This window comes from Pseudorca crassidens, chromosome 6, assembly GCF_039906515.1.
Source record: "Pseudorca crassidens isolate mPseCra1 chromosome 6, mPseCra1.hap1, whole genome shotgun sequence".
Lineage (NCBI taxonomy): Eukaryota > Metazoa > Chordata > Mammalia > Artiodactyla > Delphinidae > Pseudorca > Pseudorca crassidens.
The window spans coordinates 79579877-79651965 of record NC_090301.1 but is presented as its reverse complement, the minus strand read 5'-3'; the positions used below and the strand labels follow the sequence as shown (position 1 = coordinate 79651965).

Genomic DNA, 72089 nt, shown 5'->3' with positions numbered 1-72089 from the left:
TGGAATCTATAATAGCATTTTAGATTTGGAATCCATATCCGTATTATTATGGTATTAATTTTTACCTTACAATTCCTTCACATATTCTGATAATATTTTGACATTTACATTTTGTTTTGTAACTAAACTTATAGCTGTGCTGTGTGTGTGTTTTTAAAATGCTTTAATGTTGACAACCAGCACCACTTTATAACATGATCTCCTATTTAGCTCCTCATTTTATTTTTTCTCTCATAGTATATATTTAAGAAATGTTTTTCAAGAAAGATATTAGATGTTACATTTTCTGTTTCTACTCATATCTGAGCATGCATTTCTGATTTCTTTACACATAAAGAACAATTTGACTAAGTATGAAATTCATGACGAAATTATTTCCTTTGAAAACCTTTTAGCTCTAATTCTGTTATTGTTGCTGCTTTGGCATTCTATTATGGATATTGAAACTTGCTTATTTTTTGCTTCATTTGTAAGTAAACCATCTTCCTTGAACTCTGTATGGTTTTACTTCACACTTTGGCCAAGATGCATTTAGGCGTAAATCTTTTTCATTGGCATTGGCTAGAGCATGGTGATACCCTTCAGTGTGGAGCTTCCTAAGGAAATTTTCTTCTATGATATTTTTCATTGTTTTTTCTATTCTTTTTTTTTTTTTTTTGACATGCATGCTATTTTTCTGCCCTTTCCCTTCCACATAATTCACTGGGTTGGATATTTTCCGTTTGCCCCACAGATCTAGTTTCCATCTTTTCCACTATGTTCTATGTTCTGGGAGTCTGATCTTTATGACTGTATAACTGATTCTCCTGGCTCTCTGCCTTCCAGTTGTCACTGGCCAATGGGAAGCATCTTCAGAAGATCACAGGGCAGGAAAAGTTGGATATTTATTTCCTCAGCTCCCTCCTCACTGGCTGAAGAAGGCTGGGCACTGCCTGAATCTTTCTAGCTCTAATCACAACTTCTACAGGCCTTCTTTTACTGCCTTCTCCAGGTTTCATTGCTTCCTGCTCCCTCACCCCTTCCAACCTGAGTATTGCTGGTTGTAGATGCTTCATCAGTATTTATTGGTTTTCCTTAACCCTGCCCATACCATTGCTCATAGTTCCTTCTTTAACGCTCAGTCTACTTGATTATCTATTTAATAATTTCCCACAAGAATGTTTTCTCCTTTACTTGTATAATCATTTTTCTCTAATTTTCCTCATATTTTTGTCCTCCTCTTCATCAGTGAAAGTTTCTCAGTTTTGTCGATAGATAGTGGCTCTTTAATGCCTTCTTTGGATATGGAGGTATTATGGATAATGAGGCATTAATCTACTATATATATAATATATATTCAGTACACTTGCATTGATTACTTATTCAGTTTCTTTTTCACTTTATTTAGGTGCTTTAAAAAAAATCTCAACCTGTTTTCTTTTTAATAATTGTCAGTTCTTGCTCTGTAGAAGACATATTTTTCCTTGCTATTCTGTTAGGTTGCCAGATGTTTACTGACATTTTCCCCTTAAGGCTACAGACAATTATTTTCAAAGACGATCTGAAGCTTCTTGTCACTATTCCCTTCTCTTTTCAGCAGTTTTCCCCCCTCCTCATAGGCTCCAGTTTTCTTTCTCTACTTACCCTGGACTGAGGTGTCACAGTATAACCTGCTTGTACCTTTCCCCTCTTTCTTCTCAGCTATTCCTGGGTTGTATGTAATTTGCATACATGCAGAAAGATGCTGACAGCCAGGATGATCCACCATGGAGAAGCACTCAGGGATGGATAGCGATAGTTGCCCAGTTCTTCGCTATTACAGGTCCTAAGACTTAAAGTAATGAACATGTATTAGGAGAGTTGTGAAGTATTTACCTACTTTTTTCGGGTGAACCCTTTTGTATAAAACAAAGCTGTGATATACCAAGAAGTAGTATGTTATAATAATTAAGAAAATAGATTTTCTTGGTCTAACTGTCAACACCACAATTTACTAACTTTATGTGAGTCACTTAACTTCTCTGTGCTTTTGTTTACTTCAACTGAAAAACAGGAGGAATAATAGTAACCGAACTTATAGGATTGTTTTGTAGATTAAGTGACTAGAAGAAGTAAAGTCTTAGAACCATGCCAGGCATACAGTAAATACCATATAACTGTTTGCCATTATTGCTGTAACTTGCACCCTGAGGAAGTTTTCCCTCAATCTGATTCCTTTATAATTAATGCCAATTATCTAAGATCTTAGTAGTGAGTCAGTTGTCAGTTATGTTTTTTGATGTTAAGTTTTCAGTTTCCTCTTTGCCTTCCAGGTACTTTAAGAAAAATGTATTGAGAAGTTTGGGAGTGATCTTCAGACTTTCTTGGAATAAGCTGGACCACCAATATGCTGTGTATCCAACCCATAATTTCTGGACACTGCAGAATTGGTTTTACTGAAATGGGTTCCAGAGTAATTTCTAGCCTTTTTAGATTGAGGCTGAAAAACGAAGTTTATAAAAGTCAACATTGCAACTGACTTTGGAAGTGTCTTACCCTAAAAAAAGAGTATAGGGTAGGACATATGTACTGTGTTGAAAGAAGAAGGAACACTACCCACGTGTGCTATGGTGAAACATCTCCAGAAAATGTGGAACCAAGTTTCAAATCTTACCTGGTTGCTTTCAGTCTAACACTGCTTAAGGGAGCCCCAGACTTTTCAGAGGAAATTACAAAGGCAAAGATTATACTGGCTTTGGAAACACTCGAACAAATAAGAATTCTTTTCCCCTTTTATCCCCTTTGGTTTGCACAAGCTTATGCAAAATGATTATAAGAAAAGAAAAATAGATGAAAAATGGCCTCCAACTTCTACTGTTGATATTACGTATATATTTTTTATCCATATTTTTATTTTGCAGTTTCTAACATTGTTTTTGCTTATATGAAATTCCAGCAAAAACATTAATTACATAATTAAAAAATCCCCAAAGCAATAGGAAGCAATATTAAAATATGAAGCAGCTCAATAAATAATAACTTGTTCACTGAGGTAGCCACATCAGTTCGTGTTTGACTTTTTTAATCCAACTTTTTTTTTTGTATTTATTTATTTTATTTATTTATTTTTGGCTGCTTTGGGTCTTCATTGCTGCGTGTAGGCGTTCTCTGGTTGCCGTGAGCGGGGCGTACTCTTTTTTTTTTTTTTTTTTAAATATTTGTGAAGGTATTAAACACATCAACCTGAGACACTTTATTAATTAATTACTTTATTTTTGCTGTGTTGCATCTTCGTTTCTGTGCGAGGGCTTTCTCTAGTTGTGGCAAGCGGGAGCCACTCTTCATCGCGGTGCGCGGGCCTCTCACTATTGTGGCCTCTCTTGTTGCGGAGCACAGGCTCCAGATGCGCAGGCTCAGTACTTGTGGCTCACGGGCCTAGCCGCTCTGCGGCATGCGGGATCCTCCCAGACCAGGGCTAGAACCCGTGTCCCCTGCATTAGCAGGCAGGCTCTCAACCACTAGCGCCACCAGGGAAGCCCGGGGCGTACTCTTCATTGTGGTGCTCGGGTTTCTCATTGCCGAGGCTTCTCTTGTTGCAGAGCGCGGGCTGTAGGCGTGCACGGGCTTCAGTAGTCGTGGCACGTGGGCTCTAGAGCGCAGGCTCAGTAGTTGTGGTGCACAGGCTTTGTTGCTCCGCGGCACGTGGGATCTTCCCGGACCAGGGCTGAAACCTGTGTTCCCTGCATTGGCAGGTGGATTCTTAACTGCCGCGCCACCAGGGAAGCCCTCTTTAATCCAACTTTTAAATGTCATATCCTTTCTATATGTATACATTTGCAGTATGAATCGTGATTTAAATTACTGGGAATTAATAAAAACTGCTATCAAAGAAACTGTTGAGCGATTCAGTTACCCTTTATTGCACCAAACTAATGTCTTGCACTATCAGTACAGTCATATTTTAAACAGTGTCAGCTATTTAAATGAGCCAGAGAATTGACTGAATGTGAATTACACGGGTCCAAAACAACAGGGACATAAATTATTCCTACAGTGGCATTTTATTTAACTTATGTGATAATTATCTCAACTCTAAACAGGCATACTTAGTGTTCTACCAAAATAAATCAGTGATAGAAGGAATTTAGGAAGGAGCAATGTATATGTGCTAAATCTGGCAGACCCACCTAACATGTAGTGAAGAAAAGATTTGGCCATTATCTAATTATTGTAATCTAATATGGAGAACAAAATTGAGGAATGTTTTAATTAAACAGAAAATAAACAGATCGCTGCTTGGTTATGGCTGTGTAGATGAAAGCTCAGGGACATCTCTGAGCAGTGTTTTGTTTTTAATGGTAAACTTCTTGTGTCTTTGCGAAGAATCAACCTCAGTAGTATACCCCGAATGTGGGTATATATGTGTATGTTTTCCCTCAAGTAAAAAATATACTGTGCTAAAGTTGTGGAGAGGAGAGGACCACACACGTAAATGAAAGAAACTTCAGAGACTAAAATAAAACTAATGGTGTACTTAAAGCTCTTTACGTGGCAATATGCACTTTGATGAGGATGATGGGAGAGTCGGGAACTTTTATGTCTGAGAAGCTAGAATGATAATCATGTCTTCAGCAAAAAGGCATGCATAAGCTCTGCTACAAGTTTCACCTCCAAATGAGTGGAAGGGCAGGTTTTATGTTCCGGAGTTTACCCATACAGGAAGCAATTGAGTTTCTAAAGATGAAAGCCTGTAAAAGGTCCTGGGAACAAGCCAAAGACAGCTAACATCACTGACAGGATATGATGAATGATAAAAAAAATACGTAAAGAATAGAGATATAATCTTTGGGTTGCTTGACTGATCTTTTACAAAGAAAGATTTTAAATATCGTTAAATGTATAAAATCTTGAATATTTTAATATCTAAGAATAAACGTCTGTTTTTAGTGGTATTCGTTATTTACCTATCAGAGAGCAATATGAATCACTTAGAAATGTAATTATCTCTAAAGAGATATTTTAAAATAAAAGTGACATTTTAGGTATAAACCTAAGACTGACTAGAGCATTTTGTGTAGAAGATGGAGCTGCATGTTGTGATTTTTCACTACTTTCATGTATATTTCAGTAACAGTGTTGAATAACTTTGTTAAAAACAGAAATTCCAACTTTTTCTTTGTCATTCTTTTACAAAATCCTATTTCTAAAATTCAGTGTCAACAATTCAAAACACAAAATAAGGTTTCTGATTTATTTTCCTTCATGTGTTTCATGTGTCTTTAAATCCCCCAACCCCCTGAGCTTGCTCTAATGAGGCATTCCTTTCTGACTCCTTCCTGTTTTAAAATGTATCCTTTCTCCTTCCCTGTGAAAACAACCCATCTCTGACTAATTTTTAATTACTTGACTCTGCTAAGGAAACTAAGAAACTGATTCAACCTAAATCAAGTAGATGGTAATAATTTTTTATGTCACTTTCCCAGTGAGAAGGGAAAAGCAGTTCCTGACATCTGGGAGCTGACCTGGTGCTCACAGCTAGGTCTTGGAGTTCTCCTATTAATAAATTCAATAATAATTATAATAATTAATAACATCAATTATTTCACAGAACATCAACGTCAGACCAGGGTACTCTGGGATCATGATAGATCAAGGCAAAAACAAGACTACTGGGCTTCCCCGGTGGTGCAGTGGTTGAGAGTCCGCCTGCCGATGCAGGGGACACGGGTTCGTGCCCCGGTCCGGGAAGATCCCACATGCCGCGGAGCAGCTGGGCCCGCGAGCCATGGCCGCTGAGCCTGCGCGTCCGGAGCCTGTGCTCCGCAACGGGAGAGGCCACAACAGTGAGAGGCCCGCGTACCGCAAAAAAAACAAAAAACCAACAACAACAACAAAAAACCAAGACTACTTTGTAATAATGTTAAAACACAACAAAACATGAGCATTGTCAATGTCACGAAGTACCATCTACTACCCCCTTGCCCAGATAATATAAATGAGTATTGCTTATTCACCATGTCAGATTTAGTGTCCTTCTATTCTCCTTTTTTTTTCTACTTAAAATTCATTAAGATATCCAACCATAGAATTCACCCCATATTCTGACAGCACTCAATCCAGAGCAAAATCTCTCCTGCATTCTTCAAGTCACCTGATACAAGTTCAGATCCTACAGTAAGTCACGCTTAACACTTTCTTGTTGAGATGCCCTATGGTTCTCTGGTTGCAATGAGAAATATACCCAACAGTGTTTGATATAGGTGTGTTTTTGGTCTTTTGTGTGGAGGACGTTGACACCAGATACCAACCAATGTTTAATAGCTCAGAAAATTCAAACCAGTGACTGAAGGTGAGGCTTTTCAAAAAGTGAACGGGCAGTGCTTAAATCCTATTGGTTAGGTAAGCTTTCTCCCCTAGCTGTAAGAGAGCGTTGCTTGAGTTCGTACATCCATTTTCATTTATTAAATCATTCATTCATTCAATCATACCTTTTTTTCTTCTTTGGCTGTGCCATGCAGCATGTGGGATCTTAGTTCCCCGACCAGGGATTGAACCTGTGCCCCCTTCAGTGGAAGTGCGGAGCCCTAACCACTGGACTGCCAGGGAATTCCCCATCCATTCTTTCATTAAACAGATATTTGCTGAGTACATACACTATGCCAGGAAATGTGTTAGAATCAAGTGATAAGAAAAATCAAAGTGCCTACACTCATCAAACTTACAGGTTAGGTCTGACAATAATTAGATAATTATTTACAAGTGCAAAGAATGAAGAGGATTTTTGCATTATACACTTCGACATTTCCTCTGTCACCCTGAAATTAAAACTGTTCTAATCAGATACATATTCCTATTTTGTGCCATTTATTCAACACATGGGGGATAAACAGATCAGTTTATTCACTACTGTGTTAAAGAACCTAAGAAAAAAAAGGCTCTCCTTGCTACTGCAACTGAAATCTTGGAGTAAATATTAAACATTAACTATAATTTAAATACAATTTTTAAGTCTTTTCTGATTTGATTACCTAACTTTAATACCAAGAGTTTAAATTCCTTTCCCTACCAGTGGAAAGCAAGATGGATCTCTTAACCTCATCAGCATAACAAGATATGCAGTGGGATAAAACTGAGTCTAGGTTACAGCCATAACCTTGTCTAGTGAATTGCTAGACACACAGCTGAAGAGCTATTGATGATGATATATTCCCATGGGAACAGTGGGAGAATTTTCCTAGCCATGGATTTGGCATCACCTGAGGGGTCAGACACTAAGCTAAGTATGTGCCACGCTATCTCTCTTAATCTTTACTCATGCATATATTTATTAATTCAAGTATTCATTCATCAAGCTAAACTTTTTGAGCATTCCAGGCACCGGGCTAGATACTGGGGACATTAATTCTTTGACATTAATCAAAGAATCACAGATATAAACATAAGGTTACAAGGTGTGATAAGTGCTATCACACCTTGTAACCTTATGGGGCATATGGTACTATGGGAGGAGGGGGCATATGGTACTATGGGAGTATCTGATGGGGAAAATGAATGGATTAAGAAGAGCTTTCCTGGGATGGTGCTAATTATACTAAGAGCTAAAATGAGTTAAGATGTTCAGGACAAACCTGTGTTATAGGTATTATCATAACCACGTCTTACAAAAGAGAACTGAGTCTCAGCCATATCTAGCAATGGAGAAGTGGGTGAGTCAGAATTTGAACCCACGTCTCTGAGATTTTTACAGTCCAACACGTAGCCACCACATGGAGCAGCTCTGTATATCCTTCCGTTAGAATGTTCCTGCTCTGCTGGAAATCTGTGTACACATCTGCCTTCTCAATTAGACTATGATATCCTAGAGGGCAGAAGCTGTACCTTACATGACACACAGTTCCAGATACATGTGTCACTCTCAAAAGGTTGCCTAGATGATAATCAACATGTTCAGTGCAATTTTGTTCATTTTAAAAGACCTTTTTGATGGGGAAAGGATTTCGGAGATTTTATGTATCATAAAAAACAAATGTCCATGGAATTTCGAATTGATGCTGTTTCTTTCTTTTCTTTTCTCTCAATTATAAAGATATTTATTGAAAGTCATTCTCTGAAAATTATGGCTGCTCTTAAAGCTGTATAATTTTACTTAAATAACCTTGGTGGCCTATAGCTCTTTGAAGGCTCCCCTCTTTGTTTGATTTACTAGGAAAATCAAGGCTAAAACTGTGACTTATTCTAAAGCAATTTCAGATCTGTGTGATATAGGTCTTGATCCAGCTTATTTTCCTTTCCTCATTTTTTTTTTTTTGGTGTATCTATTTATTATCTTGTTTTGAATACATCTTATATGTCACCTCTAGTCCTTGGAATATGGCAAGATATAAATGAATAAACAAAAATTATTTTAAAAGGCCTCACAAAGGAAATCAGATTTAGAGAATTAACTTCCATAAATCTAGTTCCATTATTCTTCTCCTATGTGTGTTTTTTTTTTTTAATCTTTATTGGAGTATAATTGCTTCACAATACTGTGTTAGTTTCTGGAGTACAACAAAGTGAATCAGCCATATGCGTACACATGTCCTCATATCCCCTCCCTCTTGAGCCTCCCTCCCATCCTCCCTATCCCACCCCTCTAGGTCATCGCAAAGCACCCAGCTGATCGATCTCCCTGTTCTTTGCTGCTGCTTCCCACTAGCTAACTATTTTACATTCAGTAGTGTATATATGACGCTACTCTCACTTCACCCCAGCTTTCTCCTCCCACCTCATGTCCTCAAGTCCATTCTCTATGTCTACATCTTTATTCCTGCCCCGTAACTAGGTTTATCAGTGCCATTTTTTTTTTTTTTAGATTCCGTATATATACATTAGCATACGGTATTTGTTTTTCTCTTTCTGACTTAATTCACTCTGTATGACAGAGTCTAGGTCCATCCACCTCACTACAAATAACTCAGTTTCATTTCCTTTTATGGCTGAGTAATATTCCACTGTATATGTGTGCCACATCTTCTTTATCCATTCATCTGTCGATGGACATTTAGGTTGGTTCCATGTCCTGGCTCTTGTAAATAGTGCTGCAATGAATATTGTGGTACATGTCTCTTTTTGAATTATGGTTTTCTCAGGGTATATGCCCAGTAGTGGGATTGCTGGGTCGTATGGTAGTTCTATTTTTAGTTTTTAAAGGCACCTTCTTACTGTTCTCCTTAGTGGCTGTATCAATTTACATTCCCACCAACCGTGAAAGAGGGTTCCCTTTTCACCACACCCTTTCCAGAATTTATTGTTTCTAGATTTTTTGATAATGGCCATTCTGACCGGCCTGAGGTGATATCTCATTGTAGTTTTGATTTGCATTTCTCTAATAATTAGTGACATTGAACATCTTTTCATGTACCTCTTGGCCATCTGTATGTCTTCTTTGGTGAAATGTCTATTTAGATCTTCTGCCCATTTTTTAATTGGATTATTTGTCTTTCTGATATTGAGCTCCATGAGCTGTTTGTATATTTGGGAGATTAATCCTTTGTCTGTTGTTTCATTTGCAAATATTTTCTCCCACTCGAAGGGTTGTCTTTTTGTCTTGTTTATGGTTTCCTTTGATGTGAAAAAAGCTTTTAAGTTTAATTAAGTCCCATTTGTTTATTTTTGTTTTTATTTCCATTACTCTAGGAGGTGGGTCAAAAGAGAACTTGCTGTGGTTTATGTCAAAGAGTGTTTTTCCTATGTTTTCCTCTAAGAGTTTTATAGTGTCTGGTCTTACATTTAAGTCTTTAATCCATCTGGAGTTTATTTTTGTGTGTGGTGTTAGGAAGTGTTCTAATTTCATTCTTTTACATGTAGCTGTCCAGTTTTCCCAACACCATTTATTGAAGAGGCTGTCTTTTCTCCATTGTATGTTCCTGCCTCCTTTGTTGTAAACTAGGTGACCATATGTGTGTGGGTTTATCTCTGGGATTTCTATCCTGTTCCATTGATCTATATTTCTGTTTTTGTGCTAGTACCATACTGTCTTGATTACTGTAGCTTTGTGGTATAGTTTGAAGTCAGGGAGCCTGATTCCTCCAACTCTGTTTTTCTTTCTCAAGATTGCTTTGGCTATTTGGGGTCTTTGGCGTTTCCATACAAATGGTAACATTTTTTGTTCTAATTCTGTGAAGAATGTCATTGGTAGTTTAGACATTATAGGGATTGCATTGAATCTGTAGATTGCTTTGGGTAGTATAGTCATTTTCACAATATTCTTTCTTCCAATCCAAGAACATGGTATAGTTCTCCAACTGTTTATGTCATCTTTGATTTCTTTCATCAGTGTTTTATAGTTTTCTGTTTGGATGATCTGTCCATTGGTGTAAGTGGGGTGTTAAAGTCCCCTACTGTTATTGTGTTACAGTCGATTTCTCCTTTCATGGTTTTTAGCATTTGCCTTATGAATTGAGGTGCTCCTATGTTGGGTGCATAAACATTTATAATTGTTATATCTTCTTCTTGGATTGATCCTTTGATCATTATGTAGTGTCCCTCCTTATCTCTTGTAACAGTCTTTTTTAAAAATTTATTTATTCATTCATTTATTTAGTTGTGGCTGTGTTGGGTCTTTGTTGCTGCATGCAGGCTTTCTCTAGTTGCGGCAAGCGGGGGATATTCTTTGCTGTGGTGCATGGACTTCTCATTGCAGTGGCTTCTCTTGTTACAGAGCATGGGCTCTAGGCACGCGGGCTTCAGTAGTTGTGGCACCTGGGCTCAGTAGTTGTGGCTTGTGAGCTCTAGAGTGCAGGCTCAGTAGTTGTGGCACATGGACTTTGTTGCTCTGTGGTATGTGGGATCTTCCTGGACCAGGGCTCAAACCCGTGTACCCTGCATTTGCAGGCGGATTCTTAACCACTGCATCACCAGGGAAGTCCCTCTTGTAACAGTCTTTATTTAAAATTCTATTTTATCTGATACGAGTATTGCTACTCCAGCTTTCTTTTGATTTCCATTTGCATGGAATATTTTCCATCTCTTCACTTTCAGTCTGTATGTGTCCCCAGGTCTGAAGTGGGTCTCTTGTAAACGGCATACATATGGATCTTGTTTTTGTATCCATTTAGCCAGTCTGTGTCTTTTGGTTGGGGCATTTAATATATTTACATTCAAGCTTATTATCAATATGTATGCTCCTGTTACCATCTTCTTAATTGTTTTGAGTGTGTTTTTGAGGGTCTTTTTCTTCTCTTATGTTTCCCACCTAGAGAAGTTTCTTTAGCATTTGTTGTAAATCTGGTTTTGTGGTGCTGAATTCCCTTAGTTTTGCTTGTCTGAAAAGCTTTTGATTTTTCCACCGAATCTGAATGATATCCTTGCTGGGTAGAGTAATCTTGGCTGTAGGTTTTTCTCTTTCATCACTTTAACTATATCCTGCTACTCCCTTCTGACCTGCAGAGTTTCTGCTGAAAATTCAGCTGATAACCTTATGGGGATTTCTTTGTATATTATTTTTTGTTTTTCCCTTGCTACTTTTAATATTTTTTTCTTTTAATTTAATTTTTGTTAGTTTGATTAATATGTGTCTTGGTGTGTTTTTCCTAGGGTTTATCCTGTATGGGACTCTCTGTGCTTCCTGTACTTGGGTGACTATTTCCTTTCCCATGTTAGAGAAGTTTTCAACTATGATCTCTTCAAATATTTTCTCAGAACCTTTATTTTTCTCTTCTTCTTCTGGGTCCCCTATAATTTGGATGTTGGTGCATTTAGTGTTGTCCCAGAGGTCTCTGAGATTGTCTTCAATTCTTTTCATTCTTTTTCCTTTATTCTGCCCCTTGGCAGTTATTTCCACCATTTTGTCTTCCAGCTCACTTATTCCTTCTACTGCCTCAGTTATTCTGTTATTGATTCCTTCTTGTGTAGTTTTCATTTCAGTTGTTGTGTTGGTCATCTCTGTTTGTTTGTTCTTTAGTTCTTCTAGATCTTTGTTAAACATTTCTTGTGTTTTCTCAGTCCATGCCTCCATTCTATTTTTGAGATTCTGGATCATCTTTACTATCATTACTCTGAATTCTTTTTCAGGTAGATTGCCTATTTCCTCTTCATTTATTTGGTGTTGTAGGTTTTTACCTTGCTCCTTCATTTGTGACCTATTGTTTTGCTGTCTCATTTTTTAGTTTTTTTTATGAGTGGGATTGTGTTCCTGTCTTACTGGTTGTTTGGCCTGAGGCTTCCAACACTGGAGTTTGTAGGCTGTTGGGTAGAGCTGGGTCTTGGTGCTGTGATGAGGACCTCTGGGAGACCTCACTTCAATGAATATTCCCTGAGCTCTGAGGTTCTCTGTTAGTCCAGTGGTTTGGACTCAGAGCTACCACTTCAGGAGCTTCGCCCGACCCCTGGCTCATGAACCAAGATCTCCCAAGCGGTGTGGGGTGGCAAAAAAAAGAGAAAAAAATAACAAAATAAAAAATAAAATGAGACTAGGAAACTAACATATATGTTGGAAAGAGTATAAAAATAAAAATATAGATAAATCACTAACTGGGAGGTACAGCAGTACCACAATAGTGAAAAAAAGAGGAGAAGGGAAAAGAAAAAAAAAAAGAAAGAAAAAAGTGGGGGGAGGCCTTGGTTGTGGAGGGTGGGGCCTAAGCAAGGGTGAGGTTTGGGTGGTGGGCGGGGCCTATGTTTAGGGCCCACAGGGCTGGAAAAGGCCCTGGGAGCTGTGTGTGGGGGGGTGGGGCTTAGGCTCAAGGAACAGAGGGGCCCAGGTGTTCCCCCCACCCCTGTCTCAGAGAGCAGGGGACCTCACCTGGGAGCCCAGCAGGCTTCCTGGGCTCAAGTGGGCAGGGCAAATGCCCTCCTCTCCTCTTCTGCTCCTCCTGGAGGGCCCTTCCCACCTGCCTCTCCTGATCTCCCTGGCCTCAGGGGTGCCGATCCTGTCTGGCCTCTACTTCTCCTCCCCCCTCAGTCCCCCCATGTCCTACTGGTTCACTTGGGGGTTCCCCTCGTCTCCTTGGGCATCAGGGTCCCCCACCAGAGGTCAGCAGGCACCCTAGTTGTGGAGAGATGCTAACTCGGCGTCTTCCCACACCACCATCTTGACTCTGCCCCGTTCTCCTATGTTTTTTTAATCTTAATCTTTGTATCTGGGAAAAATTAAGGAAAGATATTCAAGGGAAAAGAAAACAGAAAAAGGGCTCTAAATGGAATGCATCAGGGTGGAGCCATAGAAGGAGTTAAGTGGTGGTGATGATGATGATGGGGATGGTGATGGAGACTTAGAGAATAATTGTCTGGATACTTTCTGCAGGACCTTTGTACCAAGAGTAAATAGTTCTGTCATCTGGCTCCTGATTCACTGCCAAGTGCCAAGATTGAATTGGTAAGTAAAGGTAATAAAACGTGGAGGATACGGGTATTAAGACTGGCGAATGAGCAAAGTAAGATAGGAAAAAAGGTAAAGCTACAATCTTGAGTGAGTGTGGGTGAGAGAGAAGATGGGCGTTTCATGGAGCCAGTGTTCTAGAGGACTTATGTCTTATTTTAGAAAAATAAGAATACATTCATAGGTTCCTTATGAAATTAATTTATTTGAGCAGATGTCTATCTGTAGAGCTTTGTGGCTTTGTGGCTAGGATTTCTACATCTTAATAGTTCACCTATATTGCAATCATCACATAAGTAGCAATCTAGTAAGAGCCTAAACTTATTTTCTCTCAAGTCCTCAGGCACTTTAAATCTTAAACTGATTATCATCAATTTTCAAAATAGTCTCTTAGGATAGCTACATAACTAGGTCTTCTAAAACTGAGTGACATCTAGTGAAGGAAAAACAAAACAAACCCTGATCTAAGGTTAGTTTTTAAAGCAGATGCTAGATTTTGGCCAAACTCCTCCACAACGGGAGATTTAAAAAGGCTGTATGTTATTAACACAAAGGAATTCTCTTAGAATCTCCAAACACAAGAGACAGTGCTACCAGTTTAACACAGAGAAGAGAATTTGAGTTTCGTGTGAATATTACACCTGGGCTAATTTCACTGTTTAATTTTATACAGAGATCTAAACATCTGAAAAGAAGAAAAAGTCAGGACTTTCTTCAGTTTATTTTATATTGATGTGTGAGCAAACATTGACACTATGGAGGATTTGGTTTGGCTCGCTAACAAGCCCAAATGGAAGCACTCCCTTAAAGGGGACATGTCAGCTAATGGTTTCCACCAAATCAGGTTGCTCATAACAGCAGAAGGATCAAGGAGATAAGAGAGAAAACAGTGGGTAAATCAACTCAGGGAAATTCCTCTGTGTTATTAGTTCAATCGACCATTAAATCAATACTTAGTGAATGTGTATAAAAGATGCTGTGGAGGGATTCAAAGGAAATACTCACTGTCCAGACCCAGGCAACGTCAGTCGGGACTCTAGTCTTTAATTTTAGTAATGGCTTTAATAATTTTAATAACAATTTAAATCCCTTGCCAATTGCAACAGAAATTGCTTATATTCTTGGAAGAAGTGTGCTACTCTTTACTCTGGTCATGATGGGGAGATTCATAATTCCCTTCCATCTTTAACATACTATCTTATCCTATACTACAATATAATTCAATGATTCTAATTCTTATAGAGCATTAAGTAGGCCCACTTTTAAATCTCTCCAAGTGTATTTCACTGCTAAAATACATCTTGTTAAAGAAGGCCTATGTTTTTAGTGTATAATAATTTGTTTCATTGCTTATTGAACAAATCCATATTGGGTACTCATTTTACACTTTACATAGATACTGTGCTAGGTGCTGGGGATATGACACCTAGGGCTCATGGAGCTTGCAATTGCGTGGTCTTTATTACAGCAATTCACTTGACAAAGTTTGGGAGGCTTCAGCATGGAATTAAGATTTAGAGAACTATGTTCTCAAGAAGCTAGTTCCACTTTTCTTTAAAAATTTTTTTTAATTTCTTTAACTTATAAAAAAAGCCTATAATCTTCATTTAGCCCCAGCGGTACACTAAGGTGCTATGAGAATGTCATCAGGAGAAGTAAAACTATGGTGAGTGATACACAGTAACTCAAGCAACTACATTGGGTTAAAAAAACAAGAACTATGAGACGGTGAGAAAAAAGCAGGGAGGATGAAAAATTACAGGTAAGCGAGCCAGAAAAAAGTCACTACTGTGTAATTATCTGTTACTTAAGGATGTGGTCCCTGTGGTTTCAGATAGACTTGTTTGAAGCATGTTTTTCTTCAGGTTTGGCAGGGTTATAGGCAGGGATTGGAGGACAAAGAAAGAGAAATCTTTTAGGGGAACAAACACAGAAGAAACTGTACTATGAAGTCTCCTAGCTCCTGAACATTGCCACCTGTCTCCTGGACTAACCTGTTGGCAGCTGTAGAAGTTACATGCATTTTGAAGAAACAAACCAAAAACGTCTTGATGATATTTTCCCATAAGAACAATGGCAGAATTTTACTAGCAGAGGATATGGCATCACCCAAAAGGCCGGGCATTGAACTAAGCGTGAGCCATTTTCATGTCTCTTAATCTTTAATCATGTGTGTACAGTTGACCCCTCAACCCTCAGGAGTTGGGAGTCGTGTTGGGGTGCCCACCACCTGAGACAAAAATCCTGAATAACTTAACAGTTGACCCTCCCTATCTCAGTTCCGCATCTGCAGATTCAACCAACTGCAGACCTTGTAGCACTATAGCAATTTACTGAAAAACAAACAAACAAACAAACAAAAACTGCATATAAGTGGATCCACACAGTTAAAATCCATGCCGTTCAAGGGTCAACTATATTCATGCTTTTAATTATTCATTCATCAACCTAAATTTATTGAGCATTTATTAGGTTCCAAGTGCTGAACTAGGTAAGGACACACATTAACCAAAGAATTATAGATAAAAATATAAGTTTATAGCTATGATTAGTGCTAAGAAGGAGGGGCGCATGGTGCTATGAGAGTGTGTGATGGGGAAAGTGACATTGTTGCCGGGGTTAAGAAGAACTTTCCTGATACAGTGCTAATCATGCAAAGATCTAAGAGGAGTAGATGAATAAGCTCTAGAGATCACCATTGTACCTCTAGTCAACAGTACTACATTGTAGACCTAAAGATGTGGTAAGAAGTGGATCTCATCCTAAGTGTTCATTTCACAATAAAAGAGAAAGTAAAGAGAAGAAAGACAGAAGAAAGAAAGAAAGAAAGAAAGAAAGGAAGAAAGAAAGGAAGAAAGAAAGAAAGAAAGAAAAAGAAAGAAAGAAAGTAAAAGAAAGAAAGAAGAGGAAGGAAGAAAATTAAGATATTTTTGGCAAACTTATGTTTAGGTATTATTATATCCCTCTCCTAGGAGAGAGAATTGAGTCTCAGCTGTATCTAGCAATGGAGAAGTGGATAAGCTAAGTAAGATTTGAACCTGAGTCTCTGTGAATATCTACCACACTGAGGTGCATATGCTGAGCTCATGATGCCACCGATCACGATGCTGAAGGCTAGAAGGGATCTTGCTGTGGGAAGTCTTCATCAGCCTCCCCTCCAGACAGGTGGAAGCTTGTCTGAGGACTCCAGTGCTTCCCTCAATGTCCTTCTGATACTGTTTCCCATTAGCAAGTTCTTCTTTGAAGCAAAGTATATTCTAATTACATTTTCTGTTAGCTTCTGTTATTTATTTCCTAAGCAAAACTGAAAAATGTTGACCACACTGTCTCACAGTTGAATAATAACAGCAGAGCAACAAAGCTGAATTCCATGAAGCACCTTTGAAAAGTAAGTCTTGTTACTTCATTTTCTTATCCTGAAATGACATGGATTACTTGAAAGCGGTAATGAGGTTACTTTTCATATTTAGAATGTTCTCATTTTTCTTAGGTTTGTTTTATAATGAGGTCTGCTCTGGGCCCTTCTACTCCCTCTTCTGTTTGAGAGGCCTGATTCCAGTGTCATGATTTGCATTGTCCCTCTGAAAGTGTAGTGCAAGGTGAGGTCCAGTTTTCCTGAAGACTTCCTTCCTTATTGTTACCTCCCACTCCAAGACTGAATATATTTTCTTAAACATAATTGCTTACTTTTTTCACGTATTCACTTGGGGTCATATTAAAAATGTCCTAGATTCTTTTCTTATTTTCTCCAATACAGTTAATTATGTTCCATATTCTATTTTTATAGTTTTCCATCCTTCCCTCCCCAGCTCTATGTTTAACTCAGCACATGTTCTTGCTAAGTTTTAATCTCTTGGCTTTAGATGAGCATAGCCCTCATTTGTTCTCTTCCTTTCTCCTGGGGTGGGCTAGTATCAGCAGAGAAAATATGGAATATTAACTTTGCACTTCATTCAATAAACACATAGTTATTGAGAGCCTATTGTGTGTCCGAAATCAGCCCAGATGTTTGGTTACAGTGATGAGTAAGACAGATATGACCCCCTTATACTGTGATACATCCTATGATACGGGAAGTATCATAGATCCAGATAACGGGAACATCTAACCCAACTTATAATGTCAATGAGAATATACTTGGATCAGTAATATCAGAGTTGAGATTTGAAGGGTCAGAATGAGTTTGACAGACAACCGTGGCCAGCCATGGAAAGAGAGAAGAATCTTTCTGGGAGAAGGAGCAGCATATGTGAAAGTCAGAGAATATAACAGTGACATGCTTCTTTTCTTTTTTCCTAATTTTCTTGCAAACTAAAGAATGCAGAAGATCATACATTAATAATTTACTATTTTGTTTGGGAGAAAAAAAGCTTATATCTTATATATGTAGTATTATATAAATAATTTCCTTGTAGAATTATTGCCTATAAGCTTTGGGATCAGATTATGACCCATTTGGAGGGTCCATTTGGAGGGACAACTGGTCCATGGACTGTGAGAGTCATTGATTTAGGAGAATTTTAAGAAGATCCTTAACACTGGAACGGACCACGGGAGGGGAGGGAACCAGTGGCTGGGAAGAGAGAAAATGTCCTTAAAAATGAGACTCAATGGATGAGCCAGGAGCAACAGGGGCTGGACCTTATAAGCTATGTAAAGATGGCAGAATATGATCATAAAAGTAACGGGGGGCTTCCCTGGTGGCACAGTGGTTGAGAGTCCGCCTGCCGATGCAGGGGACACGGGTTCGTGCCCTGGTCCGGGAAGATCCCACATGCCGCGGAGCGGCTGGGCCCGTGAGCCATGGCCGCTGAGCCTGCGCGTCCGGAGCCTGTGCTCTTAACGGGAGAGGCCACAGCAGTGAGAGGCCCGCGTACCAGGGAAAAAAAAAAAAAAAAGTAACGGGGAGCCCCAGTTTCAAGCTGATTTCTGTTGTTTCACCAGGGAGGGTAGCAGGCATTGTATTCTATCCATCCCTTCTTCTCCTATAGCTTCCTTTGCTCTCCATTAAACTAGATATAGTAGAAATAAAAATAAATTAAAATGATACTTTCTCCTATCCCAGTTTTATGAGAAACGACACCATTGATAAATTTAGAGGGGGAGGTTTGATTAGAATAGACCCATTTTTAAATGATCACCCAAAGGATTTCTAATTGTGGGCAGCCCTTAAATGGAGTAACACATACAAAAAAGCAGAGATCTGGAGTCTGCTGTCTAGAAGCTTCCTATGTACTACTCTGCCTGTGGTCTCTCACAAACTGCTATTATTTCTCTACCTTTCTTCAACCTGTTTTATGTTGTTAGGGAACTGGAAATCCAACCCAATTTTTCTCTTGAGCGATGTCAAGAGATGCCAAGGAAATGGGCAGCATTCTATACAGAAAGCTATTTTCTTCCCACCTTGGCAGGACATCAGAGAGTGACGAAAGTAACCATGATATGAAAGGGCCACCTAAGTTTTGGTTCCTCCTGGCTGACAGCTTCATTTCAGAATCTTGCTTTGCCAACCATATCCCAACCCACGCAGCTGGAAGATTTACTTCAATGAATCTAGATAATTCTTTAAGAATAGAGGCAACCTATGCCTTTTCTTCCAGACACCCATTTCTTTATAATTAAGTCAACATTATAGGTATTTCCCACCATCTTCCATTTAAAGCTGCGGAGAGAATGAGTAACTCCTGCCTAAGGTGGGTCTAACAGACCCTGGGGTGAGCATTTTGAGAGTCTCACACAGAAGAATGGCTTGGTATGAGAAGGAGAGGTGGCACTTTCATTATCCCTTATTATGGACTTGAGGAGTTGGATTTGGATTTGAACTGCTGAATTCTGTTCTTTAGGACAGCTCAGCTGTTACCGCTGTTCTGCTCTTGCCGTTAATTGGTCCTACCGTATATATCGGTATTCCTCTTTGTCTAGAGACACACTCACACCATAGCGCTTATGTCTTTATTAAAAAAACATGTCACCCCTTTTATTATTGATTATGAAAAAGAAATATCCTCCATCTTCTGCACATGAGATCAGGAGAACACCTGAGCCTTCTCCCTTTTAATTTCAGGAAAAGTATGAGTTTGCATTTGGAGGACAAATAGAGACATTGCCTTCACCGATAGAACTGGACTCATTGTTGTTCTCCGTCGAGTTACAGAGGGAAAAAATAGCAACCATTTGCAATGTGATCTCTTCTTTTTTGTCCTCTAATACTTCTCAGACTCTGTCTTTGAGACTTACGACGTGAGCAGAGGACTTCAATAACAATAATAATTACAGAGAGAGAAGACTGTTTATACTTCCCCAAAGTTACTTATCACTCTGAATTGTGGTTTTATTTGTCTTTGACTTTCTTACCCATTAGACTGGCATTCATAAGGACAAGGACAGGGTCTAATTCACCCTCCTCTATGCCCAGCACAGAACTCAGTGTCTGACACATGGAAAGTACTCAAAAATTATTTGCTGACTACATCAATGACTGGGTCCACAAGAGCAAAGGGCATCACTTAAACAATGATCTCCATTGTATTATTTTTCACTCTCGGAGAAGTTCTGTTGCATTTGCCAGCAGCGCCACAAGTGGATTTGGAAGAAACCATATACTCTAGGTCAACCAAATGGGAGATTCACAGTGGCTGGGCCTCCTCATGCAATGGTCTTGCAAGGTCTGGGAGAACAGCCACCCAGGAGGCCCGCTGGTCTCTGCCATTAGCCTCCTTCTAGAGACCTCAGGCAAGTCCCTGAGTGTAGCTGGTCTTCCATTTCTCTTGTTTGTAGACCAGAGGAGTTGGACACAGGAACTTCTAACCTGGAGAGCACAGATTCACGGATGAACACCATGGCAAGCCTGCGAGCTTCCTGGGATTTTGTGTGACAGATTATGGTTTTATGCATATGTGTACTTACACATATTTTTTGAGAGAAAGGGTTGATAGCATTCATCAAGTTTTTTTAAGAAAAATAACTTTTATAAAAGGTTAATTAAAAAAAATAAAATTTAAAAAAAGTTAAGAAACTCCTGAATAGCTAACTTTTGATATCCCTTTCCCGTATACAATTTCTATACTTCTAAGAAAACTTCTAAAATTCCTTCAGCCACAGCATTTTCTTTTTCCTCTGATTGTCCATTTGCCCCTCATCATTCACTGCCTCATGATACTTTAACTATTTACATATGTCCAGGTTAAACTTCATCTACATTGTTTGAATCTGGAGCTCAGTCTTTTATTTCTCCAAATGACCACAATAAATGGTGATTGAAAATTTTTGTAGATTTATTTTATCCCAGAACACTGTTTCCCCTCAAATCCTCTATGTCTTCCAGGATCAGGGCTATAAATCACACCATCCAAAAGGAGTTCGAGAGAGAGTAGAGGGATTGTTTGCTAAGACCGTCCACATAAGACGCTAGTGGGGTGAGATGCTAGTCCAGGAACTTCTGGAGACACTGAGTGAAGACAGTGAAGATTGCTGACACTCACTAGGAATGGCAGGTAGGCAATTCCTAAAAGGAGTAGTTTGGGTCTGTGGTAGCATCTCCACGAGCCAAGGCCATCGCCTCGTCATCTAAAGAACTCAAATGTAAGGCATGAAGGAAGAGGACAGTTTTGGTTAGCCTACCTGTATCCGTTTCCTAGCGCTTCTGTAACAGATTGCCACAGACTTAGTGGCTTAAAACAACATAGATGTATTATCTTATAGTTCTTGAGGTGAGAAGTCTAAAATAGGTCTTCAGGGCTGCATTCCTTCTGGAGGCTCCAGGGAAGAATCCCTTACCTTGACCTTTCCAGCTTCCAGAGGCCAACTACATCCTTTGGCTAATGGCCCACTTCCTCTGTGTTCAAGGCCAGCAGCACAACATCTTCAAATCTCTTTCTCTGTCCCTCTGCTGAGTCTTTCATCATGTTGCCACTGTCTGACTCTGAGTCCTCCTGCATCCCTCTCACAAGGATTAGTAATTACCTGGGGCCCACCTGGATAAGCGAAAACAATCTCCCCATCTCAAGATCTTTAACTGATCACAAAGGCAAAGTCCCTTTGATAAGGTACCGGATAACGTAACATTCACAGTTACTGGAGATTAAGAGGCAGGATTGCTTGGGGAGCCATTATTTAGCCCATCATCAGACCTCATGTTTGCTTGCATCTGTTTATTTATTATGCTACAGCTTTGTAGGAAGAGTCATGTTCACGGATATTATGTGCAAAGGGAAATTACTTGGCTAAGTACATGAACAAGCAGTAAGAAAAGAGGGAAGAACTATGTGCCTGGAGCTGAAGGGAACCTAAAATTTTTAACAAAAGGAACCTAAGGAATGAAGGAGTCTTCTCTCACCAGCAATTTGCCGTATCTTCCACTTCTATATCATTCATGTGGAAGACTGGTAAATTGGGAGGATTTAATAATAATTATATATTGTATTATATATTATATATTATATATATATATATTTTTAATTTTTGGCTGCATTGGGTCCTTGATTCTGCGTGCGGACTCTCTCCACTTGTGGTGAGCCAGGGCCACCCTTCACTGCGGTGCGTGGGCTTCTCATTGCGGTGGCTTCTCTTGCTGAGGAGCACAGGCTCTAGGCGCGCGGGTCTCAGCAGTTGTGGCGCACAGGCTCAGCCGCTCCACGGCACGTGGGCTCCTCCCGGACCAGGGATCGAACCCATGTCCCCTGCATTGGCAGGAGGACTCCTAACCACTGCGCAGCCAGGGAAGTCCCTATATTATATACTGTAATAATATTATAATACAGTTGACCTTTGAACAGCGTGGATGTTGGAGCTCACATCCTTGGTGCAGTTGAAAAATCAAATACAGCTCATAGTTGGCTCTCAACATCCACGGCTCCCCCATATCTGTGGTTCCGTATCCTTGGATTCAACCAACCATGGATTGTGTAGTAATGTAGTCCCCTATTGGGCTTCTAACCAAGCACAAAGATCTGAAGTCCTTATACAAATTCTACGTTGATGATGGGCATCCACCATTCACATTCACATTGCTCTTCCATAGTCACCGTAAATGGACCTCAGCCGTTAGGATGCACTTGAAAATTCCTTTTGTGCCATCCTATCATAGCATTATAAGTGTGGTGTAACGTGTGGCTATTTCATTGGTACCTGGCTACATATTGGAATGTTTCCCACCAGCCATTATCTATGACTCGGTTAATATCCATGGAGGTCACACCTGGACCTGGTGCATCATGGTTTGTTTGTGACTGTCTCTCTCTAATCTATTATAAACTCCCTGGAACAGAGATTTTGCTTTGGTCATGATTATGGGCCAAGCCTAGAAACGTGGCAGGCGAATAGTAGGCACTCGATAAATATGTGGCCAATGAAAGGACAAAAATAAAAACTAGGAGATTTAGAACAGAATGCTAAAGTCAAAATAACCCATAAAAAAGGACATGCAGCTTTAAGAGTTTCAGGAGTCATAGGGATGAGGCGATTCTTTTTTTATTCCTTCTACTTCTAATACAAAATAACTCCCTGGGTTATTTCTAAATTTGCAATTAAGGCACATTTAGAAATAACCAGACTCTTTTAGCAACTATTCCTGTTCCTGAAAAAGATTAATAGAAGAGAGGCACAATTAAACTCTAACTCAGAATTTGAAAATCACTTTTCGGTATTTAAAGAGGCATTAATCATGATCATTAATCAATAGAAAAGAATGTTCACAGAATGCTTAGAAGAAATGTTTGCTGAAGCAAAAAGTCAGAGGAGAAAAGGAAGGCATACATGCCTAGGGCTGAAGACCAACTTTTTTCTTTTTGGTTTAACAAATTAAAGCTGCTGGAAAAGAACAATTCACCAGAGGGAAACATTACTGTACAACCTATAAAATACCGCCAAGGTCAGCAGAAACTCAGCTGTTGGTTTTTTTCTCCTGTGTCGGTCATTGTTGAGAAACGAGTTCCTTGCAAGCCTGATTTAGATATTATGCCTAAGAAGTTAACACCAAAGATTAAGGAAGTACTTTTATTTCCTTTACTACATGCCGACAAGAATAAGTTACAAATATTTTCGGTAATTCTGTGCTTTTTAAAATTTTTTATAAGACTATCCGTAATGTCAGTGCTCTGTAACTCATTCACTTTTGCTAGATCCCTCTGCTTTGTGTTTCTGAGAATTATTCCCAAGCAAGTCACTGTACCTCAGACTTTGAAAGCCATTTTAAAAAAAGCAAGGATGCAGTTTTTATATGAAGGGACTTAGCTGTGTAGAAGTAGCTGAGATTTTCTGAGTAGCTGTGAGATACTCCACGTGGAGTATCTTTGGACATTTCTGTAAAACTTGCGTGTAAGAGTCTTAGCTAAAGACTGGGTTTATGGGCACCCAGGCCTCTCTTGATCCTAAGCTATTCCATGCTGACTTTATAGCTTCAGGTCACTGGGGAAGCCTGTACTGTATTGTCCTGTGTTATTTAGAGATGCTGCTGCAATAAACAAGATCATTTTTGCTTTCCTTTTTTTTGTGCTGCTTTCCCTTAATCGTTGCAATAGCCGGGTCCTGGGTCACCTATACAATAGGTTTCTGCGAACAACAGCACGCGTTGCAAGGTGGATGCTGGTTTAGGAAGTGTGGCTTGGGGCTCCAGCGGGCAGGGTAGCAAACTAGGCTTATCATCAGAATTAAACCTGTGACCTGAGACTGCATCATACTGTTTTATTACTAAAGTGCTGAAGGAAAGTTCCACATTTTCTACGAATTAATCCTAGGCAGTGTCGTGGCTCTTTTCTGTTTATGGTCAAATCACTTAGTCTAATTACTCTCCATGTCCTTCTTGGGACCTGAAATCATCATGAAAACCTTTTTTTTTTTTTTTTTGCGGTGCGCGGGCCTCTCACTGTTGTGGCCTCTCCCGTTGCGGAGCACAGGCTCCGGATGCGCAGGCTCAGCGGCCATGGCTCACTGGCCTAGCCGCTCCGCGGCATGTGGGATCTTCCCGGACCAGGGCACGAACCCGCGTTCCCTGCATCGGCAGGCAGACTCTCAACCACTGCGCCACCAGGGAAGCCCCCATCATGAAAACCTTTTATATACACAGATTTATCTTCCCCTAACAAACTCTGACTTCTGCCAGAAATCAAAAACTTCCAAGGCCTACTCACCCAGGAAATGTTAGGTCAGATCTTGCAATCACCTCTATTAAAGAAAACTAAACAGCTATATCAGGAAGTAGGTAATAAAAGGCAGATCACATTTAGACAAAGACATGGTTACTTTTTTATTTGAAGAAAAAAAAAGTATGTTTTAATAAATACTGCAGAAACATTGACCAAACAAACATACAAAGTGACTTCAACATTTAAAAAACTGCAATGAAAGTTCTGCTTTATAACAGTTATAACTTATTTTCTTTTTACAATATTTAAATACAGAAAGCACTTGCCAGCTATTTCGTAATACTGCCCAAAGCATAATGCTGCATGAATCAAAGCATAGCATGTTGGTAAAATGTCTGTATTTCGTGGGAAATGACCGGAATGGCATTTTCTTGCAGAGACAGAACAAAGTGCTCGTGAGACACAGACTGAATGCTGTAATTACCTTAATCTCCTTCCTGCCACAATTGAATGGGAGCACAGCTTCAACACTTCAAAAATGAAGCTTTACCATTGGAAAGAAAGCTCGTTTTCAACAAGCGCCAACAATAAAAAGGTCAGATCTGGTTTCTTCTCTGAAAGAAGCTCTAAAAGTAACTGGTCAAAAAATATCTGTAAACTATTTTAAATGCTGACTCTTTTATGCAACGATAGTGATAAAGTATCAAACACGGGCCTTGGTGGAATCTGGTTAAGTGAGGTTTAGCAAGCACTCTCTAGAAATGCCCTAGGATGGTGTCAGGACTGACATCACATAATTTTCCTCTAAGGATTCTCGAAAGCTTGGATCAGAGGGTCCTTCTGTATCATGTTCATTGAAAGAAAGTGAAATAAACAAACTGATCATCAGATATTGCCAACTTCGGAGCTTCATCCCAAAGGAGGTTTTTTGCTTTGTACTTTTGGTATCTTAATTCCGGACGGCTTAACTCACAAACTGTGCTTTCTGCTACTATCCTTCATTCGTTAACTCTTCAGATGAAAATAGTACCTACATTTTTTTCCCCCTTGGACCATTCCATGACGTCAAACCAAGACACCTTTTATTTGACTTTGCATTTTTATCAACGATGGCAAAAAAAAAACAAAACAAACCACACACCCTCTTTTCTAAACAGCACACAAAAATATCACATTGAGCAATTTACCACTTTTTAATGACAATCACAAGGATGAACAGAACCATCAGACTGAATAAAAATTGACACTTTTTTTCTAGCTGACCTATTCGATCTTGGTAGTGCTGGTCTGCATATCTTGCAAGACTGCAAAGGCCTTTCTTGAGAACCATCTCGCTCAGCTATCTTCAGGATGGCAAGATTTCAAAGCCTCACCAACTTTTCCTCTGGATATCCCATGGGTCCTGATACAATTTCCATTTTAATGATGAGCTAGGAGGAAATTAGATCACATCCTCTAGAAAACTAAATGCTAAGGTCACAGTGCCAGTTCCCCAATGAGGACGGTGTATTAATATATACTTTTTGTAAAGGAGATTAAAACACTTAAAAATTAAATCAAAGTAGAGATCCATGAATAGATTGTAACAAAGAAAACAAAAACGCAAGCACCATTCAGAGCGTGGTTTTTCTTCCTGGAGGTCCTCGCATTCCTCCTCACCCTCTAGCCCATCTGAATCTCTCTTTTTTGGCATATTTTTCAAGTCACGCTTCAAAACTCTTCAATGAACTCACTTCTCACCGCTTGTTCTACATGCCGAACCTAAGGACAGGATTCCAAAAAGATGAGCATCCTTCCAAATGCCTCCCGAGCCTCCAGCATACGTGACTTTGGCTATGCACTTTGCTCAGACTTCACCTTTTTTTTTTTGTTGGTGGTGTTTTCCACACTAGGTTTCCTTGTCCTCATTAAAGATAACCAGAGATTCACATCACAGTGCAACTCTTGGCTTTGTCCTTTCGTAAGTCCGTAGCCACCGCGGAGAGTTCTGGTCTGCTGGGCATGTGTGAAATCCGCTTTGTCGCCCTCTGCGATTTGTTCCGCTTAACGTTTTTATTTGTCTTGTTTACACATGCCAAGGTGGCCACGTGAAAAATGTCTCTGACGCTGTTTTCTGACTGTAGAGCCGAGCATTCGATGTAAGTAGCTGCTCCGATCTGTTTGGCCATATTTGCCCCCTGAGAAGCGAAAAAAAAAGGGCCTGTGATGAGCAGTAAGTCTTTGGGGAAGTGTGTCTTCTAACACCACGAAATAATGCATAGCAAAATGTTTCTAATGTGAACTGAATTTTCTAAGGATTGACGAAAAACAATTTTTTACATTTGAACTGCCTTATTTATTATTTCATAAATATTTGCAGCCAAGACCCAATCCTAAGATGTCCAATTCTCATCACTCAGTAGACACTGCTTGACTTCCCAGAGGTGCTGAAGGCTGATGTAATGTCATTGGGTCATCACTAAACAAGGGCCACGATCAAATAGTTAGTATGGGTGATTCTAAGAACCTTACTATTGGAAGAGAGTAAAAAAGCTGAAGACCATGAATGTAAATGCTCTGGCAGGGTGATCTGGCCCCTTGAGCCTGTTCCAGCACCTCATGGGGCACTCAATTGCTCTTTTCTTGAGCGTAAATGGCACTCAAGACTAATAGACAAGCTGTACAAAAAACGGGGGTAAGAGAATTTAGAATCAATTTTGAAACGTATATGATTATGTCTTAGGGACAAAATAAATTGAGGAAAGGAATAATACTTCCTAGCATCTACAACTTACTTAGGAGACACAAAATATGTAATTTCTAAATGCGGACCAGACAACCAGTGGACACAATAATAAGCGTGTGTGCATCAAAATGACTTATTTACCTAGCCAGATTTTTGTTAATTGGAATGAAGGACAAAGAAGACCACAGTATGAATGGTCAAATGATGAATACTAAACAAAATTCTAGCTGTTTCAACATGAACTCTCTTTAGAATCTGGTTGTAAGTTTTAAGAGAATGAACTTCTGAAACCAATTCTCCTCCTTTCTAAATGCCTGAGGGAAATGTGTGCAGAAATGATGAAGCTCTAAGAGACAGTTTTCTGGAGTGCTCTCTTTTACTGACAATGGCCTTTTTAAAGTATTGTATTGTATTGTGTTGCTGAGTGTAAAATAAGATTAACTTTAAGAGTAATACTTTAAGAGTATTACTGATTTTGACCACATTCTCTCTTAGAATCGATTTCACTTTAAACCCAGTGAGAGTTGCAGAGATACAGAGGGTTGACTATGAGCCACTGTTTCTGCACTCAAGTGATCAAATATCATGTGAGTCCCCTACCGAATGACAGAGCATTTCACATTTTAAAGGATTTTTTTTCCAAACACGTCTTATGTATACACACACACACACACACACACACACACACACACACACACACGAATCCTTACACAGTCAACTGCTAAATAAATACTGGAAAGCCCTTTGAGAGAGTCCAGAATCAAAGTATCACCACAATTTCAGCCAAACCTTTTCCCAGATCACTTTGGTGCTCACTTAGCAGTTTTTACATTAATCTGAGCAATGGGCTGCCAGGAAGGGGCTGGGATAGTTGCTGTGAAGGCAGAGGCACAGAAACGCCAGCTCTTCTCATCTGTGTTTACAGATGGTCACGGCCTGGACACATGGTGCTCATTCTGCATCTTAGGAAAAAAAGGGGCTAGCGCCTGGCCTTGACCCCTGGTTGAGCCTTTAGAAAAGCAGCTACTTTTTCTTTTATTTCCTACGAATGATTTTCCATTTCTGACATTCTAAAATCTATGTGTGCCCACTGACTACATACGTACCTGGTCATAGGACACTGGGGTCTGCCTGTGGTTTGAGAGCTCTACTAATGTACTGACATCTGTCCGAAGATCAGATTTGCAGCCGACCAAGAGCATCTTGGTGTTGGGACAAAACTCCTGGATTTCACCTTTCCACTATGGAAGGGAAAAGAAGATGAAAAATTAACAAAGTGCTGGCATCCATAAAGTGGAAAACAAGGCAGGCATTGGAAATGGGACTCAAAAAGGACATTTAAAAGAAATTGTCACTTCAGATGCAGAAGCAAACTTGCATTTATCCTCTACGTAGACATTAAATGTTACTGCTTTTTAAAGTGGATCCTTTAGGGAACCATATTCTTCTTCTCTGTGACTCATTAACTGTCCCTACTGCAAGAGACCTGTGGGGTGTCGTGAGAAAGTAACTAAGGCAATTTTTTAATTATTGTGGTATCTCTGAAAGATAAAAGTGCCTTAAGCATAATTATATATTCTAACAAGTGACTACATCCTCGGATATGTTGAGCTGGTACTTCCCAGCATGGAAGACTGGGAATAAGGCAGAGCCAACACAAGCACAGATGTACATTCACTAATCCCACCTGGAGAGACTGAGCTGCCACCATGTGCTGAAATCTCTCCTGAGATTCCAGAGGCTGGAGATAGAGTTAACAGGACAGAATGTCCTGCCTTTAAGGACCTTCCATTGGTGTGGCTGAATCAACAAAGACCATGACATTTGCAAAGGCCCATCTCAGGTTATCAGGGAGGCATCTGGTCCCATGGCTCATATGTCCTTGAGTTAGTCTCAAATGACGTAAGTTATTAATTTAGTCTACTTTGGCTAGTTGTTTCATGACCCAACAGGAACTCTTAGAACCTCCAGAAATGCCTGGCAGGGAATTCCAATTGTCCTCTTAAAGAGCAAATGGATGACTTTTTGTGGTTTCACTTCCTCAAGCTTGAGATGGCCATCAGGGTGAGAGTCAGGAGTTCAGAGTGTTCACAGGAGAGCTCAGCTCCGGGGCTGAGATCGGGAACCTGCGCCTGCCTCTCCCTGCCCACATTCACAAATACGTACTCAGTGCTCTACGAAATACTGTGGTGGTTACAGAGATGATTAAGATGTAGCTGAGTCTTCTGGAAAGGAATTCACAAGAGAGTGGGGGTGATTAAGTCATGTCTATAATACTAGATAAAAGTGACATCCTGCAGGAGTAATTTAAAAGACCTCTAGAGGAGACATCTCCAGATCTAGAACTGTGGGCAATGAACTCTAGTCCAAAGTACACCCGTGGATCGAAGGGAATAATACATACTTTCCATAAGAGCCTAATTTATCCACCAACTCCTCCCTCCCGCCCTCCCTCCCCTCCTTCCTTCCAGCACTATTTAGAGGCATCTATCATGTGCTAGATGACACTGGAGTAAGAACTAGAAGGTGAATTGAAAAAAAGAATAAGATCTCTCCAGCTCTAAGTCACCGTAACCTCTTTGATATTCAAGGACTTAAAGGATTCAATTAACCACGACAAACCATAGCCGGGATCATCACGAGCCTTAAACTTCACACACATGTAAAACACACGCATTAATATCTTTAAGGCCAAAGTCACTACACGTTGGGTCTTAGCAGACAAAAGCAAAATAAAACAGGAGAAAGGCTCTTCATCATAAATTATGCATAACCCGATACTACATCAAGTAAGAACTCCAGTACATAAGCAGTCTCTTTTATCTACAGACAAGCACGAGACAAGTTGCTATGTTGTTCCTCAGCTGTGTGACGGCTCTGGCCTGCCCCAGGTCTAGCAATTATGCACAAGCACCGAAGGCAGGAAAGGTGTATTCCTGCCAGGATCTGACAGTCGCATTATTTGTGCTAGATACAAACATTACTCAAAACTGAAAGCTAAAAAGAGCCTTTAATCTTTTAAGAAATTCATACTTCATTGAACTAACTATATTTGTCATGTTTAGTAAAGAGACGGGGTAGGGGGGATGATTAACCTTCAAATCCTAATTTCATAATGACACACAAGGCCAGCAGTCAAACATGATAGGGAAAAATAAACTAATAAAAACACACAAAACACGAGGACACTGCCTTGCTCTTAAGCACATCCTCTGACTAAGCCTGAGTGCACGGAGAAGAAGGGGGCTCTAGGGAAGGTCTGATTCCGAAACTCCACAGCACTCAGGCCAAGACTGAGAGGTCAGCTAGAGGCTAATACACGCTGGTCCTTGGACGGGCATATGCCTTTCTCTACCTACCCGGAGGCTTAGTCCTAGGTTGGCGGAGCCCGAGGAATGCTCCCCACCCCCCGCCCAGCCACCCCAGGACCTGTGACCCACCTACCATAGGGTGCCTTCCTCCTGACCCCCCCTGGGTTCCATCCAGAGCTTCCTCAGATTCCTTCCCCACCTACGGAACCTCACACTACCTTTGCCTCCAGAAACTAGCTATGTGATATCATCTGTGACATGTGTACACGACTGTGTTTACTAGTATCTGACATCACCTGGTCTAATGTCTGTAAACACACCCCTACTCCTCCCCTATTTATTCTACTTCCGTTTCTAATAAATAACATCACTACTGAAATACAGCTTCTTTACTAAAACAGCTATTACTGCATTCATTTCAATCCCTGAATTGAGGTCAAGAGTAAACCTGTAAAGTAAAGCACAAGCTACAGGGTGAATGAAGGACGGAAAGAAGGAAGACACACTTCGCAGTAATGGAGTATCAGTATTTTTAGCTGCCCCACTGCCACCCAAAGGATAAACACAGAGGCTCTTAAAAGGGTATTTTGTTTCTTAAAATGAAATAAAATGTTGAGCAGGTTCATCATCAAAACTTGGGACACATAGGAGTGGAAACCCTGTTATAATGTGCGAGTGTCCTTTTCAGTGTTTTAATTACAAGACATACAGCAGGGAATTAACTGCAGTGTTTGAGCTCCCAGCTAACCACATGTTTCTACTTCATATCTGGGCCAGTACTGATCTGCGTCATCACTCCCCAAGCACTTGCCTTTTTCAGGACACTGTCCAGCGTCTCTGGTCTACTGATGTCAAAGCAAATCAGCACAGCATCTGAATCTGGGTAAGAGAGGGGCCGGACGTTGTCATAGTAAGGAGAACCTGAGAAGAAACAAAGAAACACAGGTTTTCAGATGAATATCCCCTTTGCCTGTCATGCATGAACTCTGCCCTTTTGAATTGAATCCTTGGATGGTCACATGGCTCCCATCTCCTCTAATTCTTGGAAAAGAAAGCAAACAAAAGCCGAGCAGTACTATATTCATTTCTACTAGAAGACAAGGAAACCTCACTTGTATCTGACTTAAATTCGAGGGGAGGAGCCGGGATCTTAAGTTGAAATCTGCACAGTTCAAAGAGTAGAGCCCAAAGGCACCTAGGTGGAGGGCAGAAGTATCTGGAACCAGATGGTCTGGAGTGCAAATCCACCTCCACCACTGCAAGACGGGGGCAGGCGGCTTCAGGTCTCTGTGCCTCCGATTCTTCACGCATGAAAGGAAGATGACAACAGTACCTACCTGGGATTCAATAAACCTGGGCAGTGCCTGTCACTTAGTAACGGATCAAGAAGTCTTAACTATGGCTATGGCTGTGCTGTTGCTATCGAAAGCTGAGTGGTAGCAAGCACAGTCACAGGAGTTACTTCTTGGGAAAGAGCCCGATATTCAAGATCACTCAGTTAGTACAATGGAGAATGGGGGAGGGAGGAAAAGGGTGGGTTCAGCCACACAAAGAGAACCATCGTGAACCTCATCAGCACCACCTTATCTCCAAGTTACAAGTTTGTATAAGCCATGACCTTTGAGCTTGCGTACTTAAACTTATCCCCAAACCCTGTATAGACTCTCTTCCTGTTACAACCAAAGAATGTAATAAATGCCATACTGGATCCCGTCACCTTTTTACCCTTTTCCATCTCTGGGAGTGACATCAAGGCATGATCCAAGGATCTGAGCCTGCGTTAAATCCAGGGTTCCCTAAAGGTTCAAGTTACCAGCCGATTAATTTAACCACAGAACCCCCTCTGGTCGTTTAGGAAATTTCTTCCATTCTTTTAAAAATCCCAAAGGATGGGCAATTGCATGAGGCCAGTTATTATAAAATGGTGTGCCTATAAAATCAAATAACAGCCGGCCATGCTATTTATTTTTTGAAAAATCATTTTCAGTATACTGACATTTCACAAGCACAACATGAAATCATTTTCCTAGGAATGTGTGCATATATATATATATATATATAATTTGACTCCAGAATAGAGAAAAAAAATCTAAGCCACCAGACTTTTTGAAACCCAATTTCATTTTGACATCACCTTCCATTTCTAGCAGGAAAACATGACATGCTGTCCCCTGATAAATCAAAACCTCAAAAGTCAAAGTCAAGGAAAGAGAAAGAACTAAAGAAGCTTTTCAAATAATCTTTTACATTTCTATCAAAACAAAATTTTTCAGGAGGCTGCTCTTGAGATCTCAAAGTTACTGTCCTAGTTAGGGTGCACCATTCTCTTTTCACAGGATATTGTGGGTTCCTGGCATTCACTAAGCAACCCCAGGAATGCTGTGGGTTTTTCACCAGCTGCTTTAGGGATGGAAAGTGACAACTTCAAGCAAGAAGCAAGGGAAATGTTCTAGGAATCAGGAAGAAAAGTGTGAATAAATATAGAACAACTAAGCCAGAATCTGTCCTGAGCTACAGCAGCTCCCTGCCCACATCTGGAATCAGGACCCTGATGGAGTAGAGACTGACAACAAAAAGATACTTTCCAAAAGCTTAAAGGGTTTAAAGTTAAAAAAAAAAAAGCCATTTAAAATAGTAAGGCCTGTAAGAATAGGCTGTTTCTGAAAGCTTCTTTCTGAAAGGCTGTTTGCTGAAACTGACACGCTGTGGCTACTGCCTTCTCAGCCACTCAAAAAAAAATCTGACGTTACAAGAAAAATTCACAAATAGTTCATTAACTTCAACATTTTTGAGAGGATCAGAAATGAGATGGCTTATCACTATACATGCATACACTGGCATTTCCATATTTGTTCTGTGAAGTTCAGACTTTCTGAATTGCAGCTTCTGTTTCCGTGTCCAAAGTCTAACCTGGACACAGCTTCTGCTGTAATTATTGGGGAATCTCTTTTTCTAAACATGGAATCAGAAAATTCCAGATCATAGAGTGGAAATCCAAATACCAGACACATACATGAGGATTTCCTCCGCTCTTCCAAGTTAGCAGGAGATGACCTGACCCCAAATCTAGAAAGTCACAGTGTTCCAACAATTCAGGATGTCAGAAGCCTAACTAGGCTTCAGAGATCTCCCTTCTTGGAAGTCACTCCCATTGGGAAGAAAACTATCTCGCTGTGGATATTTTCCAGTCTTCAGCAGACCTGGACTTTGTAGGACAGGCTTCTCCAGGAGCCTTATTCCTTCAGGACATAATCTTTGACTCAGATGAAAGTAAGTACACACTGCTAATCTCTGATCTAAGACTACTCTACATAACAGTGAAAACCATCTTTTCCAGACACAAAATTAAGGAAAGACAGTTGGAGAATTACAAGGGTGCTAAAATAGAGTAATTAAAATTTGAACTACTGGGAAAATCCAGAGGAATGGTTTTAACTTCCAAGCCACCACGTGGCTGCAGAGAATACCCCTCCCTTTGTGTACTGGGCTTCTCTCCCCCTCCCATTTTATGGCCACAAAGGGGATGTGGCTTTATCTTCTCCAGCCCTCTGTCACTGCTGGAGACTCCTGCTTCCTAGAATCAAGGGAACTGCCTTCTGTACTTAGTGGGCGTACCCAAATATCTGCAAAATGTAGGTACTGGCCTGACTTTAAAATGAAGTGGAGTTTGCAACTGAAACCAAATTCTTATGGAGGTTTGATTCTGCTTTTGTTTTTATTTGGTTTAATGTTTTGAATGAAAATACATATTAAATATATATATATATGTATTAAGGTTCATGAGAAATATGCCACCTTGCTTGTTGAGGTACATAAGTAATTTTTAAGAGCTTTAACAAGATCTAATTAGGAGTGACACTTTGATCTGTCCTATTACTTTTGCTAACGAACAGCGCTTTTAGATCCACAAGACTGTCCAAAGGTAGTAATAAAACTGATCTCCACATTTATTAGTTATAAGCATAATTTGCCCAACCACTAACCACAAGAGTAATTTGTCATTAAACTTAACAAGACCACTTATTCTTTTTTTTTTTTTTTTGCGGTACGTGGGCTTCTCACTGTTGTGGCCTCTCCCATTGCGGAGCACAGGCTCCGGACACGCAGGCTCAGCGGCCATGGCTCACGGGCCCAGCCGCTCCGCGGCATGTGGGATCTTCCCGGACCGGGGCACGAACCCGTGTCCCCTGCATCGGCAGGCGGACTCCCAACCACTGCGCCACCAGGGAAGCCTCATTATATTTTTTGATAGGGCATGGTTAAAACTTTGAATAGAAAAATCCATGGTCTGTAGTTTTTCAGAGTAAAAAAAGAAAACTGATAAGAGAATGATAAAAGAACTGTCCTACCAGGAAGAATCCAACAATCCGTCGGCTAAGCACGACCTTCGGGCGGGGTGTGGGAGGGTGTGGGACCCGGGGTGGGGGTGGGGGAGGGTGAATCCAGTGTAACTTGCAAGTGTTTACTCTGCATTTAAGCGCTTGGAATTCTTGCCTATAAAGCCCAAGCTACCGCACAAAGCAAGGAAGAAAAGCAAAGCTTGAGGTGCATGGTGTGATCACAGGCATGCGGGGGCTAACTCGTCACCCAAGAAAAAATAAAGAGGAATTCCAGGAATGCTCCTATGAAGTGAGAAGCAATACAGGGAGGGAGAAGTGACACCAAAGGAAGAAGCAGAAAGCAAGTTGATGAGACAGGAACAATACCTGCCCCTCACTCCTCCATCCCTCCAGAAAAGCCTTACAGCATTCTGTTAAGTCAAACAGTAAAATATTAACTTCTATAGATTTTTTTTTTTAAAGATGCATGTGAAAAGCTTCCAAGGTAACTATAGAACTAAACACAAGGCAAGAAAGAACACTGAATAATTGTGTATTATGTAGAAAAGAACTGAACTTTAACTGCAGTATATAGTAGGTACTGACATACATATAGTATGTACTCTAGTACCCAAGAAAGTACTAGATCTAAAGTCAGTTAGTCTAGGTACTGAGCTTTTTCTTGTCAAATAAAACTCTCACCATGTGGAATAGGCTTTCTTGCACATGAGAGTTCTCAGATGCAGCATTTCTCTTATACTTTGTGTAACTTTAAGCACCCAGCACTATTCCAAGGTCCTTTCTATTTAACCATCAGATCATCAAAAGGAAAATTTCAAGAAATTCCACACTGTAAAGAAACGATGACACCACATATGCAAAAAGTGTGCTCCCAAACCCCACAGAGAACAAGCTTTGCTTGGGTGGGGACTGGAATAGTGCCATGTGAGGTTCTCTGAGTCCTTCGAGTTTGGCAAACATCAGCAAAGTTCCAAAAGGCTTCTGAAACTGTTCAGGTCTACCTATCTTTGTCTTCAAGATCATTAATTCTGGATGAGAGCCGTCTTTCCAGCCCAAGAATGGTCACAAAGTGCCTCACCCAGAAACTACTTCTGCAGACACATACCTGTCTGCTTAAGTCATCTCTTCACAAAGACAGAGAACACACCATATATGTACATAATTAAATGTAAGAAGATTCATGCCCAAAAGGGAGGCTTTAGGGAACCTTTTGCAAAATGAGTTCAAACACTGGGAGGCTTTACAGGAGCTTGAGAACTGAGAACTCTAGTTGACTATTTCATAAATACAACTTATTTTACTTGAACCTTAAATCGAACAACTTCTCTTTCTCCCATAAGAAATTCCTACCTAGAACAATAAACTCAGGGATACTGCATATTTTGGGGAGAGAAAACATATTAACTTTGGGTATTTTTAGTGATCACCAAGGGGACACCTGTACCCAATAGCAGTTACCATGTGGATGAGCTGCCCAGTTATTACAAGATTCCATTTCGTCATGCCATCTCCACTCAGAGTGAAAGCTCCAAGTCAGCAGTCATCTCAGGAATGCGAATCAAGTCCAGGCAGAACTCTGGGTCTGGCTCAGTATAAGACTGTTGAACTCTTTTTCCAAGCAGTCTGCACTACAGGCACCAGGCCCTCAAATAGGCAACAAGTATTGCCAGGAAGGATATTTTATTTGTTTCTTCTATAGGTTCAGCTTAACAGAAATTATAAACAGATTTTATGAAAATTTGGGGGCATTTCTCTGTTGCTACTGAGAAAAGAATCAATATTTTCAATTTCCGGGAACAATGCAGATACGTAGCTGTATAGAAAGTCAAAGAGGTAGAAATAAGACTATTTTTGAGCTTTAAATAAAGGTTTAGGGTTAAACTCCCAATCTTACTGAGATACTTTAAAAATATAAGAATCAAAACATTTTACTTGAAGTGGAACTATAGTAAGTCACAGAACTTTAGGGATACGGGTAGATAGGTATACTTCTAAAAAAATTACATTATCTTGCAGGAATAACCCATGAGTGAATCTGCCCTGCCACATACTATGTCATCAGGCTCATGTTTCAAAGGTAGTGTGCACAACACCTGGTTGGACTTCTGAGGCAGCTTACGTTCATGCCAGTGAAATTTCTGTTATGTCAAGGGGGTCTCTGAGTAAAGTTGGCAATACATAGTAACTGAGGAGACATTTAAAGGGCATCAGAAAATGGTTGAGACACAAGTAATTCATGTGGCATGGACCACCAGACATCATGAGCCAGCTGGAGGAACTATGTGGTCCTTGGTGTCACATCTAACGCAGAAGAACTGGATTAATGAGAAAACATCTGGTTATTTCAGGTGGCATCAGAATGATCAATCTGGATGCCTCACTGAAAATGTGCAATTTAGCAAGAAACCAGATTGGAAAAAAGCTGGCGCTAAATGGGGTTTAAATTAAAGAGAGACAGAGAGAGACAGAGATCTAGACACAGATATAAACTTAGAAAGGGAATTTATATCTTCCTCCTTTTTTTGATCTATAGTTTCAACGGAAATCATTGCACAGTGGACAATTCTCCAAATGCAGTTTTATGTATTTCTTACTAGAAATCACTATCCAAACTCAGGGCTGTTTTGCCTTTAACCGACATTTCTTACAGAGTTTCAGGGAGAAAACTCAAGAGTTGAACCTGGCTTTGGAACTCTAAGCTCCTAGAGCTCATTACTACCTATGATCTAACTGGTTTTGTGCAATTTTGCCCTTGATATTCACAACACAAGCACCCATGCTTCTTTGGCTTCTTCATAAATTCTTGCCCTCCCCCTTTCTCTAACAAGGTTAAGTTAAAATTCCTCAACTTTCAGAATCTTGTTCTCCCTGATAGTCATTCAACATAAGCATGTTTCCAAGTGGGAGGGATGTTAAAGAGTTCTTAAGAACTGAGTCAACTTCCAGAGATGAGGAAGAAATTGTGGTGGGCTTCGATGAGTCACAAGTCAGGGGGCTTGGGCTAGCCCTGCAGCCTTCAACAGTTTTTTGGATCTTCTTGCTAAATGAATCCAGCTTTAGAACCTCCAGGCCCAGCCTCCTATAAACAAGTACTAGACAGTGAGTACCTTGAGGGCAGGCACTGTCCTAGCCAGGCTTGTCCCTGCTCCCACAGCCTTTAGCAGAGTTCATGCACACCAAATGCCCTAAAAAATGTTTACTGGTTTCAATCATTTCTATAAGTCTTGCCTTGATGTGTTAATTTACACCTTAAATCACAAAAAAGGGACCAGTGATCCTTTTGATGCTGCTTTTCTGGATTAATTACTTACTAACCTCCACATTGCTGAAACGTTTCCCTCCCTGTTAAGAAATATTTCAAGAGTGCTTGTCACTGAGACTATTCTTCAAACCTGATGTATGATCTATAAATATAACAATATATTGATAGGCAGACTTATGGCTATAGAGGAGTTTGTCCTCAAAGTCAGGCCATGAGTAATTAAGATTTTCCTCTCTTCTCTAAGAATACTACATCCTCTGTTAATGCTGCTAAAAACTAGTACAGGAAGTGCTAACTTTAGCACTTGTGGCCTAAGAGAACCTTGTATCAGGACAGGATTCAAAAGAATGTTTATGAGGCAACAGCGTAGTTATTGTGGGCGAGTATTAGCAGCTGAACTGAGTATTTTAAAACTCACAATATGCCTTAAATAAAATGTGCATTAACTTGCCCTGGTTAAAAGCTGAAATGAAGGATTATTACTCCCTCAATCACATGTGCTGAAATTACACTGCAATCAAATCACTTAGGAAAAGATATGGTGATCCTTAAGTGACAAAGTTTCTGTTATTAGTAGACACTGGCTTCATGCTACCAATTGCCTCTACGCTTGGCAAATCTGGCAGATTCTAAGCACAAGACTACTTTGGTCTCACTTATCACTTCAAAATGTTGAAACCATTACCCATTGTTTTGCAGAAACTCACTGAGTGAATTTGAAAAATCTGCAACTTTTAATCAAAATGCTCATCTTATTATCAATGAAAGGGAATAGGAAATATTTCTCATTAAAATCAAGAAATCATAGACCTGTATCCAAAGACTACCTTTTAGAGATAGTCAAAAATCCTCCCTTTTAGAGGAGTCACAGTGCCGTTATTTATAAGAGGGTTTTGTTTCCTTTTTTTTTTTTTAATTTTTATTGGAGCGTAGTTGATTTATAATGCTGTGTTAGCTTCAGGTGTACAGCAAAGTGAACCAGTTGCATATATACATATACCCACTCTTTTAGATTCTTTTCCCATATATACAGGCCATTACAGAGTATTGGGTAGAGTTCCCTGTGCTATACAGCATGTCCTTGTTGATTATCTACTTTATATATAGTAGTGTGTATATGTCAATCCCAATCTCCCAATTTATCCCTCCCCATCCCACTTTCCCCCATGTAACCATAAGTTTGTTTTCTACATCTGTGACTATTTGTTTTGTAAATAAGTTCATTTGTACCATTTTTTTAGATTCCACACATACGTGATATCATATGATATTTGTCTATCTCTGTCTGACTTCACTCAGTATGACAATCTCTAGGTCCATCCATGTTGCTGCAAATGGCATTATTTCATTTTTTTATGGCTGAGTAATATTCTATTGTATACATGTACATCTTCTTTACCCATTCCTCTGTCAATGGACTCTTAGCTTGTTTTCATGTCCTGGCTATGGTAAACAGTGCTGCAGTGAACATTGGGGTGCATGTATCTTTTCAGATTGTGTTTCCTTTTAGGGGGGCTGGAATAACTTTAAGCAGCCATAAGAAAACAACTGGCAAAGTGCCATTTGCGGCTGCTTCTTTAATTGGTGTGTGCCTTGGGGGTAGCGGGAAAAGTTTCCTGCCTGAGGATCTAGATCTATCAGCGTTAGGGATGCCTAACAAGGGAAATCCAGAGCAGTCAGATGGAAAGGGCACTTGGGTTCAAGAATCTGACAAAATGGGCTCATCATAGGTTGCATGTGAGCCTCACTAAGTGGGGAGAGCTTCCTTCCCCCCACTCTCTGCCTTGCCTGGACTGTATGCATCTTAGGGGTAGGACCATATTTTAATTAACTCTGTATCTCTAAGGCCTGAGAGAAGCCCTGCACATAGTAGATGCAGAAAGGACGAGAGAAAGAGGGAGAGAGAAAAATGAGACTATACATTACTGTGCCTCAGAAAGTAGGGAATGAATTATCTTTTCTCTTGGTGCAACGAGGCCCCACAAATCCTAATTCCACTGATGTTCTTTCCTACACCCAAACTGGCAGAGTTCTGCCTGTGCATAATCGTATGCTGCTGGGGGAAAAGGAGAACCCCTTATGAGAAGCTGTCCAAGTACAGAAACCGGATATGAGAACAGCTTCCATCTCCTAATGTCTGCTAGGAGGCTAAGCAGGATGTGAATGCCATTCAAAGGGCAAAGTTTATGCCATCTCTCTCCCTATGTAGGAGAAGTTACACGCCTCATTTTCCCTCTAACTTTCACAAAGTTCTAGAAGGGGAAAAAAAAATCTGACATTTAGGACTTTAGACACTTGGCTTGGATATTTTCTCCAGAGTTAAACTGATAGCAGTTGGAAAAAAGAAATGTATCAAGAGGCATCAGGCATACACAATTATTTTCACAACCCAAACTAAATAAATGTCTTAGTGGGCAAAGAAAATGTCAAATGTTTGTCAAAAAATAATCCTGTTCAGAAATTTGCCATGAAAAGCTTGAGATGAAATGAAAAACAGTTAAAGATACTTGAAATGATTTGTTGCTGATGCAACAGTTCTTGCTAGATGTATTCCACTCATGAACGATAAAACATTTTTGGTGGAAACGGTCTATTCCTAGAACCAGGCAATGCTTCATGACTGTGTTTAATTAACTCACATTTCACCTCACAAACAACACAGTGGGATTGTAAATAATTCCTTTACGCCTTTTTCCCAGTATGTATAAAACTCAATCTAAATTTGAACTAAGATTTCATTACTGGATAATTTTGCTGTGTGGTATTTTCTTAATCACAGTCTTTTCAAACCTTTATATTTTAGTTAAATATGCATAGGTTTTGTTTCATTAAACAAAAATAGAAGTGATTATTTCACTACAGACTTCATTTCAGGTGATTATCTTTAATTTGATGAAAGGCAATATTTATAAAGTTGCCATTCTTTGTGCACAGGTAATTCAGTGGTAATAAATATCAGGGACTCTCATCTCCTTGGAAGCGACGCATACGATTATTCATTTGTTCATTCAACAGATTTTATTGGGTGACTTCTGTGTGCAAGGCATGATGCTGTGTGTGCAGAGACCACAAACTGTAGTTTGGATTAAATACTTGAAATTATACGAAGTGATATTTATCTGCACATGTGAAGCAGAGCCTCCAACTATAAACTGCCCACATTTTGTTTTCTAGGCTTTGTTAAACATGTGCCTTTTCTCTTCTTTAAAAAAAAAAAAAAAAGTCAACTTGGCTCTTTGGGCACCTAATTTGAAATCTCCATTGGTGGTCCTGTGACTCTGTGACCGTTGAAGCTTGAGTTGGGATGCACAACCCAATATTCCTATAAGCCCACCCATGCCCCCTCCCTGCCCAAATGTGTCTCCTTCTTAAATCCACCAGAAAGCAGTGGCTCTGTTCAGAGCCTGGCTTGCTTTGTAGGTCGTGAAAACTGCAGGATGGGATGGCAGATCCACTGGGACTAAGAGCTGAAGCCAGCCAACATCCTGGAAACAAAAAGACTTGCCTGTCTGGTGATCTAAAGTCAAGAAGTATACAGCTGGGAGAGATCCTGCACATTATGTGGTTCTGTACCCTTTTTTTTTTAGATGATGAAATGAGACTCAGGGAGGTAGAGGATCTGCATACAGAAGTCTGTGGTAACCAGTAGCTGAGTCTAAACATAGCTTTGTATCAACGACTGGATCAGACTCACAGACCCCATACCTAAATAATTCTTACCACGCATTAGGTCCAAACAGGCTGGGGGAGGGGGCTGAGAATCGGTGTTAATTATTGGTACCATACCAGCTGTCCTGCCCACTAGGCGTAACAAATACCATGATATGTCTGGGAATTTGAGCCCATTAAGTACTAGGCTGTGTACAAATCTGATGATGGAAACTACTGAAATAAGAAAATACTAGAATTCCGTCTATCACCACCTTCCCTATAGTTTCAAGTGTGCAATCCTCAGTACAAACACGGTGAGGTCCCGGTTCTGCTACCCTTGGCGAGGCTCCAGGAAGAGCCTGACTCTCCAGGGAGAAACAAAATCTGCATATCTTACGGCAGCCCTAGGAGCATCTGGCACCAACCGTGAGAGGCGCTCGAGCGACACTTCTCACTTGCCTTTGTGCCGGCACTGCCTCCGGCGACCCTGTCAGTCAAGGTCTCTTCCTTGTGCTCTCTAATCCCCTGCGTCCCTCGGGGGCTCCAGAGGTTAAAGTCGAGGGCTGTGGGAAGCTCGCACAGCCCAGAAGCACCTCCACGAGGCCACTCCCAACTGAGCGCAGGTTCACCTCGCGGGCCTCCCCGCCCGACGCAAAGCCTGCGTGCTGGCACTCGCGTGCTTCTCCTCCCTAGTTTCACCCGGGATTTGGCTCGGTTCACCCGCGACAGCCCAGCTCCCTGCTAAACTCCCAGACCTAAGCCCAGGGGCCTTCACCCGGCCTTCCCACTGGCTCGTCCTCCTGCTCCAGAGGCTACGCCCTTCCTGGGAACGGCACTCCGCCGCCAGGCACCGCAGGCTGGGGCGGCGGGTGCCTGGCTTCCAGCCGGAGGTTCCCCGGGATGCTCCCGCCCCCACCGCGCCTGGCCCAGCCCGAACCCCTAACGGCCGCGCGGGGAAGCCTTCCCCTCCGCGCTGTAACCGGCCCTCCCTACCATCGCGCGCCAGGTTGGTGGGTGGGCGCGTGGGAAAGCGATAACCCGGCCTTGAACCCCAGACCCTTGAAAATAATTCACCATGCCAATAATTCAACTGGACGGGAAGGTCAAAGGCGAATAGGCCCGCCTTGTAGACTGGAGGAGGGTGATGCAATGGGTCAGGAGGGAATGGCGTGGGTCGGGGGACACCAAGTGTTCACGGGGGCGGGGGAGGCTCGGATCTGCCGCTCGGCACCGAGGCGGCGCGGGCGGCCGGCCTGCAGCTCGGAGAGGAGGCCCGGCGACCGCCCGCCGGGTGCTGCCCGCACAGCCAGCGCATTCCAGGCAGTACGCGTCACGAGCGCCGCGGCTGCTTGCGCTCACTTTACTCTCTCCCCAAGCGCGGAATCTGCCTGTAACTGCGTTGCTTTGGGGATTTTCTCCCACCTCCCACCACCCTCTCCGCGCTCCCCGCCTACCCACCAAGCAGCAGGTTAGATCCTGGAGGGGCGCGCTCGCATCCGAGAGCCAGTTGATTCCAAGGCGGCACACGCATGCCCCCAACATTTGGCCTTCCCGGCCGCCCCGAGACGACTCGGGCACAGCTCCGCGGCCACCCGGCTACAAGCATTTTCTACCACTGGGTCACCCCTCGGGCAAGGAGCGCCCTTCTCTTCCCACAGCTTTCCCCCCGACCCAATGTCGTTCCCCACCCCCACTCAGAAGGGACACAATTTTCACACAGCAGGGAATCCCTCGTAAGAAGCAAAGTTAAAGGAGCGGCGCAGAGCGAGCGCTGGTGGCGCGCTGACCCGTGCTGAGAGCGTGCCAGGCGCGGAGTCCCGCTACCCGCCGTGCACCCCTGAGCGGCTGGAAACCCGCCCGAGCGCCACGCGGTCCGACTCTCTTACCCGAAGTGTCCCACAGGCTCAACTCTATTCTTTGTGTGTCGATTTCAAAACTGGCCGTGTAATTCTCAAACACCGTAGGGACGTAATTCTGGACAAGATGGACAGGGGAAAAAAAGAGGGCAAAGAGGTTATCTTAAAATGCACGACACCCGCAGAACACCCTCTGATAATCGCCTCCCCAGTCTCCAACTGAAAAACGAAACCCCAAAACCCGCACCCACCAGATCTCACACTGAACACGCGGACCCTTCCGAAACCCCTAACTTCCCTCTCGCCCCACCCGTATCCTCCAAGACCCAAGGATCCAAATCTCCCAACCCCAGATTCTGCACACAGGACCGAACAAGTTTCAGAAGCTAGCAGCAGAACGTGCACGCGCATCCCAACCCCTCAACGCTTCCAGCCCACTTTCCCTTTCCGGGCAGTCTAACCAGGAGGAAAGTAGTAAATGGTGAGAAAGACGGCCGAAAAAAAGAAAAACGGGTGAAGGGGGGAAAGTCAGGGGACACCCACCTCGACGCGAGGGTCCCCCGGGCCGCCCCCCTCCTCGCAGCCCCGGCGGGCCACACTCACCTCGGGGAAGCAGTCTTTGGCGAAGACGTGCAGCAGCGCGGTTTTCCCACACTGACTGTCTCCCACCACTACTATCTTGCATTTCACGTTCTGATTAGGATCCATGATAGATTTACTGGATAATTTCTGGCTGGCTCTTCTCTCCTTCATTGATCTTGCCTTATTTTCTCTCGAAACAGAAATTTTCACTTAGGAGGAAAAAAAATATATATATATATTTCTCTTTCTATAAAAAGCAGATATATAAAAATAAATCGCAAGGCTGGCGGGTACCCCCGAAGCGCCGCGCAGATGAGGAGAGCTAGAGGAGCAGGCTCATTCCTCTCCTCCGACAAGTTTTATGCCTGACTCCACACGGCGCTTCCCAAGTCCAATTCCGATCCGACTGCTTTGTTTCACGCTCTCTGCGCGGCTTTATACCCCCGGCCTTCCAATCCTCTTTCTCAATGAGAGAAGGAAACTGATCCGCCTCCTCCCCTTTTATGGAGCCTGGGAGCGAGCGCCGTCTGGCTCCTCGCAGAACACGTAGACAATGCGCCCTCTAGGGTGACCATGCGGGATCGATTTCCAGACCAAGGCTCTGCGACGACTTGAAGACCCCAATGACGCTTTGCTGAAAGATGGGACTGTACAAGTCAAGGAGGAGGTGGGAAACTGAATTGTCTGTGCATATTGATTTTTATCAGAATTTCTTGAAAAAAGTTTTCATAGGGGCTGATCTACGGAAGCCTCATAATGAACATTTATGAAAGCAAAAACATTTCCTGCCCAACACAGAAGGGTGGGGAAGGGTTAAGTGGCTGCATTTTGTTACAAAGTGTTTTGTATCAGGTATATAGGCCATGGAACAATAGCTAAGCCGGGGTACTTCCGATGCCGGAACTGGCTTGCCTGGGTCACAGCAAGACTGGCTTCTGAAACCAGCGAGTTCCAGTGACTCAGGAGGAGAGAGAAAGGTTTTGAGGAGAGGGAAGGGGAGGTGGGAGGGGAGAAGAAAGAAAAGTGGAAGATGCTCATAACTGAGTGACCAAAGCCATTGGAGACTCAATGCTACTGCACTAGGGACCTAAACACACAAGGTCAGCCATTGCCCCTGTCAGTGAGAAGAGGGGGTAGGAGGGATTCTGATCCTGCCCTTTAATTCCTTTATCTGTAGCTTCCCTTTCTCTGAAATCAAAGCACCCTAGGCTGGACCCAGAAAATAGACATTTGCTTAGCTGAAAAATGCAGGTCCAACCCTTCACTCCCTCTCCACCTCGCCTCTGCATCTACCCCCTAGCCACCCACCTGCAAGTCTCAGAGAGGACTAAAAATGGCCACACGTTTGTTCTCTCTACCCTATAAAAAGGTCCTTCTTTTCTCATCTTCATTTCCTGTGCTTCAAGTGATCAGGAGTTTTCACCTATTTTTAAAATTTTTATTGAGGTATAGTTGATTTACAGTATCATATGTTTCAGGTGTACAATACAGTAAATCAATTTTTAAAGATTATACTCCATTTATAGTTACTATAAAATATTGGCTATATTCCCTGTGCTGTGCAATGTATCCTTGTAGCTTATTCACTTTATACATATAGGTTGTACCTCTTAATCCCCTATCCTTGTATTGCCCCTCACCACTACCCTCTCCCCACTGGTGACCATTAGTTCGTTCTCTATATCTGTGGGTCTGCTTCTTATGTTATATTCACTAGTTTATTTTTTAGATTTCACATATAAGTGATATCACAGAGTATTTGTCTTTCTCTCTGACTTATTTCACTCAGCATAATGCCCTCCAAGTCCATCCATGTTGTTGCAAATGACAAAATTTGCAGAGGTTTCACCTATTAAATTGTATTAAGGACACTGGCCAAAAAAAAAAAAAACCAAAAAACCGTATAGGTTCCCCCATGGACACTTCTAGGTTTGTAAATGAGAAGAAGATGAGGTGAAAAACCAGAAAGTTCAATATGGGGAGTGAAAAGGCACAATGATAGGTGGTTAAAAGCATACATGTAAGTATCAACCCTAGGACCATGAAGACTCAGGGATCTAAGGATGGTCTCCTCTTCCTTTCAGAGTAGAGAAAACTGGAGCCGCTCAAAGGAAGACTGACTCGGTGTGTAGGGCTGTGTTCATACACACACAGGGCTGACTCATAGAAAAGGGGACCGCTGGCCCTGCTCAGATTACTAAAGCAGCACTGGCCAAAGTTTGCTCTGCAGAAAGTGTGCTCACAAAAAGCGTCCTGCATCCCAATTAGTGATTGAGACACTGTGCCCGTATCACCCCTTGAAGATGTGCCAAGCACTCTGACATATTACAAACAAACAGTAAATGAAAGGTAGCATACCTAACGTAGTTTAACCCAGCATTCCTCAAAACTACTTAAGCACAGGAAACTTTGATCTAATTATTTACTTGTTTGAGAAGCCATGGACATAGTGGTTGGGGGCAGGAAATCACAAAGAAGTGTATCCGTGTGACCTCGGATAAGTTACTTAACCTCTCTAAGCCTCAATTTCATCATCTGTAAAATGAGAGTCGTAATAGTAATGATGAGGAAATGCAAGTGAAGTTTGCAGGACAGCTTCTGGCACATTAAAGAATCCTCCACCTACTTTATATTTCACACGTAACTCTCATTTTCACTTCTCAGAACTGTTGAACATATCTTGGGAAATTCTGGCCTCATGAGTGCACTCACTAATTGGAGCTAAGAGAATAGATCCACCCTTTTTTTTTTCCCTCAGATTTTTAACTTAGGAAGTTGCTCCTTTCTGGAAATATGATTTGACCTACCACATTCCTGAATTGATATAGTTTATGTGGTTAAGCTGCTCTAACTAGCAATAGTTATGAATTATTAGTATTTGGCTGACAATGAATAAGATGAGCATGTAATTTATCATATAAGCTGGGACACTTTTGAGAGCAGAAGGGGGTACCACTAATGGTCAGAACAACAGTTGTAAACAGGGTCTGGCCCAGGCAAAATGAGAGACCTAATCACTTTAATGAATAATCTGGAACCATAGACTATTTTTGGAAATCAGGTGACCTGAATCTCCAGGAATCTGCCAGTTGCTGAGTGAAATTTTTTAAATTTTTAATTATATTTATTTAAATAAATTTATTTTATTTTTGGCTGCGTTGGTTCTTCGTTGCTGTGCACAGGCTTTCTCTAACTGCGGCGAGCAGGGGCTACTCTTCGTTGCGGTGCACGGGCTTCTCATTGCGGTGGCTTCTCTCGTTGTGGATCACCGGCTCTAGAGCGCAGGCTCAGTAGTTGTGGCGCACGGGCTTAGTTGCTCCTCAGCATATGGGATCTTCCCGGACCAGGGATCGAACCCGTGTCCCCTGCATGGGCAGGCAGAGTCTTAACTACTGCACCACCATGGAAGTCCCTGCTGAGTGAAATTTAATGGCTGTGTAATAGGGTAGAAAAACAACTGCCTGAAGTCACCAGGCTTTGAATCCCTTTAGGCTAAGAATTATTTCCTTGTCTTCTTTGAGTCTCTACTACTGTATAGTAGATACTCAATATATTTAAAAAATTCATTTAGCATTTAGCACTGTTCTAGAAACTGTAGATATAACAGTAAACAAGCCAGCCTGCTTGCTGCTCTCACAGAGTACATATGCCAGACAAGAGATAGACAATAAAGAAGTAAGCAAGTACACAAATAAGAATGAATGTGCCAAGTTCTATGAAGACAAAACACGATGGCATGATGAAGCGTAGGAAGGTGGGGATTAGACCCAGTGGCCTGGCAATGCCTCTCTAAGGAGGATGAGTCTTTAATGGTGAGAACAAATCAACCTTGAGAAGGTCCACTGGAAGGTAAGGGAACTGACAGTGAAAAGGTTATATGCAGAGAAGAACTGAGCAGGTGGAAGAAACAGAAGGAAGGCTGGAGTCAGTAGGCCCACTGAAGGAGGGAGAAAATATATAGGAGAGCAGGAGAAAAAGGACAGGAGCTAATAAATGGGCCTTGGAGATAGGCTCATAGAATATGGATTTCATTCTAAGGGCAATATGTAGTCAGACACAGGAAGGCTTGAAGCAGGGTAATGACTTGATTATTTGAATGAATGGCTCCAATTCTACGTTTGCAGCTGTCACTTCACTAACTATGACTTTGATGACACTGCTTATCCTCAATGAGATTTTCAGATCTAAATGATACCTAAAGTCCTAGAAAAGACTAAAATTTTAGATTGCAATGAAAGGTTTTCCCTAAGGAAAACATTCATTTGGAAGGAGTGCAGCCCCATTTAGGGAATCATACATTACCTAATGTCCTGTCTTTTGTTATTCTTCTTGTTTCCTATTACTCTCTCCTTTCTCTAATTACCCCTAAGTTCAAGAGAAGAGAAAAAATAGCAAACATTTCCATATGGATTGGTTACTACATCGTGTGCATTCAGCATTCAGCCGCCCTAAGAAGTCTGAACTTAAGAATTCTTTCCTCTGTGGTTAACAACCCTCTACTTACTAGAGGGAAGCACCCCCTCCCATAGAAACTGCATCCCCTCTGACACAAAACAGGTTGATTCCAGGCCTGGAGAGAGGGCTAACTGAGAGAGAATAGCCATCTAGGGATGGCACAGACCTGATAAACAACAACAGCTCTGTGTTCTTTCTATGAGCACTGGCCCACAAGTCAGGACATTGGCTTTTAGTCCCAGCTAAACTAAAGCACTGTCTGACCTTGGGCAAACACTGACTGAATTCTTTTCCTTAGTTTCATCCTTACAAGACAATGATAATATCTGCTTCCTTTAAGTCCCACAGTAAGGCTGCTTAGAAGATCACATGCCCTCTACTTTCGAACATTCTTCTTTAGAAACACACGTCAGGCATCCCCTCCTCCTCCCTTTTCAGGTTCAGTGTATTTAGGGAGGTCTGGGCTCACAGTGGAATATTTAAGGCATAATCCTAATTGTTTATTCATGGTTGCCTGCCTCTCCTCAGACGCCAGCAGAAGTGTTTGAAGGAGCAAGTGTGCCTTGAGGAGAAAGCCCTGGTCTCTTATAAGCATCGTCAACGGAGCAGAGATAACATTAAAAACAGAAAATGTGCATGGTGCTTTCATAGACGTTATGTCAGAAAATATGGATACGAGTCACAGGCATTCTCTTTGAGAATTTAAGAGATGGTGCGTATGAAGTAGCTTCAAATACATGAAGTCCAATATAAAATAACAGCAGGAAAAAAAATTAAAAACTAAAATAACAGCAGGGTGTAAACTTGTGACCTGCTCTGTAGTGAACGGTGCCACTTTCCCAACTGTCCCTTTTTTGAGATGGTTAACTCAGCTGGCCTTATATAACATCAACCGAACAGGAGGCGGGTTTTTTTTTGGAGAAAGAGGAATTGAGGAAAGAAGACTCATAAAAGTCAATGGATTGAACTTGTTGTTTGGGAAGAATCTGTGCTCTCGGAGAGGAATCTTTTCTTTTCTTTTCCTTTAAAATTATGGCTGAGTGTCCTGTCAAGGGCACTGCAATAAGCTGTGTAGGCTGTTTGGTAAGGGTACTTCGGTCTGGGTTGTAGAATTTGGTCCTGTTTTTCCTCATTAATGCTGACCGCTAATATGATTTACTGCTGCTGTGTGGACTTAGCCCTCACCCTTTAGCTGACAGGAAATGACACAGCTCTGTGAATGTGGAATAATAAGTCATTGCCCAACTGATCATCCTTTTCTCTGTTTACAGCAAATTTGACAAAGAATTTGTTGCATACTTTAGAAACGCAGGTCCATAATTTTTGTTCTGTATATCAAAGGGTACATAGAACCATTTCCAACTGCCTCTTCCAAACTTCAGTGTCACTGATTCCTAATGACATTTCTTTTATAATTCAGGATTTCCTAGGGGGTAGAACAAACAAACAAACAAAAGATTAACATTTGAAGAATTAATACAGGATGATAAGACTTATTGATACTACTAAACATCCAAATATACTCTATATCAATTTGTCAGTGCAATATGAAAACTATTTAAGAAACTTCCCTAAGAAAAAACTTTAAAGAGTGAGTTCTTTGGAAATTGTTGTCTTTGAAAAACATTAGTACATTCAAAAGATACACCATTTTCAGTGTTTTAGGAGTAGACAAAGAAAAGCAAAGATTATTACTGAACACTAATCAGGCCATCTTTCAGAGACTACCAGAGCTTCATTGCCAATCTGATGAAATATACAGAGCTGAGTTACTTATGGCAATGTCCATGGTCAAGGGGCATTCAATATTTTATTTTACTTTACTTTTTTTTTGCGTTACGCAGGCCTCTCACTGTTGTGGCCTCTCCCGTTGCGGAGCACAGGCTCCGGACGCGCAGGCTCAGCGGCCATGGCTCACGGGCCCAGCCGCTCCGCGGCATGTGGGATCCTCCCGGACCGGGGCACGAACCCGCGTCCCCTGCATCGGCAGGCGGACTCTCAACCACTGCGCCACGAGGGAAGCCCCTTATTTTACTTTTTAAATTAATTTTTATTGTAGTATAGTTGCTTTACAATGTTGTGTTAGCTTCTACTGGCATTCAGTATTTTAATCCAAGACTTAAAAAATGGAGTCACAGATGCCCTATCAAATTTCTGGAAAAATCCTTTGTGAAAATTCTTGTCACTTATGTTGAAATACTTTAAGAAAGAAAATGTGAAAACTTCTTTGAGCTTAGCATTTATTTACTGAAAAGGCAGTAGTTGTTAGATCAAATGTATAAACAAAACACTCAGTAACCACTACTTTATTATTTCTGAACTCAGAATGAGGAAACAGGAAATAATTGACTAGAACAACTTGAAGTGAGTCATTAGCTTAGGCAAAGACAAAGACAGACAGTAGATTTTAAAGTTAAATAACCTCAATTTGCTGATATTACTCTTGAGACCAGCAGCTCTCAATTTATGTTTAGGCAGAGGGCTACTATTTTGGTAAATAAAACCAATCAACCAACAAAAAAATTCACAGATGTTCCCTGGAGGACTGTGCCCAGAACCAGAAGTCAAGTTGCAACAATTTTGATAACAAATCTATAAAGAGATGTCTAGGTCTGGTACTCTGTGTATAATATTGACTTAAAAATTGAGTGCCTTACACGGGGTTACATTAGATCTTGAATCACGCATGATCCATGAACAAGGACTATAATGGATCACGAGTGATTCCAGACGCAGAATTTGAGAATCACTGCTCCAGACCGGTTTTTAGGGTCAAAAGATGTTTCCTTTTGACAACTGATTTGACTTCAGCTGACTGGATTTAGTACTTCAGATCATAAGCTCAACTGGAGAGGCAGTGCTTACAGAAGAGTTTATGACTGTTAAAGACTGTAAAACATATGACAATATCAATTCTCTCTTCTTTTTTGTTGCAGAAATGAGAGCAAAATTATTTCATTTGCTTTCATTGAATTACTTGGTATGTCTTATGTTCTTATCCTAGAAGATCCTTTCAGTTAAATATTCTTTATTTCCAGGGTGTAAGTTCAAACCCCAAATCTTCTTCTTTCCTTTGAAGGAAACCTCTTTGAGGGAAGAGGGCGTCCTGGAAAATATACCCCAAATGCTCAAAACAGTACTCAAGAATATCTAAGATAATGCAGATCCGGATAAGGTCTTGCAACCACCGATTTTTGAAAACATATATAAAGGAGAAGAAAATTATTCTTTTATCCCTGGCCAACAAGAATCTTGCCTTCTATAAACATCTTCTAGTCTTGAGGGTCCTCTGGGTCCTCCTTCTCCCCTCTAACTTTCAAGGAACCCTCTCTGAAAGGCACCGCTTTTTCCAGTGCTGGCTATTACACACTGAGTGCTTTGAATGTGATTATGAACTGACTGTTAGCGCCTTCAAACTGTCCACATAAGTAGAGGTCAAATGACTCACCACAATCTGATCCTGGCCCTTATCCAAGACTTTTCTGTAGGTCACATCATTGTCACCAAACCACTACAGACTGGCTATAGGTTAAAAGAATGTGTAAACATGACGATGCAATGTCTGGTAACTAGCAAGATATGTAAGTTGTGTGTGAAAAAAAAACAAAAAACAAACCCCCGTCCTGTTCTTTAAAGGCGTGGAGGAGGTCCTAATTCATCGATAATACAATTCACCTTAATTTTAACTCAGAGCAGAAAGCTACCATCAGCACACTGTATGTAGCCATTGATCTTAATAAATACTTACTGAGGATTTATGCCAGGACACTTTGTTTTGGCTTATAGCCTCCATGCTGCTTCTGAAAATGCCCCATGGTGCTTCCACGCTGTCACAGCAACGCTATGGAATCAATCCAATGACTGCTCTCAAGAGTACAGCATGTCATCGAGTCCCACGTATAGATGTCTAGATTCCTGTTAGATGAGGTCGCTAAAGGCTCTTAACACATTGGCACCAGGGCAATTAACGGTGGTTCATATATAATTAAAACAGACATTTGAAACCAAAGTTTGAAGTACATCATAAATCTTGGCATGATGAGAAAAGAAGAAAATTAGGGAAAATATGAATGTATTTCTTTTTATTAAAAAACATGAATTAGAAAGAAAGGCTAATATTAGCATCCTAAAGAGAGGCTTATTTACTATAATGTACAATGGAAGGCATTCAACTTTGACTCATTTTCCAAAACAGCTGACTAGCTGTTGCCCAATTAATACATTTTGGAAACTTTCCAGAAGTGATCCTTTCCATTTCCATTTACGAATTCACAGTTTTACTCCCCGCCTCCCGGCCGAGTTCTCAGTTTGTATTTTCAGCAGTCTTGGTGAGTGCTACCTGGCCTACACTTCTCAGTCTTGGGGCCTGGGAAGTCAGGTCAAAAGAGTTGGAGGAAAGAGAATCAGCAGACTTTGCAGTTCTCTGGAGCTTACCTACTGAGCCATCCATGGACTTCAGGACCTCTTGGGGCCTCCCAAATTGACTGGTACTGACAGGATTTCTCACAGCGCTCTGAAACACACCGACGTGAATGACTAGAGACTATGAGAACAGCAACTCTAACCATGAAAATCTCTTTCTGTAATAGTCCAGAATGTCTGGGTGCAAGGATAAAAGAGGAAGTCTTTCTGAGGGTCAATGATTTGGGTAATTCCAGGCCCCCAGTATCCACTGTTCCCACGTACACGGCCCTGCAAAGCTTTTACTACCACGAGGAACGTCAGTTTGTATTAAAATATAAACAGAGCATTAGACGGCAGACCCAGTCTCCAAAGGAAATCTGGGAGACAATCATGGTCTCTAGGTTTTCTAAAATTACACAGGAGTAAAAACAATGAGGTTATAGTTTGGAGGGCAAAATTTTGCTTACATCGTGAAAATATAAATGACCCTCACATTTATTTTTAAAGCCCAATAAAATTACTATGTTTAAACTCAATGCAAATGAACGGTTGTGTTCGCCTCATGGTTCAATTCAATGATGCACTGCATTCCCCTCTCTGGTCTTAAAACCTCTATGGAGAAGTGGCCGGAAGAAACTGAAATGCAGTTCCTTGCGATGAAACTCTTTCTCAGTTGTGAGCCAGCCCTAGAGGCTTATGGGCTCAGGCACAGTTACTCACTCTTTCCTTTCTGGTCTAAATCTGGTTCGAGTATCTATCAGAGAAAGTCTTAAAGGGACTGAAGGAGAGTCAAGAGTGTAAGCACTGATGGGCCACTGACTTTGACTTTGAAAATGGTGGGTAATTGTAAGTGCTAGAGGCATCCAGATATAATGACTTCATACGGTGTTGGGAATATGGATATTTTGGTTACCACTAACTAGCTTGGTGATCATGGGCAAATATTTAACCTCTCTGGGTGTCAAGTTCTCCACCTGTAAAATTAGAGAGCTGACACAGATGATGTCTGAGATCTTGGACAGCTTTAAGGTGCATGGCCTATGACTCAGATTGGTTTTTAGATCAGTGGGAAGAACTATGTCCCCATTGCCTGCCTTCCTTTCCATCAGCCTACAGCACTTGGCTCCCAATGTAGGGCTACAAATTAAATTTCTTTAACATAGATACTCTTATTCAGGTTATATATTTCCCCTTGTATCCATTTTGGAAATAATGTTTCTCAAGGAATTTGTCCATTTCATCTATGTTGTCAAAATTGTTGGCACAAATCCATAGTATTTTCTTCTTCTTCTCCTATTCTTCTATAGGATCTTCTATAGGATCTATGGTGATAGTCCTTCTTTCATTCTTGATTTTCTTTTTTCTACCTTTTGTTTTTGATTAGTTTTGATAGAGGCTTCACTTGTATTCACTTTTCAGAAGAACCAACTTTTGATTCTTCCAAATGTTAATTTTTTTATTATTTGAGATTCATTTCATTGACTTCTGCTCTCTTTATTTTTTTAATTTAAAGAATTTATTTATTTTTATTTATTTATTATTATTATTTTCTTGGCTGCACTGGGTCTTCATTGCTGTGCGCATGCTTCTCATTGCAGTGGCTTCTCTTGTTGCCAAGCACAAGCTCTAGGCACGCGGGCTCAGTAGTTGTGGCTCGTGGGCTCTAGAGTGCAGGCTCAGTAGTTGTGGCACATGGGCTTAGTTGCTCTGTGGCATATGGGATCTTCCCGGACCAGGGATTGAACCCGTGCCCTCTGCACTGGGAGCGTGGAGTCTTAACCACTGGACCGCCAAGGAAGTTCCTTAATTTTCTTTTATTTTTCTAGAATTTTAAGGTGGAAGGGTAGATAATTAATTTTAGAGGTTTCTTGTTTTTCTAATATAAATATTTAAAGCTATGGATTTCCTTTTAAACATTCTTTTAGCTGCATCTTACAAATTTCAATATGTTGTATTTTTTATTGTTCCATTCAAAATATTTTCTAACTTTTCTTGTGACTACTTCTTTGGCCAATGGGTCATTTAAAAGTATTGCCTAAAATCCAAATATTTGGAGGAATTTATTGATATCTTTTTGTTATTGATTTCTAATATAATTCTGTTGGGATCAGATAAAATACTCTGTGATTTCAATCCTTTTAAATATATTGAAAGTTTTTAATAGACTAGCATATTGCCTTTTTTGTTTAATATTTCATGTGTGCTTGAAGAGAATGTGTATTCTGCATCTGTCAGATGTAGTATTCTATAAAAGTCTATTAGGTGACTTGTTGTTAGTGTCATTCAAATCTTCTGTATTGCTATTGACTTTTAAAAAAATTATTTGTTCTATCAATTGCTGAGAGTTGGCTGTTAAAGTCTCCTGTGATGATTGTGAATTTATCTATTTCCCTATTTAGTTTTGTCAATTTTTGTTTCATGTACTTTGAAGCTTTTTTATTAGTTGTATTACATTCAAAATTGTCATGTTTTTGATAAATTCAATTTTTTATATTATAAAATATCTCTCTTTATCTTGGATAATACTTATTATTTGAAGCCTACTATGACATAAATACAGTCACACTAGCTTTCTTATGATTAGTGCCTGGATAGTGTTTTATTCCCTATCTTTTTACTTTTAAACTGTTTGCAACTCTATATTTAAAGTGTGCTTCGGGACTTCCCTGGTGGTCCAGTGGTTAAGAATCCGCCTTCCAATGCAGGGGATGTGGGTTCCATCCCTGCTCGAGGAACTAAGATCCCACATGCTGCAGGGCAACTAATCCCGCGCACCACAAGGAAGAGCCCACGTGCCGAAACTAAGACCTGACACAGCCAAAAAATAAATAAGTTAAAAAAAAAGTAAAGTCTTACATATATATAATTAAAAAAAATAAAGTGTGCTTCATATTGGTGGCATATAGTTGGGTTTGTATTATTATCTATTCTGATAATTCTGTTTTTAATTGGAGATTATATTTAATATAGTAACTGATATAGTTCAGTTGGCTATGATTTTTTGGTTGCTTTTGTTTTTTCATTTTCCTGCCATGCTAAGTTTCCTTTTGTCATATATCTTCTAAACAGGTTTCTAGGTGTCATCCTATCAACTTGGGCTGCTTTTCTATCTCTCAAAGGAAGTAGATCAATAGAACATATACACACTAAACATAGTCAAATAAACAGGGACATGGAAAATAAGTCAGTTGGGAACATAGGTTCTAGGATGAATCACACAACTCACGGTCATTATGCAGAAAGGACTTATTAGAGGCTCAGTGTCAATACTGGTGGTAGTTGTCTGGGACCAGCACCAGGCCTGATACTGCTGAATATTTTCTTTGGTGATTTGTGAAAATTATAATTAAAGGAGTAAATGATGTCTTGCTGGGTGGAAAGGCTGGCCAGTCCATGGTTGCCCAGAGTATAATAAGGAAATACTATGTTGGAGGAATAATGAGTAGCAAACAAAATGAGTGTTAATCAGGTAAATCTTCAGCTGATACACTTAAAAAGAAAGCTAAAAATATTCTAAGCTAATAAGGATGAACAAGATTAGCAGGAAAAAAGTCTTGAGGTTAACATGAATAAGCAAATGATTCTTTTACCACTGAAGTTCAACAGTTTAAAAATATTATTGTGAGACTAGGATTCAGAAATAATAATAAAGCAAGTCACAGTGATGACCTAACTTCTATACTTAGCACCAGCGTGCTATGTCCAGTTCTAGATTCCCTAATCAACCTGGGAGAACTGGATAGATTTCAGGGAAGCATCAGAACTTTGGTTTTAGAGCTAGACCAATAGTCAGAGATAAATCTGTCCAAACTTCACATTTTACTGATGATGAATCTCAGAAAGGTTGAAGTGTTTTATCCAAAGGCACACACTTAGTTTGTGGCAGAATTGTAACTACAGCCTTAACTTTTAATCCTTTGCCTATTGCTCTTTCCAGCTCTCCAATGAACTAGGGATTTTGAAATGAGAGGAGATGAGGAAAGATGCAGGGAAGTGAGATTATTCATTATAGAGAAGAAAATGTTTAGATTAGATACAATACCTATCATCAAACCTATAAGAATTTCTTATTTAAACGATGACCAGACACTCTTCATCTCCTCTAACCAGGGACTTCATTCCCACGGATGACTGAAGGAAAGGAAATGCACAATAAAGTGCTACAGGAGGCATTTAGGAAACACAGAGCGAGAACCATTACTTATTAGTGTGGTAGCTCACAGTACCTGTTCCCCAGAAGTTTGATTTTTTAAAATTCGGGTATGTTTCACCTATCTAAAATGGTAATTGCTACAGATGGGAGGATCTTGTTCGAGACCCCTAAGCTTCCACACTAGATCATTTTTATTTGCCCTTATTGTGTGCCTCTTTATCATTCTCTTGCGAGATCTTATTCCAAGACAGAGAAATAAAACTTGAAACCAATGAAATATTCTTGTTCTTAGTACCATCCAATACCATTCCCAGAGTGAGCTGACTCCCTGCTGAGCCTTTATCGTAAGATTGCCACTTTTATCTTTTACTATAAACTACAGGGTTTTGGTGTTAGGTGAGACAGTTTACCTAAGCACGCCCTTGGCTGACCAAAATGTACTCGCAAGAGCTACTGGAAAGTATGACCCCACTTGTCAGCAGCAAATGGAATTCTTCTTAGTTAATATTATGGCAAAATGTTAACTTGTTAAGTTGTGAATTGTTCGAGATAACAATTTATTACCAGCTTACTGGGTAAATAAAAACCTGGATACTACAAACTGCATGAAAAACTACAATTAAAAGTCATTGCCTGTAGTGCATTTTGCTTATAAGGCCAATACTTTTTTTTTTTTAATTTATTTATTTGTTTGTTTGTTTTTTATTTTTGGCTGTGTTGGGTCTTTGTTGCTCTGTGTGGGCTTTTCTAGTTGTGGTGAGCAGGGGCTACTCTTTGTTGCAGTAGGCGGGCGTCTCATTGTCGTGGCTTCTCTTGCTGCGGAGCACGTGCTCTAGGCACACGGGCTTCAGTAGTTGTGGCACGCAGGCTCAGGAGTTGTGGCTCGCGGGTTCTAGAGCACAGGCTCAGTAGTTGTGGTGCACGGCTTAGCTGCTCTGCGGCATGTGGGATCTTCCCGGAGCAGGGCTCGAACCCGTGTCCCCTGCGCAGGCAGGCAGATTCTTAACCACTGCGCCACCAGGGAAGCCCCAAGGCCAATACTTTTTAAATGGAAAGCAAGTTCAAGTAACATTAAAATCTGTATTACATAATTTCAGACATATAGACTGGGAACAACCTGCATGATCTTCTTAGAAATTCAGAGATTGATTGTTGTTACTTTACTCTCCTGTGCTACAGATAAAACAACATCACATCTTTGATAGTTGAAAGTAAATTGAAATTCTTTTTTAGGCAAGTACTTTCAGTCAAGAAAAACAGCTTTATTTTAGTTTATATCAAGGTTGATTCTTTTCCATTATGTAGGAGTGTTTACAAATGATTTTGACAAAGGTCACACAACCAAATCATTATTTTTCTTTAAAGAGTGCGCCTCTATAAGAGACAACAAAATGAGAACCAGTCAAAGAAAGTAAATAAGTTTACTTCTCTTGAACATACATGAGGATCATTTGACTTGTCCACATCCCAGATAATTTACAAAGGAAGAAAACAATTACACTATTAACACCCAGTTGTTTGGAATGGCTTTGGTGTTTTTAAAAACATCTCATATTTCATGTTGTTTTCCATCGAGGAATATGCACCCATTATAGGACATTATAAAGTATTTTGCTATCCCATGGAGCCTGTGTCGTACATTTTTTAGGCCCAGTCATATTCTCCATATATAGAGAGAGGAGTTATGTGTAGTGGACTGGGTAAGAGCTTGAACAATGGAATCTGAGAAAGCTGGTTTCATATCTGGACTCTATTTACTTCCTGTGAATGAACACTGTGGGCAAGTCACTTAACCTTTAGCTTCTCTGTGCTTGTGGATGATTACTCAATTACACCCTTTTTTTTTTTTTTTTTTTTTTTGTGGTACGCGGGCCTCTCACTGTTGTGGCCTCTTCCGTTGCGGAGTACAGCTCCGGACGCGCAGGCTCAGCGGCCATGGCTCACAGGCCCAGTTGCTCCGCGGCATGTGGGATCTTCCCAGACCGGGGTATAAACCCGTGTCCCCTGCATCGGCAGGCGGACTCTCAATCACTTGCACCACCAGGGAAGCCCCAATTACACCCTTTTGATTCTAGTAACTGGGAGGGAAGGTAACATTCACCTCTGACCTGTATTATTAATATTTTTTGCTTGTCCCTAAGCTTACTCACTGTGAGAGAAGGCAGAACAACCTGTAGAAGTCCAAGAAAGCTGGTAGTGACGACACTGCAGCCCTATAGGACACCCCACAGTATTCTCCACCCTGGAGGGAACACCAGTACCTTTCTCTATCTTGGACAGAATGAATCTTAAGACATCATCTTGAGTGTCTGTAAACATCAATAGATAGACTTTGCCACTGTTTCGTTTAAAATTACACATGTGGTATACATTACCTGAATATTAATTAGAGTGATACCAGAATCAGACCTTCCCTTTTGCAACCCAATAGGGAGTTAGAGTTAGATGCCATGATTTCCAGAAAGTCAAGCATTCCACAAAGAATAGCACTAGAGCTATCCTGAGGACTCCCATGGACCTCTATGGCATATTTTATTCATTTCTCTGTACCTTTAATAAGTATGGAAAATGTCTTAGTTAGCTTGGGCTGCCATAACCGAAGAGCAAAGACTACGTGTCTTAAGCAACAGAAATTTATTTTCTCATAGCTCTGGAGGCTGGAAAGTTCAAGATCAAGGTTCGAATGGGTTCTATTTCTGGTGAGACCTCTCTTCCTAGTTTGTAGATGGCCATCTTCTTGCTGTGTCCTCACATGGCCTTTCCTTTGCGTGCATAAAGAGAGAGAGAAAGAGAGAGAGAGACAGAGACAGAGACAGAGAGACAGAGAGACCTCTTCCTCTTCTTCTAAGGTCCTCAGCCCTATCAGACTAGGGACCCATCCTTGTGACCTCATTTAACTTTAATTACCTCCTTAGGGGCCTGTCTCCAGAGACAGTCACATTGGAAGTTAGGGTTCAACATGTGAATCTGGGGCACAATTGAGTCCAAAGTAGACAATAAATAGGGAGATTTACTGGCATTGTCTTAATTTCTTAAAGCATTTTTATGAAAAAGGCAATTATTTAAATGTATAAGTAAATGTGATTTGATTTTTTTTTACCTTTGCTAGATTTTTTAAAGGTAAAATACATTTGTATCTTTGCTTGACTTTGCCAGACTTTTATATTTATGAAATATATTTCAGATATTTCCTAAATCTGAAAATGACCTTGTTATATCACTAGCTGTTGGGTTCAGAAGATCACCATAGTCTTATAAAGTGTCTTGAGAAAAACCATACGGAGAGCAAAAGACATTAACGTCATATTATAAGGCTAGAGAGATTGAGTACAGCACCTCCAGTGTAAAACTCATAAAACTGAGGTCTAAAGAAAATCGCAAATAAGTAACTGAGACACCTCTGCAACCTTGACCAGCCTCTGACCTCACTGATCTTTGCTTTCCTCATTAACTCATCCACAATCCTTCTTGCTCCTATCCCGGTTCTTTTAAAGTCCAGAATTAAATGTAAAACTCTTCTGTGGATCCAAGGTGTAACCCGAACCTATAGCTGAAGAAATTCTTGTGCCTGTGTAGTGGCGGCACAACTTTGACCTTACAAATTGATCCAATAAATCTGAATTTCAAAGTGAGTAGAGATTCCTAGGAATTCTGTAGGTCATAAGATGACCTTATTTAGGAGAACAAATAATGTAATAATATACAGCCACGAAGAGAAAGACATCAACTCCTAACTGAAGCAATTTATTTAACACTTGAAGTTGTTGGCATATTTAACAGTCATCAGATAGACCATAATACTGATAAAGCATTATATGGGTTAATTTATAAAATGTATTCTTAGCAGTTATCTAATAAACAACATTTGTCATTGATTGAGTACCTACTGGCATAATTGCTTTGCTTTCCAAATTGAGACAATCTTCCAATGTCACATAAAGTATTTTAAACTACTATGAAACATACATTCATTTGCTCATAAACTGAAGATTTTATAACAAGGGCAAAATAATTAAAATTTTAAAAACAAAATCATAGTTTTTTTTAATATTTATTTGGCTGCATCGGGTCTTAGTCGTGGCACGCAGGATCTTCATTGCGACATGCGGGATCTTTTTTTTTTTTTTTTTTTTAATTGCAGCATGTGGGATCTTTCAGTCACGGCATGCTAACTCGTAGCAGCAGCATGCCAACTCTCAGCTGCGGCACGCGGGATCCAGTTCCCTGACCAGGGATGGAAACTGAGCCCCGCGAACTGGGAGCATGGAGTCCTAGCCACTGGACCACCAGGGAAATCCCCAAATTATAGTTTCTTTCTGTTTTTTTTTTGCGGTACGTGGGCCTCTCACTGTTGTGGCCTCTCCCGCTGCAGAGCACAGGCTCCGGACGCGCAGGCTCAGCGGCCATGGCTCACGTGCCCAGCCGCTCCGCGGCATGTGGGATCTTCCCGGACCAGGGCACGAACCCGTGTCCCCTGCATCGGCAGGCGGACTCTCAACCACTGCGCCACCAGGGAAGACCTAGTTTTTTTAAAGGTAGTAAATATTTTATTATATCCAAAATTATTGAGTTCCAGTGTAATGAAAGCTGTCAATTCACTCAACAAACCTCAAGAAACCGAAGAAACAGAGACCCTCATTTAATCTAAAAAGAGAGAAGACTGATGGCTAAAAACAACCAGGTGCTAAGTTCAGTATTCCTGCTGTGGTTATGAAGATTGTAAAGAAGAATCTATAATCTCATGCTTTTTTAAAATTTGGCTAATAAGCATGCATGCATGTCTGTGTATGTTTCAAGTCTTCCCTTTCATTAAGCCTCAGATTCAGCTCCTGCCTCTCTTCTCTATGTGGATTTGTCTTGTAACATGGAGTATAAGACTCTCTCTGGCAGACACCGTACAACTATGTCTGCTGTGGCACACATCTATCTTGAGCAGTCAGCACACCAGACCAGCCTATCAGTGAGGAACCTTCTCTCTGGAAGCCAGAGTGCCCTTTACTAATTGATTTTTAGTAGAGAACTGAAGGGTAATCTTCCTAGGAGAATTGATTCTTCTCACCTAGGAGAGATGACTCTTCTGGAGAAGAGTTTGCTTTCTCTGGGCTGCTCTTCTGACTTTGAACTAACAGAATTATTTGAAGAAGCCCAAAGCATCACCAGTTTCCTCCCACCCCCAGTTCTGAAGATACACCACACAATCACCTAGAGGCATCTCAACTAAGTGAGCATGACTGTCCTAATTAGGCAAGAGTCCTCACTATTAAATATTATTAGACTTAATTTGGTGCCCTAGAAAATTCTCGATGAAGTCCATCCCACTAAGGGCAGGGCATTGTAAAACCACAGCAACACGCTCAGAAAACACTTCTACGGTAATGTTTATTAGGTCCCAAACTATATCATTTGGCGACATAATCTCTAGGGTTACAGAAACACCAACCATTAAAGTTGAAAAGAACTCTGGAAATGTCATCGTCTCTGACCCTGTCACTTTACAGATGAGGAAATAAAAACCCTTGGTGGTGTGGTTGATTAGTAAGGAGAAATAAGACTAGATTTTAGGCCTCCTGACTCTTCCAGCCAAGAGCCCTTTACATGATACCATTATACATCCTAAAATATGCCAGTGATTGAAAGCACATCTTGAAAGCTGTGATCTCTCAATGTGGCTGTATTGGTGGTGGTGGGATTACAGTACTTAGCTTTGCATTTCTAGTGTTTTAACCTTGAGGAAATCAATCTTACTGCATCTGATTTTTGTTAACTCTAAATCAGGGATAATTTTGTCTATCTCATGAAGCTGTGGTGAAGATTTAATAAATACTGAATGACAAGGTGCTTTCTGCAAACACAGTGTTAAAATGGAGATGACAGTGTTTCTCTAGAAGTTTATCTGCGAATTTTGGATCCAGATGGTGGATGTACATGTGTTTATCTCTACCCTACTACCCACCATGAAACCCTGTTAAAATAATAGTAGAGAATAAGGGAGATAAAATCCTGTAACAATAAGAAAATGGTGGCCAGGGAGAGGGGAGGTGAGCATCAATAGATGAGATTTTCACAGATTTCTAGGAGACAAACATGGGATGAAGGGCTGGTGGGCAATGAAGCTGACCAGTGGACAGACATGAGTTCATGTGGAGAGACTTATGGCTCTGGCTGGAGATGGCTTTCCTTGAAGAACCCTGAGAAGGATTAGGACTGAGAAATGGCAGGTACTATTGAAGGTAAAGAAAGGTATGGGACTAACAACAGAGAGCACAACCCGACTGATCTTCACTAACAAAACACCTGGCATCAAGGTATCTACTCACCACCACTACCCCTGCTACCGCAACCACTGGAACCAAAGGGCTCTTCTCTAAAGAAACTGAAGGAAGTGGTAGAAGTTAGGGCAGATGGCGCTCTCTGTATTCTGCTGCTTAGGGGCACCAAACTATGAGGGTCCCTTGCCTGCCAGTTCCCCCTAGGTAAACATTGCTTGTAGAGAATCCCTATCTCTATACCAGAGCTCAGAGTGAACTTGTGTGTTGCTTTTTTCATTAATATGATAAGGCAACAGAGAAACAGAGGCATTTTTAGAAAGCCTGCAACATGAAAGAGAAAGAAGTAAAGAGAAAAATTAACTTTAGAGAAAAATAAGAGAATTCAGGAAACAGAATGAAAAGTCTCTAAATGGCATCCTTAGATAGACTCAAGAGGATATTACATCCATGAAAAGTAAAACAATATGAAAAAAGGACAGAGGAAAAAAAAGAGCTCCTGGAATTAAAAATTATTGCTGAGATTTAAAAAAAATACAATGTTTATAAGAAAAGGTAAACGATAAAATGTTTCAGAAAATAGTCAAAAGAATGCAAGAAGGAAAATATGTGAAAAGATTTTTAAAAATAATCAATCTAGCAAATATATTGTCCAAATAATGAGTTTCAAAAAGAAAGAAAATTAAAATCGGATGAAAAGACATTATTATCAAAAAATAACAGGAGAAAATTTCTTGTAGCAGAACACGGACATTAAGATTGAAAGGGCTTAATAACATCTATACAAAATGAATGAAAAACACATAATCAGGAACTTCAGTGCGAAATTTCAGAACACTGAAGATAAAGAGAAGTCACTAAAACTTCCAGAGAAAATACATGTGTATGTATATATATTTAATGCTCAAAGTCAAGAAGAAAACTCACATACACTTTTTCAACAGCCACTCTGAATGCTAAACAACAAAACAAAGCCTTCGAGGCTGGGAATATGATATACAACCCAGACTAACTATCAAAGAAACGTGGTATCAGAATAAACTCTTCTCAGAGACTCAGCCTCCCAAGCTTTCTCAGAAGTTTTTGAGGATATTTGTCAGCAAAGTGAGGGAAGGGACCCAGGAAGAAGAGAAGCAGAAGCTCAAGTAAATTGTGTATCCACGCCAGGACAACAGTTGAAGGAGGTCTCAGAACGCCAGCTGCCCGACAGTCCCACCAGAGCAACCAGGACAGATGGGGAGAGGAAGGAGGCTGTGGAGGGATCACTGCGAGGGGGGCAGCCATGATCCTACAGAAAATAAATGATAAAGGGAGAATATGATAACAATTGAGAATACACTAAAGGCAAATGAATCAAGAACGAAAAAAGCACTTACACAAAAGGAAACGCCAGTGAACAATATTTATATAATTGCACTAACAGAAACACTAGTATTGATTTTCAACCCTTTCAAATAATCTATAGCCAAAGTACAGAAAACTTAGCTATGCTAATAAAATGTAAACTTATCTATGCTTATAGAATATTATGAGCATGTCAGTGTAACAATCGAATTACAAATGATAGAAATTGTAGTCAGGGGAAAAAGCTGGAGGAAATGGAGGGAGTGGGTAATACCTCAGATGAGAAAGTATGGAGACATATGACACTGCCTTTGGGTGACTAAAAAATAAAAAATTTAAATATATTTTTTTCTTAGAGTTACAGAGTTTATGTTTGGAGGAAGCAAAAATAATGACATAATTATGTTTGGTAGGAGACTGGCATTAGTGATGGAGAATGTAAATAAGTTGTTGTTAACTTCTATAGATAAACCCTAAAATTCAGAAATCAAGATATAGCAGTATAGGTAAATTGTTTAGAGATACAGGGATAATTATCCAAAGAATAAAGGAGTTAAAAGTGGTTGCTAGGAGAGGAACTAGAGAAGGATGAGTGATGGAGTCAGGAAGGGCTTAATCCCTTTCATACTACACTGTAATTGACATTGTTGGTTGACTATCCCAAATCTATATGCCCTTTCTTCCTTCTTGAGACTGCCCTGATTTTGTCTGTATTCACTTGTACCTAAACTCCAAAGATAATCACATTTCCTTTGCTTGGGATCTGCCCAGCGGAATGGGAAAGGAAGGCTCATGGGGTGGAGGAGGGGTGTTAGGACATATGCTGTATCCTCTTCCTGATGATGTTGCCATATGTGGATGAGACACCTTAGGGCCAGTGAAGCCATTTGAGTGTGAGATGAATTGGAAAGAACACAGGTTCTTCATGACAACTGTGAGTGGCTGGATTAACCAGCCTTGAAGCCTACTGTAGTACCAGATAATCCTCCCCTTATTTTTTCAGTCAGTTGATTCAAGGCTTTTGTTACTTGCAGCCAAAAGTATCCAAATGGATATATAAAGCCCTCCTGTATTATTTGATCTTATAAAGCATAAGAAAGTATTATATTCATTAGAAATAAAGATAAAAAACAGTGTATTTAACATTACAAATTTTACTCTAAACACAAAAAGTCCTCCCTCAGCATTGTACAGTTTTATTTATTTTTTATACAGCAGGTTCTTATTAGTTATCCATTTTATACATATTAGTGTATACATGTCAATCCCAATCTCCCAGTTCATCCCTCCCCCACCCCCACCCCCCGCCACCATGCATCGCATAGTTTTAAAACATGTGTTTTTAAAAATTATCCAGTCGCAACATCAGCCAGTGGGAAGGTGTGTAAAAGTAAAATGGAAGTCTACGTGCCCAGGAGTCATTAAGCCTCAGCACTGCGCATCTTCTCAAACTGCAGTGTGCATAGTTTTTACTGTGATTATGTATTTTACCAAAAAAAAAAGTTCATACTGTATATACTCTTTCACAACTTGCTTTTTCACACACACTATGTCACAGATACACTTCCCTGTTATGAACTTTTTTATGACTGTAGAGATTTCTGCAGATGGACGGACCACAATTTATTTAACCTGCACCTTATTAATAGATATTTAGATTGCCTTCAGTTTTTACTAATACAACAAATGCTGCCAGAAACATTCAGACACATGCTTCTTTGTACCAGTATTTTTCTAAGATAAATTCCAAGATGTGAAATTGCTGGTTCAAAGGACACATATGTTTTAAATTTTAATAGATTAGAAATTGAAAACCCCCTTCCCCCCAATGGGCTGCGCTATTTTACACTCCCACTAAAAATATAGGAGAAGTCATTTTGCCACATTTTTACCAACCACTGATATTATTAACCTTTTAAAATTTTAGCTCACTGTTGTTTCAATTTGGCTTTTTCTGATAAGTGGTGGAGTTTATCTTCTTTTCATATGTTTATTAGCCATGCGTATTTTTATTCATATATTTACATTATTATTATCTTCTTACTTAGCTATTTGTGTTTTTCTTGTTATTTTGTGTTCTTTGTCTCTTACAAATATTCCCTTTATTATATATGATCCAAGTATTTTCTCCCAAACTGCTGTTTGTCGGTCTTTTAAGTTTTTTATTGATAAGTGTCACAATGTTATGATCCAGGGCTTTAAAGACTTGGGTAATAATATTTATTTGTTTGACCTTTCTTACTGTCTGCATTAAAAATAAATTAAAGCAATACCAAACTATTGAGCAAATTCTTATTGAATGCCCACTGTGTCCAGTAATCTCAGAAGACACTAAGGTAGAAAGACAATCTCTGATTATAAACATCATCCAATACACGGAAGAGATAGACCTGTTAGAATAAATAATTCTACTATGGTAGGTTTTTAACATAACAGATGTTGGAGACAGGGGAGAAAGAATGCTTAAAACTACCTATGGATTGTCAGAGAAGAACTCATAGAGGGGTAAGAATGAGTTTGCTATTTCTATGAGTTCTTAACTTTTTATACTGTTGAATTCTTATTATATACTAATAGTGTATGAATCAAATATAATTTTCAACTTTTTAGTAGATTTAAAAAATTATTGATTCTCAAAATTTTAATAAATTCTTCAAAATTTATGTATCTTATATTGCCATTAAGTCGTGTGTTTTTAAAGAACAATTGAAAAATGAGTCATGTGAATGTGAAACACACAGAACTATTTCCTTTTTTAAGCATTCATTCTAATATTTCAATTCCTATTTTTAATAATCTGAAATCCTTTATACTTACAGAAATATGAACTATCTAGCATTACTTTCTAGAAACAATTTATAAATGCATTTTAAAGGAAAAGTAACAGTTCCTCCCAATACCTTACGCAGCCTCTCCACACACGTTTAATGGAGGAGACGTCAGAATGTTTCTTTTCAGTCTTTGAAATCTTCCTTTGATACCCCTACCCCTACCCTCTTCAACCTTGACATCTGTCTCGTCTTGCATCAGCTATCCCACAACAAACTCAAGATAAAATGGTGAATGCAACTGCTCATAATACCTCAATACCTCTTTCATCAGTTAGGGTGTTAAGTACATTGGAAGGCTAGTCTACCATCAACAAGGAACCATGAGGTATTGAAATAGTTTTCACATGCCAATCCGTAGCCCAGTTCTGTTCCTATGACCTTTATAGCATTTCTGATCCTTCTCTACCCCATCCCCTTCTTCCCTTATTGAAAAGCGCAGTCCTTTTTCAATATTCATCTGAAAACCACAACTTTCATCTCCAATGTATCTCTGGTACTCCATCCCAAGAAAGACAGAGCATAACCTCTGAATACGTTGAATTTTTAAATAATAATAAGAAAAAGTCAAGGTAACTTGGCTCTACCTGTAGTTCTAAGCAATCAGAGATTTGTTTCTAAATAGCTCTGGGGGATTTCACCATATGACTCCTATTAATGGAAATTGCTGAGCTAATCACTCCGTGTGACATTACAAATATTAGCTTCCCGTCCAACTTTGTTTGAAGCTTTTCTGTTATTTCTTTTGCTGTTAGAACAAGAACTGTAAATCTGGAAAGGATTTTTAAGATCAGTCAAGTCAGTCTTCTAATTTTACAGATGAAGAAATGTTTCAGAGGTTGTTACTGACCATTAAATGGCTGTGTGATTTTGAGCAGTTGGATCCACTGACTTTAAAGACTGGCTTGGAATTTAGGAAAGATGTTTTTAGGCATTATCTACATAAAAGATAAGGGGAAGTGAGGAAACTTGAAGCATAAGCTAGGTTATCTGAATTCAGTGTTGCAAGGGTCTTCTTTTATCCTACAAGCATTATTATTAATGGTTGTGTCCATATTTGGAAGTTGTCCACTTAAAAGATTATATTATAGAGAACATAAGGGTCACCAGATCAGCCAGCTAAAGGTTTGTCATTATTAATAGGGGCTAATATGGCAGGAAATTTCTCTATATTTTGTTATGGCTCCTTGAATAAAAACCCTGCAAGTTGCAGCAGCATCATAAAAATTAGATTTTAATAAGTTTTGATTGAGTGGGTTTCCACTGTACAGATCACTGTTAAACCCCTCTTGGACTTTCAGTGAAGTTAAACAATTCTGAATAGCTTTTGAATGAGTGATGAACAAGTCACAAGACGGGACAAAATGCCCTGCTTGTATTTGGCATGCCAAAAATTCTTTCTCAATAACATTGCAATCCTTCTTGCAGTTTCTTTCTCAGTAACACTGCAATCCTTGCAATTTGCAGAAATTGAAATTCTTCTACATTTGTAGGTTTAGTCCATTTACTTCAATCAAATGAAATGCCTGTTTTTCTTTTATGATATCATGTTTTCTGCTTTTTTTTTTTTTTTTTTTTGCTGTACGCGGGCCTCTCACTGTTGTGGCCTCTCCCGTTGCGGAGCACAGGCTTCGGACGCGCAGGCTCAGCGGCCATGGCTCACGGGCCCAGCCGCTCCGCGGCATGTGGGATTTTCCCGGACTGGGGCACGAACCCGTGTCCCCTGCATCGGCAGGCGGACTCTCAACCACTGTGCCACCAGGGAAGCCCTCATGTTTTTTGCTTTTTTACTTTAGTTTTTTAGGATAGAAGAAATAGGTTCTTTTGGTGATTTTTTCACAATTAAATATTTTAACATATTACTAGGATTACACACGGCATATGGTGTACTTTACAAGCTCTTATCCTTTCAAATATCTTCTCAGGTGGAGAAAAAACATTCGGCATTCATTCATGTATGATTCATGATCTTCTGACTTCGTATTTGTGGTGGCCATAGTGACCCAGGGCTTAAAAAAGCACAAACTATTTCAAGTCAAATCTGACTTTTATCTTTGTCTCTTAAGCTTCTATTCCAATTAAGGTGGAATACTGTGAAAAACAACAGTTCATACAGTTTGTTTGTTTTTCCTTAGGGAGAGGCAAATGTGTGACTAATTAAAAGAAAGCCAATCACTATTGCTGTTATAATTTCAAACCTAAAATTTTCTAGATAAGAAATCCTTTCTCATGTATATATTTCTATCTGGAAAAGTGATTTTTCATCGAACTATTTGAGAAATGAGTGGCCACTTACTTAAAGCCACAAATATGACAATTTCACATGTGGAGGTTTTTGAGTTATTTTTTAAGATCTTAATTTCTCTCACTGCATAGAGAACAGATGACTCTCATTTCACCATATACTGGATTTTATCATGGTGAAAGATGATTTAATAACTGCAGCCTAACTATTCATGTTATTTCTACTTTGTACTTCCTAAGGAATAGCTCATTACATGACATCAAAGCCAAATCCTGCAATTAGGAAAGAGTTTATATTAACTGGATTTTGGAAAGAGGAAACAACAAAACCACTCCAAATTCTTGAAACAACAAAAGAGAAAACACAGCAAGAAAACAAGCCTTGGCATTTGCTCATCTCTTTTAACCCTTGCTCCTTCATAAAATAAAAACAGGTTGGAGGAATTGTGAACAAAGGGTCTTAATTGCAAAAAAATTTTTAGGAGTGTTTGAAAGGAAATGACAGAGTACATTCATTGAGCCTGGACCAAGCATGCTTGTCTCATGTTTTTAGTTTTGTTCTCTTTAAATACTCATTTAGAATCTGAACTTAGTAATGACACTATGGGATCCTTTCACTTATGTTGTATAGGGAATAGTGGTGAACTCAGGACAACCAACCAACCAAAGAAACAGAAGCATATTTGGAAAAATAAGCCGTGAGGCACAGCTCATGCAAAGAAATCTCATCCCTGGGTCCATGTATGCTTGGTGGGAAGAATCAATGCTAAAGCTGGAGCCCCTGTGCTGTTAGGGATGAGCTTGGCTTCCCGCCGTGCCTTTTTCAAAGGTACAGAGATTTGTGCAGAGAAATGCACTGATGACAGGTGGGCTCTTCCCTGCTAAGTGGGATGGACAGAGGGGGTTGGCACAATAGCTTGCAATATTCGAGTACGATGATTTTTGTTTCTTATAAAGACGGAAGCTATTCTTTTTAAGCATGTGGTTTCAATGGTGCATGTTTGATTCATGACTAAGAAATCTTTTCCTCCATGATGTATTAGCACCCTTGTATAATTAAAAGTTTCCCTCCTGAAACTTATATTGGGCTGAATTCTGTTTTACCAAGGTAGTGAATATGGCATGGACCATTTAGGTTTAAAACACATCAAAAATGTGGAAATTTGAGATGTTTTCTCCAACTATTTGTGGGTGGACAAAACAATTACATCTTGAATTTAATACAGTAAAAATCTCTGTCCTTCCTCTACAGTTTGCAGGCATTAGATATAATACTGGTGTGAACAACTTAGAGAATTCTTAGTTTCATCTCCACCTCAATCTTGTCAGAATGACAGGGGTGTGTGAGCTTAGTTGGATTTAACTGGATATGAACCTGAGCACATATTACACATGCAAATCGAGTCTCCTTTTTTAACCATAAAAGGCATGAACATAAATTCCAAAGCTGATTCCACAGTAAATGACATGGGATGGCAATATTAATTCCCTTTGTGGACCTGTTTCTCCTGCTGTAAGACAGAAAACTTTACCTCTCTTGAGGCTTGTCCTTGCAAGCCCATAAACATTTACCTGTCTAAACTTATAATTAAAAAATATATCCTAATCCTTTAGCAGGTAATTATATTGAGTATTATTTACCCTTCGTAAGAAATCCCTTAAAGATCTAAAGGGTGACAGCCTCATCAACTTTTTTTTTTTTTTTTTTTGCGGTACGTGGGCCTCTCACTGCTGTGGCCTCTCCCGCTGCAGAGCACAGGCTCCGGACGCGCAGGCTCAGCGGCCATGGCTCACAGGCCCACCCACTCCGCGGCATGTGGGATCTTCCCGGACCGGGGCACGAACCCGTGTCCCCTGCATCGGCAGGCGGACTCTCAACCACTGCGCCACCAGGGAAGCCCATCATCAACTTTTTATTGCCTCTCTTGATGCATTTCCATTTTTGGAACTCTCCCCTTACTTTCTGCTTGACATACAGGAACACAAAAAGAAATTCAAAGGAAGGTATCTTGAAAGAAGAACTTCATTAAATCATTATCAAATTAGAAAAATTACATACTCAAATATCCCACACATGTATAATAAGATGAGAGATACATGTGTTTGCATGTTTGAATGAGATATAGTCTTGGCAAGTGTAAATATGCATAGTTTTCTCATACAACATGATTAGAGAAAATTACATATTTAGCCAATTACTCTTCAGAATAATTTTCCTCATATTTTCCTTCTCCTGAGCTAAAATGGCCTTGATGACCCACTGCTACCT

At 40.3% G+C, this 72089-nt stretch overlaps 1 protein-coding gene across 1 annotated transcript; it reads right to left on the bottom strand.

Annotated features, from left to right (window-relative positions):
• Positions 1–24547: 24547 nt before the first annotated feature.
• RND3 (Rho family GTPase 3) lies at positions 24548–44589 on the bottom strand. The gene is made up of 5 exons (XM_067741985.1): positions 44148–44589; positions 43575–43662; positions 31247–31356; positions 28231–28365; positions 24548–26576 (listed from the first exon to the last, which is right to left on the bottom strand). Exons 1-5 carry the CDS (start codon positions 44295–44297, stop codon positions 26325–26327), a joined length of 735 nt encoding a protein of 244 aa, XP_067598086.1. The 5' UTR covers positions 44298–44589; the 3' UTR covers positions 24548–26324.
• Positions 44590–72089: the final 27500 nt, after the last annotated feature.

Excerpts from the sequence above, each read along its gene's own strand:
- RND3 (XM_067741985.1), bottom strand. The coding sequence starts at position 44,297 with ATGAAGGAGAGAAGAGCCAGCCAGAAATTATCCAGTAAATCTATCATG. Across the intron at positions 43,663-44,147 it reads CCAAAGACTGCTTCCCCGAG|AATTACGTCCCTACGGTGTT; the intron begins GTGAGTGTGGCC and ends CATCTTGTCCAG. Across the intron at positions 31,357-43,574 it reads GAGCCTGTGGGACACTTCGG|GTTCTCCTTACTATGACAAC; the intron begins GTAAGAGAGTCG and ends GTTTCTTCTCAG.